This window comes from Trichosurus vulpecula, chromosome 3 (genome assembly GCF_011100635.1).
Source record: "Trichosurus vulpecula isolate mTriVul1 chromosome 3, mTriVul1.pri, whole genome shotgun sequence".
Lineage (NCBI taxonomy): Eukaryota > Metazoa > Chordata > Mammalia > Diprotodontia > Phalangeridae > Trichosurus > Trichosurus vulpecula.
The window spans coordinates 290,313,472-290,374,419 of NC_050575.1; the positions used below are offsets into that span (position 1 = coordinate 290,313,472).

At 39.9% G+C, this 60,948-nt stretch overlaps 2 protein-coding genes across 5 annotated transcripts; both read left to right on the forward strand.

Moving 5' to 3' along the window:
* Positions 1–9,082: 9,082 nt before the first annotated feature.
* Positions 9,083–13,806, forward strand: ITPRIPL1 (ITPRIP like 1). 2 transcript variants are annotated; one of them, XM_036752161.1, is made up of 3 exons: positions 9,084–9,158; positions 9,441–9,519; positions 10,325–13,806. In XM_036752161.1, exon 3 carries the CDS (start codon positions 10,339–10,341, stop codon positions 12,019–12,021), a length of 1,683 nt encoding a protein of 560 aa, XP_036608056.1. In that variant the 5' UTR covers positions 9,084–9,158; positions 9,441–9,519; positions 10,325–10,338; the 3' UTR covers positions 12,022–13,806. The 2 variants fall into 2 exon arrangements, with proteins under 2 accessions (XP_036608058.1, XP_036608056.1); XM_036752163.1 differs by lacking the exon at positions 9,441–9,519 and having other exon boundaries at positions 9,083–9,158.
* NCAPH (non-SMC condensin I complex subunit H) lies at positions 9,083–60,035 on the forward strand. Of its 3 annotated transcripts, none has more exons than XM_036752159.1 (19): positions 9,083–9,158; positions 23,695–23,827; positions 25,879–26,119; positions 26,322–26,415; positions 27,219–27,311; positions 27,559–27,697; positions 28,682–28,806; positions 34,967–35,156; positions 37,346–37,437; positions 39,230–39,429; positions 44,715–44,863; positions 45,408–45,514; positions 45,924–46,046; positions 47,652–47,759; positions 49,026–49,214; positions 49,877–49,993; positions 52,359–52,441; positions 52,955–53,030; positions 59,463–60,035. In XM_036752159.1, the coding sequence occupies exons 2-19, from the start codon at positions 23,818–23,820 to the stop codon at positions 59,520–59,522; spliced, it is 2,196 nt and encodes a 731-aa protein (XP_036608054.1). In that variant the 5' UTR covers positions 9,083–9,158; positions 23,695–23,817; the 3' UTR covers positions 59,523–60,035. The 3 variants fall into 3 exon arrangements, with proteins under 3 accessions (XP_036608054.1, XP_036608053.1, XP_036608055.1); XM_036752158.1 differs by lacking the exon at positions 9,083–9,158 and adding an exon at positions 18,102–18,262; XM_036752160.1 differs by lacking the exon at positions 9,083–9,158 and adding an exon at positions 18,200–18,262 and having other exon boundaries at positions 49,134–49,214; positions 59,463–59,959.
* The last annotated feature ends 913 nt before the right edge of the window (positions 60,036–60,948 follow it).

Here is a 60,948-nt window from a genome sequence, read left to right on the forward strand (position 1 = left end):
CCAGGTCACACAACTAGTAAACATCAGAGTCGAGATTGGAACCTAGATTTTCCCAACTTCAGGCCAAGCATGTTATCCACTACACTTGAGGTGTCAAATACACAGCCTGCAGTGTTCATCAGTGCAGCCTGAACTGGATTAAAAAGTAATCCAGAAATATTTAACAAAATAAGCAAAATACAATAGAACAAAGATAAGAAAGTGTGTGTGTATGTGTTAGAGAGGGGAGAGGGGGAGAGGGAGAGAGAGAGAGAGAGAGAGAGAGAGAGAGAGAGAGAGAGAGAGAGAGCACGAGCTTTGCTGTTTAAAATCAGTGGCATAAAAACCAGGAAGACTTGTTTCCCCCCATAAACATGTTTATTTATCTAATTCTTGGGCTTAGATCTAAATTCTGTCGTCTACTCAGGCTGCTGTGGATCCTTCGCTTGTTCCATACAAGAAAACAGTCCACCACAAACCAGTCACTGATACGAACATGCACATCTGTTGCATCCCATTCCATGACTAATTCCCTGTATGACCTTAGGCAGATCACTTAACTTCTCTGGTAAACATCTATGAAATGAGGGGAGTGTATTAGATGACACCTAATGTCCCTCTCAATTCTAAATCTATGACCTCCACCACTGCCATGGGAGGTGTTAAAAAAAAAAATCCCAACAAACCAAACTGTGCTTTTGGAGAAGTTAAGGGGTCAGAAGTAAGAGTTGTGCAGACACCTCCCATATTGCCTGAATTTTTTCATTTTACTTTGGCATACCTCCCAAAACTTTACAATTCCAAAGTTTATTTGGGTTAACAAGAATCATCTTTTAAAAATACAAGGAACTTCTTATTCTTCCCAGAGGTCTCAATCATTCACACATTAGTGTGGATTATTTCAAATAAAACTGTTCTCTCTCTAATTTCTAGAAAAATGGATGTTTTTGTTTAGGGGAGGAGAATTGGGCAATTTTGGAAAGGGGGGGGGGTGCCTCCAGCGGCTGTGTTGCCGAAATGGCCGGAGGTGGCTGAATGCCCCCGAGAATGAAAAGAAAACACGGGCCAGGCAGAAGAGTAAAGAACAGCTCTCTTTATTATGCAGAGGAAAAGGGCTTATATACCTTTTAGGCAAGCGGAATCAACAAGTCTATGTGCGAGGCATTTGTAATAATGCATGACTTCCTCATGCTTAGTTCCCCTTTGCATGACTTCCTCTTGCTTTTGTTCCCCTTTTGCTGTAAACAATATTGTGTTAATAGCCCACAGGTGGTGTTTAGCAAGTGTGTGCCATGGAAGTATTGGAGAGAGCACGTGTATACCAAGGAAGCTTGGAGAGCCTTCATCCTAAACACCACGGGTATGCTGAGGTGGGGTATGAAGAGCCCAGTGCTGAGTTATCAGCCCAAGGGCAAGAACAGACCCCAGGGAAAACCTGGCCGGTATCTATATCCCAGAATGGACTTTCTCAGAGCTGGCCCTCTACAGGGGGGCAGGTAGAACGGGCCTGGGTAAATACTATACTTCTAAGTGTTGAAACTAGGATTCAACTCAGTGTAGGGCCTGGGGTTCTTTTCACTCCTTCCTAGGCTCAGGACTAGACATGAATACAGGTCTTCTAATTTCACGGCAAGGGCTTTTTCTACACCACACTGTCTCTTTTCTGGAAACCCATTAACTGTCTGTAAAATTATTTCAGTAGGGGGAATGTCTTTAAGAGTTCCAGATAACTAACTTAAATAGGAGCTTTTAGAACACAATCTATTCCTAAGTGGGGACTGTTTGTACTTGTTGTTATCAGTGTTATCAGTGCCGACTGTCTTATAGCTCCTGGAGGGCATTTGTTCAGTCTTACTACAGCATCAAGCACACATGGGTTCTCTAATAGTAATTATTTGATGATAAAGGTGTCATTGGGTACCTACTTTCCTTCCAGAGGTGAAAGGGAAAGACCGTGAACAAGGAGAGAAGGAAATACCTTTTTCATTTTCCTCAAGACACTTACTCCTTTCTAAATTCTTCATATCCAATGGAAAGATCTTAAAGGGCAGAGAAAATGTGGCAAACTCTACTGAGCAGGAACAAGATGTGAATCTATTGGGTGGAGCGACATTGTTATCTTGTGAGCAAGGCTGATCTAAAGCCTAGGAATGCCTATGGGATATGTTGTGAGGGCTACCAAGGAGGGCCCTTGACCAAAGGATTATGATCCTCAAAGCTTGCTGTATGTCTGCTATTGGAGATTCATTCTTTTGGTTGAAATTTTTTTATCTTAATAGTAAAGTAGCTTGGCATAGTGTAGAGAGAGCCTGATTGGGAAACCAGAAAAATCTAGTTTCAAGTATTGCCTCTGATGCTTACTGGCTGTTGTGACTCAGGCAAACCTATGAGATTAGAAGTTGCAGAAGAGAACACAATCTGAATTGGCAGAGAGAGTTTCCTCTACCACACACAGGTCTCTACACACAAACTTGGATTAAAAAAAAGATTTTATCAGCTATTTATTTATGAATACCTTCAGAGGGGTGTATGGGTGTTGAGAGCGGACTAGCACCTCTGTTGTAAAGGTTTGCAGCCTTTTCAGGGCTGTTTATCCACGTTTGGTGTCCACCTGCACCCAGCTCTCACCTGTGGCTTCAGGAAGCTGTACATCCCCTAAACCTAATTAGTTGGGCTAAACCAGGTCGAGTTAACTGACAAGCCTCAAACTTAGTGGTGAGTTAGCGAGATGTCTACCCCAAGCATGCGAAGACTCCCCTCTTTTGGAATGGACGGATGAGAACAGTTTGTTTCAGTGGCCATGAAGGGGGCTGAGTGCTATGGAGCCCTTAGAGCTTAGACAGGTATCAAAGACACCAAGGTCATCCATTATATCCCAGGTCATTACCAGTTGTCTTAACTCTTGTTCTGCCACTGGACTTGGATGACTCTGGAAGAGAGAGTGAGGTCGATCACTTTGTGCAACTGTGTGTCACAAGTCCAATTCACGTGCAAGGCAAGACATCACCCTGTAAGGTCACTGATCCTCTTCAAAAACTAAGGACGGACAGTGAACAAAGGAATGAGCTTCAGAAGGTCATCAGTCACCTACCACCAGGGAGAATGAAATATTCAGACCTATTGAATTCAACCGACATTCATTAAGTGCCTACTATGTACAAAGCACTGTTTGAGACACAGTGGGTACCCAAAGACAAAACAAGGAGATAGTCCCTAATCAAGCTAGATAAGTATGAAAAGCACTTTACAAATCTTAAAAGTCTACACAAATATTAACTATTGCCATTATTCCATTAGCAATATATAATACGTAGGTAGATAAGCAGTGGAAAAGTATCTTGGATTTGGATTCACAGGATCTGGATTTAAATCCCAGCTCTACAAATTATCACTTGTGTGTCCTTGGGTAAGTCATGTCTTTTTCCTGTTCTATTATCTGTAAAATGAGGGATACTAGTCACACACCCCAAAACATTTCAAAGCCAGAAGGAAAGGATGCATATGCAAAAAAAATCTTTATAGCAGCAATTGGGGAATATGGTGTATGAACTAATGGGCTGTTACATCATAAGAAATGATGACTATGAAAGATTTAGAGAATCTTAGGAAGACTTGTATGAACAGATGCAAAATGAAATAAGCAGAATCAAGAGAACAATTTACACAGTGATCATAACAATGTAAAGGAATACCACTTTAAATGGTTTTAGAAATCTGATCAATGAAACAATCAAATATAATTTAAGGAGACTAATAATGATGAGTGGCTCCTGCCTCTTGGCCAACAGATGGAGGACTGGAAGTGCTGAATGAAGCTTGTTTTAAGATATTGCCAACGTATTGATCTGTTTTGCCTGGCTCTACTTATTTGCTGGGCAGCTAGGTCGCACAGTGGCTAGAGGACCAGATCTGAAGTCAGGAAGACTCATCTGGTCTCAGACACTAGCTCCCTACTCTCTCCTCACCCCATAATCCAATCACTTACCCAATCTTTCTACCTTCATAGCATCCCTCTCATCTGACCCTTCCCTCACCTAGATAGTTGCAGTGGCCTTCTAAGTTGGTCTTCTTACCACAAACCTCTCCCCACTACAGCCTATATTCTACACTCTTGCTAAGGTAATATACCTGACATAAATCTGACCATGTGACTCCCCCTACTCAACCAACGCCAGTGGCTTCCTATTGCTTCCCAGGTGAATCTGAAGCCCTCCGTTTAGCTTTGTCTCAGTTTTAAAGCTCTGCCTTTCCAGCCTCGCTGTGTATTGCTCTGCTCCTTTACTCTGGAGTCCCCTAAACTGGCCTTCTTTCTGTATGCACCTGTATCCTAGCAGAATGTCTGACCTATAGTTGATACTTAAAAAATAAATACTTGTTGATTGATTGGTAGAAATGCAAAAATAAGAAGGGAAAGAGCATCAATCAACATTTTGAAAATGCCCAGAAGAAAACAAAAATAAGTTTAGAAGGGATACAAACAAGACAACTTTGTTAGTACTTTGTTAAAATTTAATATACAATTTAAAGAAACATTTAACAGGAATGCAGGATTTCATATTTAACAACCCTCTTTTCTTCTTTGTACATATCAAAGTGCTTATGTTTAATTGTATTTATAATAAAGTGTTTTAAAAGAAAACAGAAACATTGAAAAAGTATGCCAAGGAAAACAAGAGGAAGTGCAGAATGGGACGCAAAAAGGGTCATTTTATTAATTCTTTGTTAAATTTAACATGTTAAAAATACTGTATGTCATAGAAACTCATCCTTTCAGACATAATCTCTTTCATTCTTTGTAAATGAAAATGTTCATGTTTGTTAATGACTATTATTAAGTTCAGAATAAAAAGGAAAAATTTTAATAATAAAATGAGATGCTAGAACGACATGACCTCTAAGGTCACTTTCTGTCCTAAACTTATGATCCTAAATATAGACAAGGTATGAACAACTCATTTGTTTAGCTCTATTAAAGCCACATGCTAATTTGGTAGCAAAATCTCTCATCTTCTTGAGGTTTGGAGTATAACCATCATGTGAACTTTAAAAAGTACCCTGCAGCACCAACACTTGGCTGTACTGGCTATAGAAAGCCTTTCTTTTTAAAAGCAGAGAGGAAAGTGACCTCAGACATTTTGTCGAAGCCCTTTAGTCCCTCCATGCATCCTGGAATTTACTATTTTTCTAGGAGTATATGAGGTGGGAGGACTAGCACCTCTGGTGTGAGGGTTTGCCAAGCCTATTTCAGGGCTGTTCATCCGCCTGTCCCCCAACTCTCACCTGTGGCTCCAAGAAGCATGTGCAGTGGCTATACCCTGACAAAAATTGTCTTGGCAAATAAGCTAAACCAGGTTGAGAATAACTGACAGGCCTCAAATCCATCTGTGACTTAGGGGGATGTCTAACCCCAGCATGTGAAAACTTCTTCCAGTGGAATGGGCAGAGGAGAACAACTTCCAATAGCCACAAAAGAGACTGAAGCAGTGTAACAACGATGCTGCTTGCCCCTGCTGTGGTGTAAGGCCAATAACACTGGCATACAGGAGGGCTACTAGCATAGATTCTTTGATCTGCTTTTCTAAGGAAAGCAACTTTAAGGGGTTTATAATCTCACTTTAATTAAACATACATATATTATTCACTTAGTTCAGGGGAAAAAGTCAGCACCCTGAACTTCAGAGAAAACACAGAAAGAAATCACAAGAAGATATTATATAAATAGAGCAAAGAACACATATCAGCAGACAGGGCTTCTGTCTGTCCATCGCAATACCTACATAGTTACCAGAGAGAGAAGCACCAACATCTGGGTTTTCAAAGCTGGGGGGAGGGGCTCCTTAATGGCTACCCAGAGTCTCATCTGGCCAAATCACACAAACACTCTTCCAATGAGTGAGCCCCCAAAGCAAAATGCTAACCTCAGAGTATATATATACACTTCTTCAGGGTCAGAGGGTGTCACAACCATGTGACTCAAACTCATGTGACTTAGATTTTCTTGTGACTTAAGCAGGTCATCAAAGACTCTTGATTCAATCAAAGACTCTTGATTGAAACAAAGGCAAGACTCCATCAAAGGCACTGGATTGCCAGTGCTGAGAAGCACTCCAAAAGAAAAAACATCAAGAAGTCCCACCCTGCTTGCCATTACAAGCAGGCACTGTGGAGCACTTAGAGCTTGGTTGGATATCAAAGATGCCAACATCCTCCACTGTATCCCAGGCCATTACCAGTCATCTTGACTTGTGTCTTACCATTGGACTTAGATGACTCTGGAAGAGAGAGTAAAGCTGATAACTGCAATTCTGCCTCACTTCAAACCAATTCAAATCAAGACATCACCCATGATGAACAGAAAAGGATGAGAAACTAGCAACTCAGGCAATGGAGGAGAGTTTGTATATATAAATCATATGTTTACATTATGGTGCACAATTTAATCTTGTCAATTTTTACAAGGTTTACAGATTTAAAATGTATTTAAGTAGAAATCAAATATGCAGGGTGTCCCCAAAGTCTTAGTTCAATTTTAACCTTTAGTAGCTTAAGCTTTATTAGCTAAAGTAAAAATAAATTTTAATAGCTTAAAAACAGAACTAAGACTTTTGGGACATCTTGTAGCATACAATGTCATTCAAAGAAAAATTATTTTAAAATATACACAAACCTAAAAATTACACAAAGCTTTGGGCAACAGGTAGCTTTGAGAATTAGTGTCATTTCAGGCAGATAAACAATCATTTTCTAGGGATTCATTTGTACTATTTTAAGGCAAGGAAAATTCAAAGGATACAAAAACTCTTCAACTCACATTTTGCCTCCAAAACTCTTCCATATTTCATATCACATTGTGAATACATAAGGGAAGATGCATTGAATGTTCATCAAAATGTTTGTCTACATTTATCTTGAGAAGTAAAACTTGAAATGTGTAATGCACTACGAACCCAATCTCAAACTTTTATAAATTAAATAATTATTTAAAAGTTCATGACTATGTTCATTCCAAATGTCTATGAGTGACAGAACAACAGCAAAGAGAGCTTGGAAATTTTGCCTAAGAGAATGGGCCTAATAAGTTAGGTACCAAGCTGTACCTTTGGTGTTTTGAAACTTGATGCTTGTCTGAATACTTTTCTATCAGTAGGGAAAAACTGAATTGTTTTGAAACCTCTTAACCATTCAAAACTATAAGTTCTATCATTTCCTAGGGATTGTTTTAATAGTAAATTTCCTTTATTTCCCACAATTTTGTAAGAGATGCGAGAAATTCAAAGTGGTGCAAAGTGAATCTAAATTGAAAATTGACTGAGGATTCAAAGCCAACCAGTTGGCTCTTAAAAACTAATCTTAGCACATTGACCCTAATGGGAGAGGTATGATTTGCATAAAAATGCTTGAAACATTTCTGGTTCTCTTTTTCATGATCTTCTCTGAGAACAGGTTTTGACAGAGAGGAAGAAGAGAAAGGGACAGAATGAGAGCTGGCTGCCCAGAGTGGTGGGAAAAGGACGGTGATTGACTGGTGTTTTTGAATTTTTTTGAGAGCTTTAAGTTCCTTGTAAATGTCTCTGGAGATTCTAACAGGTGTTTTGCTCAAATGTCTGGGGTTCTTACAGTTGGAGAATTATCCTTTGGGGATTTCACTTCACTTTCCTTTACCTATAATATATATTTATTGTACTAGGATCTCTCTTTTGTTTACATTTTTTTTCAGTCACCTGGCTGGTTTTTCTGACATTGATTTTCAAAACTACTTGTGTATTTTTTAAGTTCGTGTATATTTTAAAATAATTTTTCTTTGAATGACATCATATGCTGCAAGATGTCCCAAAAGTCTTAGTTCTGTTTTTAAGCTATTAAAATTTACTTTTTACTTTAGTTAGTAAAGCTTAAGCTATTAAAGGTTAAAACTGAACTAAGACTTTGGGGACACCCTGCATATTTGAATTCTATTTAAATAGAAATTATTTCCTTTTACCTTTTTTTACTGGTCTTTTACTCATTTCCTACTGTAGTGTTTTGAGGTGACGAAGGGGAGCTTGTGTTTAGATGTGCCCCCTCAGTGGGTGATTTTTATATAAGTAATGGTGATATAAGAGTGGCTGTGACATGTTGAATACCTTGTTCTTCCCAGTCACTGCCTAACTCTTTTTGTTGCAAGAGAGTGTTCTCTGGTGGTCTTGGAAGTTTATCTGAAAATAATGGCAATGTAAAAATAAAAGGCATAAATTAAAAAAAATTAAAGGGGGTAAGTGGAATAGCGATGAAGACAAATTTATGGTCATAGGATTTTAGAAGTAGAAAGGATTATCTGGTCCAACCTCTTCATATTGCAGATGAGGATACTTTATCATTTAGTATTTTTTTTCTCTGAATGAATGAGAGCATTTGCTGTCCCTCAATTTTTTTGTCTTTTGCTGATTATCTTCTGGTTTTATAAAACAAGGATGTTTTGATGCCCACTGCTTAGGAGGCCATAGGAAGTATGGATTGTTTAATGATTTCTCATCCCTACACTGTCCCCTACTGGCACAACAAGGTATTAGAACAATTAGAAGATAAAATATATTCCTTGGGCAATTAAGTTTGACAATTTACTCTTAGATCTCTGACCCTTCTTTTTACAAACTCTGACAATGATCCTGGATTGTTAACAGAAGAATAGAATATGTGATGGTAATTATTGCAGAACAAATTATCTTTTAATTTCGCCTTTATTCTGGCCAAATTCTTTCCCATTGTCATTTGGTGATCTAGATTTGTACATGGGAGGAGCTTGTATATGACTGGGCAGCTGGCCAGATGTGTGAAAGAAAGAGCCCAGAAAGCAAGATCATGTGTCCGTGAGAAAGGGAGGGTGGAGCAGTTGGCTAGGCGGAGCCTAGTTTCTGTCTGGTATTAGAGGAATAAGATTTCCATTGAAGCAGCCAGCTCCTGGGAGGTGCCTTTTTATTTTTTTTTTTTAAACCAGGTACAATCCCTATCTTGTGAGCAAAATACACATGTATACACCGTGGTATAGTCTCTGGAAACCACCAAAGAGACTCTCCATCTGGCAGATTCAGCCAAGGCTGAAGAAGAGAAAAATATTGACAGATAAGGCAAAGGATATTGGGAGTCATGAAGGTTGAAGCTACTCTGTCTCTTTAAGAAGTATGTGTGTGATTTCACAGACGGTAAGTAAATCTTGGTCTTTTTAAGAGTAACTCTGTGATGGGATCATTTCCTCAGGAAAGTGGGGTGGGGGGTGTACCTTAGAGTGAACTATGAAAAGGGTAGTCGGATGGCTAAGGATGGGTATCATTCTGCTTTGAACATAAGATTGTTAGGCTTTTTGTAAATTTTAATGGGATCCTTAGAGATGGAGATGAGATATGGTAACTCTAGTTTCCAAATGGGAAGAAAGTTATCAGAGGATTTGGGAATAACATACATACAAAAAAATCTATCTCCCATAGCCATTCCATACGTGATACCATATTGGCTGAAATCCTGGTGATTGATGGGGGTGGATACTCTTTCCTTCTGCTCCTCCAGGTAGGAAAGTGGACTTCTGTTTTAATTTACTGATCAAGCTGTTAGAAAAAGGCCTAGGTAGCAAGGTTCCTCAAACAGCTACTTGGACTTAGTGCCAAGGCCAGTATACATGGATGGAGTCCAAAAAACCCAAGAAGGTACAACATAGCAGCAAGCTGTAGAGGTGACTGTTAGTACTGTTCATAGAGGCTACCAGCTGTGTATAGGAGATACAGATGATACTTTAAGGGTGACTTAGAGATGGATAGGCAGGGCAATTGTGATGTCACAGGCTAGGCAGAGAAGAGGTTATGAAGTCAGAAAGGAAATGCCATTGGACTATCAGAGGTTAGGTTGCCTGGAGGTGGGAAAGGCAGCAGATTCAATGCCTTTTGCCAGGGGGAAGAAAGTCACTAGAATTAGCAGGGCATATCTGGTTTCTGTGGTGGATTTCTATGGTTAAGTGAGACCACCCTACTGTGAGGATACCCTCCCAGCTTACAAAGGAATGGGAAAATTACCTACCTCCCCATGTTGAGAGGTCTAAATATTCTCCAAACCATGTAGAAGAAAGCTATATATATCTATATATATAGACACAAAAAACCATATTCCTTTACCCCTATCCTTTTTAATACAAACAGAACTCATCACAGGAAGATAGCCCTTATCTGTCTAGTCCAAGCTATAGAATATTCCTCTCCCTTCCCTGAGCATGTAGTCATCATCCATGATTTTAGGGTACAGGTATCTGTGGAATATGCAAGTGGAGAGAAAACAAGCTCAGAAGATCACTACTTATTCCCCCACCCTCCTACCTCTCCAGATGCAGTGGCCTCCATGGCTATGATAAGTTTCCTGTTTGTGGCGGTGATATATGTCGTCCAGCACCTGATGCTTGTCAGTGACCGGATGGACCTGGACACACTGGCCCGAAGTCGACAACAGGAGAAGGTAATGCTTGAAGAGATGCGGCAGCTGGAGCTGGAGTTTGAAGAGAGAACCCGAGAGGAGGAAATACAGCAGTCAGTTTGGAAACCATTAGAAATTGAGGTAGAAAAGAATGAAGAAATCAATGAGGAAAAAATCATCAAGGAAAACAATGTACCAACAGAAGATCCGGAGAAGACCAGGGCCTCCCAATCTGAAGGCCCAAAGGGACCACTAGGCTGGATGCTGGGGAACCTGTGGAATGCAGGGCTCTTTGTTCTCTTTCTCCTCTTTGAGCTCTTCAGGCAGAATATGCAACATGAACCAGCTTTTGACTCCAGCAGTGATGAGGAAGAGGAGGAAACCCTTGGGGAGACTGTTACTACATGCAGTTGGTTATCTGACTTTCCTAAGCGGGAAGACTTGGATTCCTTTTTTGAGAAGAACCTTCAAAACACCACCCGTGACCTGCCTAGTACTTGTGAATTTGTGGAGAGCTTTGTGGATGACCTGATAGAGGCCTGTCAGGTGCTGGGCCGGAGGGAGATACACCCCCAGTTGGAGGATTGTGTGGGCGTAGGCCCTGCCTTTGAGAAATGGGGCATTGGCCAAGATGCTCACAGGTTTGAAGTGCTGGTGCCTTTAACAGCCCCACAAAGCAACTCATTTCACCTAGAGGTGAGAGCCCCAGAAGCCAGTCTGCTCCGTTGTGGCCGAGTGGTTGTGGAGTCAGAATGTGTGTGCAAACGAGAAAAGCTTTTGGGTGATGTGCTATGTCTTGTACACCACTGGGATCATTCCTCAGGTACTGGCAAGCCTGCCAACTCCCTGAAGTCCAACTTTTGTACTGACTCAAACCTGGATGTATACAAGAGCCTGTATTGGTTCCGAAGCATAGTGGGGAATGCCTGGGCCCTAGTGGCACATAAGTATGACTTTAAGCTTAGCTTTCCACCGTCAATCACTTCATGTAAACTGAGGCTGGACTACCGTTCAGGTCGATTTCTCTTAATCAACTTGATCCTGGGAGTGCAACGGGATGATTCTCTGGTTTATTTTGTGAGTCAGTCACCTGAACATGAGAAGCTGACTAGTGTGGACTGGCCTGAGTCTTTCGCAGCCTGTGAGCACCTGTTCCTGAAGCAGGTTGTGCGATTTGCCCCAGAGAAGACTTGTCATCTCAAGTGCCTCCAGATCATTTCATACCTCCAGAGCCTCAAGGCCCCGCCCCATGGTCTACATCAACCCATTCTCACCCCTTACCACTTCAAGACAGCCCTCATGCACCTCTTGCTACGGCTGCCTCTCACTGACTGGAAGCCTGAACTACTTCCCCAGCGGCTCCAGGACATCCTCTGGTACCTTGGCCGTGGGCTACAGGAGAGACGTCTTTATCACTTCTTGATTGGAAACACCTTTCTACCCCTTACCATCCCAGTCCCCAAGAACTTTCGGAGTGCTAAGCCTGTCAATCTCTTTCGGCACCTCGAACTGGACTCTGCGGCACACTCAAAGGCAGTGACAGAGTTCCATGACCTTGTGACCCAGGTGAAATCTTTGCCCAGCTTACCAATATCTGGTAGGGTCATGTAAAGGCCATTAAAAATGGGATTTCTGATTTTCTGGGCTCCTATAGAGTCTGTTTTTCAGAGGTCTTGTCATCAGTATCTGTGCCCCTTGACTTGTCATGAGGATATATGTAGTTCATGATCCTGGGCATAGGGAGCAGGAGGAGAAACTTCATGAAAACAGGGTATAGGCTACCTAGCACTAACTAACATAGACTGTGGCTTCTAAGGTTTTTCTACTGACATGATTCACAACATAACCAAAAGGAGATCAGAATGCACAGGCACATGTGACCACATGTTCTTATGATTGAGATCTAGAAGGAAAACAGGTTCTAAGAAGCGGTAAACATTTGTACTGAAAATGGGGGAGAATTTGAGAGAATACCCACTTTAGGCTGTTCCTACTTATGCACCTTACCTAGTTTTCTCTTTGAACTGATTCCTTTATGAGAACAGATCTATTTAACTTGCATCAAAGCTGATCACATTCTGTAAAGTGCTTTTTAACCATAAAGCACTATAAAAATGGGAGTTATTTGTTATTGAAATAATTCCTTGACATTACTTCATCCCAAGCAAATGCTGTCAGGCTTTTTGATTTCAAATTCACAGATTTTAGGATCCAACTCTTCGTATTTGAGCATTCCCTACCTTCGATATTTCTAATATGGAACCAAGAAATAAGACATTTTCTTCTTTGTTATGTTTTTCAGTCATGACTCCAGATTTTCTAGTTATTATATCCCTGACATCGCAGTCCTAATCAAATCATATATTAGCATTGATTCTTCAACATTATTATTAAAAGAATCAGAGGAAGGCCTCTAGCCCATTGAGGTGATCACTTATGGAGAATTTATGAAGATGTAGGCAAAATTTGTTCAAGATATGAACATATTACTGGTTGTGATCTACATGGTTGGAGGAAGTACCCACACTGTTGTTGAAGTGTAAGATTCTGAAATTAATAATCTACTACAGCTAAAGTAATTTACTTATTCTAATTGATGCCATAGCCAGTGTCAGACAAGTTTTCCAGTGCTTAGAAGCAACAGAGAGTACTTAAGGAGGATCTTTTAAAACAGGGTCACTAACATTAATAATTGCTATGTAGTATTATTATTGAAGGAGAACATCTCTCTCAATTTCAAGAGATAACCAACAATTTCTATAGAGTTATTGAGGAAGAGCTTTTTACATGGAAAGGAGCTTTAGTCATTAACCTCTAGTACAGTCTGCTTTTCCTCAGATTGGTAATTCTGTCGGTTTCTTTTAAATTCAGACTGAAGAATGATTTGAACATTGTGGTTTTTCATAAGAACTCAGGTTTACTTATGACAAAGTGCTGGTTTTAAATACGTTATAAGTTTGCTTTTGCCTTTTTGAACCTCAGGTATTAATTTATATAGGTTTGTGGGGGGAAAAGAGTGAGGGTGGGGATCATAGTCAGAGACTGTATATGCTATTTCTTCCCCACTCTTATCGTAAAATACCATCTGTCATGGCTGACATGACATTAATACTACCACAGAGTATCAGATGTTGGCTTGCTTCTCTGGGACTATAGTCACAATAACACAAAATGACTCAAAATGTTTGTTAAAGTCCAATGCTAACTCACATTGGTCTCCATAGTCCAAGGGTAGCTATTGAGTTTCTTTGCCATGAGTTTCTTTGAAGTTGTAATAGTTTTATGATGGTGGAAGAAGTTTTTTTTTTTTTAAAACTCTTTAATATACACTTACACTTGTCCTGTGGAGTTGAATACAACTTGCTGTGTTTTATTTTTGAACCAATAAAGTAAACTTATTTTCTATACAAATATGCATCCTTTTTGTACTAAACATGTCAGGCCAAGGTTATACATGCCTAACTCTAAATACTCCCAAGTGCTTTCCAGCGTACCTTAGCACATGCTGGCATTTCACAATATACTTTACACCAGTCTGCCTTATGGGTATTTCCTAATGGGTATGGCCCATGGCCAGGAAAGAGCAAATATGAAAGTTAAACACAGCATATTGTTATTGTGCCATGAACAATTTCTGTGGTGCCACAAACACATAATCTCTGTAAAATTAGAAGGCCTAAGTGACCACAAACAGTATTTATAAGAACTATTAAGCATTGGTCCATAGAGAAAGAATGAAACTGGTACAGTATTCTAGGTGGTTGTTTCCAGTGTAATAGGAGTCATGAAAGAGATTATAAAGTTGTGAGTGGGTGAAGGAAACAAAAGAAACACTCATCAAAGCTTGGGTGGAACAGAGGGTGCGGAAAGGGGTACAGGAAAATGAAAAGATGAATAGGACATAGTTACTAATAGTTTTAATGATAAAGAGCGTAGAACTTTCCATCAAAAACAAAAAAACCCAAACCCAAAACTTTTAAAAAAGGCTTAAAAGATTTATCTGTAGGATACAGTTATTCTCTTATGGGTCACTGGTTATAATTCCATCTGGAAAAGTCACAAGGTGTTACTGGAAAGAGCCTGGTGAGATTTGGCTTCCAGTCAATGTTCTCTGCCATTCACTAGGCTGTATGACTTAGGCAAGTCACTTAGCCCTTCTTTGTTTCAATTGAGCCATGTAAAATGGGGATGATGCCCATTTTAACTTTGAAAAATTATAAGTACTATTGTGGTTCACACACGCTATAAGGGAGGGCAGTTATCTGGCAGTCATGAGAGATGTAAATTGTTGGTTCTTAGCCCATCACTTAACAGAGCAGGAATTCCTCAACACGCACAAAACCAAAAAAATATTTGCGTGTAAGCCAGGATGAATGCAAAGGCATTTCCAAAGTCTTCTCATACAGACTCAATGTTTTATGTCATGTAATACACTATCAAGTTAGACAAGGTTTAGAAGCCAAAATGATACTGCATGTTATCTAAAAGTATAACATCAGAATTCTCCACCCAGGCTAAGGACATTTCAAGACTGAATTATTCCATTAAAAAGAGAATCTCCATTTGTGACTAAGGTAGGGCTTGCTGGAGACCTACTATTTTTCTGGCAATCCAAAAAGCAATATTTGTGGAGTTGGCCCCTCTGCTACTTCCTCTTTTTACAGAGGTACTTTGCTTCAGATATTAATGATAAATTATCATTAACCTCTCTGTACATACTTTAGCCCCAACCAGCCAGAAACAGATATGGCATTCCAAAGAGACAAAAACAGAGAAACAACATGTAATGAGAATCCTGTCCAATTGGGTATTGAACCATTCTTAGTGCTGCAAGAATGACCAGATAGTTAGGGCAGGGCAAAAGTATGGCCTTAGGATCCTGTATTGTTTTACTTAACCCCATCATGGACACTAACCTTGGCTCTTTGAAGGCTTCTCTAATGCCACCCTAATTCCCATCACCACATATCCTTTATATTTGGCTCATTAGAGGACAATGGAGTGGAGTAGCAGGCAGAAAACCACTTATATATTCTAAGCCTAGAAAAAAATAATGATCCTCTCTTCCCCTAAGACAGTCAAGTATCAGAACAGATTAGCCAAATATCACACTCCCTAAACATGAATTACATTTTGGGATATTTACTCCAAAAGGTTGTTAAAGCAGAAAGTCAAAATCAGTTTAGAAAGGTTTAGCTAAATGAATATAGATGAGCAGGAAGTAATTACTTAGAAGTAATCTGGTCCAAGCCCCTCATTTTTGTTTATTTATTTTTAATTAATTTATTATTGTTATTATTTATTTAATATTTTTAGTTTTCAGCATTGATTTCCACAAGATTTTGAATTATAAATTTTCTCCCCACTTCTACCCTCTCTCCTACTCCAAGATGGCATATATTCTGATTGCCCCGTTCCCCAGCCCTCCCTTCTGTCACCCTACTCCCCCACCATCCCCTTTTCTCTTACTTTCTTGTAGGGCAAGATAGATTTCTATGCCCCATTGCCTGTATATCTTATTTCCCAGTTGCATGCAAAAACAACTTTTTTTTGAACATCTGCTTTTAAAACTTTGAGTTCCAAATTCTCTCCCCTCTTCCCTCCCACCCACCCTCCCTGCCCCTCATTTTTTAGATGAAGAAACTAAAGCCTAAGTCCTGGAGAGATGAAGTGAATTACCCAAGGAAAGGAACAATGGCCTTTCAATCCTGGGCCTCTTGATTCCAAAGCCAGCCAGTAAGGAGGGTTCCTCTATGGGATTAAGGACGTTCAGGACTTGGTGTCATTCAACCAACATTTATTTAGCATCTACTCTGTGCAGACATTAGTCAGCAAGTCAGTAAGAGGTTATCAAGCACCATGTGCCAGGCACTGTGCAAAGTTCTGGTGATGCAAAGAGCTCATATTCTTATGGGGGAGAGCATATGCAAATAATTATATAATGCAACATACAAATAGTGTGAATGGAAGGTCATCTAAGAGGGAAAGCATTAGCAGTGGGAGAAACCTAGAAACCGCTCTGGGAGAAAGACTGGATTTGAGCTGAGACCTGAAGAAGGCCAGGCACTAGGGAAGATACAAAATTTAGATAACATGAGATCTCTGCCTTTAAGAAGTTTACAAGACTAACAGTGGGAGTTGGCAAACTGGTAGGTGAGGTAGGAGTGGGAAGGTTATCAGGGACCTTCACAGAAATCATATAATAGGGGTTTTTGGGATCTGTGGAAGATTTCAGGGTACCCAGTGAAATTAGATGGCAGAAAAATTAAATCTTTATTTTCCTTAACCTCTAACTGAAGTTCTGCATTTTCTTCAATTATTTTAAACATTAACACTTAGCACTGCGTCTAGCAATCTAATAAGTGCTTAACAAATGCTCATTGACTGAATTACATTATTCTGAGTCCATAGACTTCATCAGACTACCCAAGGGATCAATGACACAAAATCGGATATCTAAGATCTCCTTCCCTGTCCCATAGTTATCACACATTTCCCCCTTCCTGGCTAATGAATCCTTCTTGCCTTTCCTGATACCCCTTAATTCTAGTGCCTTCCCTTTATTTCCAATTTATCACATATATACATATGCATATATTCATGTACACATACATGTATATGAACATATATGCATATATGATAAATTGGAACTAATCAGATATATGAAAATTGAAAATGGGATTATATACACACATATATATCTTGTTTGTATATAATTATTTGCATGTTGTCTTTCCCTTTATCAGTTTATATACATATATGCAGTTATTATTTGTATTTGTTTGCATGTTGCCTCCCCTATATATATGTGTGTATATGTATACATCTTGTTTGTAATTGTTTGCATGTCTCCCCGCATATGTGTACATATATAGTTAGTATATAATTATTTGCATGTTGTCTCCCCTATATGTGTATATCTAGTATACACACATCTTATTTGTACATAATTGTTTGCTCATTGTCTGACCCCTATATATTAATGTGTGTATAGATACCCGTCCTGTTTGTACATAATTGTTTGCATGTTGCCTCCCCTATAAATACACACTGCACACATATGTTCGTGTATATGAATACACACATATGCACACGTACCTATACCTATCTTGGTATGTAATTGTGTGCATGTGGTCTTCCACATTCAACTATGAGGTGGTTGAGAGAAGGGACTGGGCTTTTTTGTTTTTTCCTTTTTTTGTATCCTGGGTCAGTCTAGACTTTGGACTTCGATGACTCTGGAGGTGAGAGTGAAACTGAGGACTTCATGCAACTTTGCCTCACTTAAATCCAATTCAAGTCAAGACATCATCCATGATGTCACTGGTCCTCTTTGAAAATGAAGGGCCAACTACAACATCCCCAGAGCTTAGCACGGCGCCTGGCACATCCGTAAGCGCTTAATAAACGTTTGATGACTGACTGTGGGTGGGTCACGGGGTTGTCCATGGGACCCAGGATGGCACTGACTTCTGTTCCCTGCGGGAGCCCTGCTAAGGGCGCCGCAGCATCCCCCAAGCCCCCAAGGCAGGTACCCAGACTGAGCACCATGGACCGGATCACTGAGGCAACACTCCGACCCGCAAGGAACAGTAACAGTAGCAGCGGCGGTGTTGTCACCGCTGCAGTCACAGAGCTGTAACCTCTAGGTAACTCCGCCTCAAAAGCAGATTCGCTCCGCCCCTCCTCCTAGATTAGCCAATCCTGAACATCTAGGCGGCCTCGGGTCACACCCCCGGATGTACGTCACTCCGCGGCCGTTGCACAGAGTCTGCGGCACTTGGGCGCGCGAGATTTCAAATCGGCCCGTGGGAAGGAGCAGGATTGAATTCGATGGGACAAGTCGATCTGGGTAAATGAGAGCGTCAGGGAGTCAGGCTGGGCCGGAGTGCTCGGGCCAGAACGGAGGGGCGGGGAAAGCGGGTTCGTCCGCGAGCCGGTGTTCCGTTGAGGCTCGCGGGAGCCTGGGCTAGGCCCGCAGGGCCGAGCTGGGGTCGGGCTGGGAGGAAGGCGGACAACTGTAGCCAGGGGCCATCTAGGTAAACCGATGATGGGCGGGGCTGGGGTGGGGTCAACCAATCGGAGAGCGAACATCTACGTGACGTCACCGGGAAGCAAGCTAAACCTGTGGATGGTCCCCGGGAGGCCGCGCTCCCTATCTTTGCGCCGGGAGCGTGGCTATTGGAGTTATTGTCTCGGGTGGGGTAGGGGGAGGGGTATTCAGACATTGTTAAGCCTGTGCTTAAAAAAAAGAAAAGTTTTTTATTTTAACGGATGGGACGCTACGTAAAGAAAAACTATGTTTTTTGAATGTATTCAAAGTCAAGAGTGGGGAAAGAGGGAGAGAATAGGTAAAGCGAGAAGGGAATGAATTGGGGCGGGGCGTAGAAATGGGTATTGAAGGAGCCAATTGCAGGAGGCGTTCTCTCCGGACCCTATGGGAGGAAGTCAATATTGGGGAGTCACACAATGTTCCTTTGCTTTAGGGGAACCCTGGGAACTTAAAAAACCTTGCTTGTCTGTTGCCTTTTCCCACGTAAAACGCGACTCAGTTTTCTGTCCACAGGCTAATGAGGATGTTAGGCATAAATACCAGGTTATATGGTAGTAAAGGACACAGAAACAATGTAACATTTTTTTTCCAAAATATTTAAATTTATTTATTTAACATATTTGGTTTTCAGCATTGATTTTCACAAGAGTTTGAATTACAAATTTTCTCCCCATTTCTACCCTCCCCCCCACTCCAAGATAGCATATATTCTGGTTGCCCTGTTCCCCAGTCAGCCCTCCCCTCTATCACCCCCCTCCCCTCTCATCCCCTTTTCCCTTCCTTTCTTGTAGGGCAAGGTAAGTTTCTACGCCCCATTGCCTGTGTATCTTATTTTTTAGTTGCATACAAAAACTTTTTTTTTTGTTTGTTTTTGAACATCTGTTTTTAAAACTTTGAGTTCCAAATTCTCTCCCCTCTTCCCTTCCCATCCACCCTCCCTAAGAAGTCGAGCAATTCAACCTAGGCCACACATGTATCATTATGTATAACCCTTCCACAATACTCATGTTGTGAAAGGCTAACTACATTTTGCTCCTTCCCAACCCATCCCGCTTTATTGAATTTTCTCCCTTGACCCTGTCCCCTTTCCAAAGTGTTTGTTTTGATTACCTCCACCCACATCTGCCCTCCTCTCCATCATCCCCCCCCCCCTTTTATTTTATTTTTTTCCCTTCCTCCCTCTTCTTTCCTGTGGGGTAAGACACCCAAGTGAGTATGTATGGTATTCCCTCCTCAGGCCAAATCCGATGAGAGCAAGGTTCACTCATTCCCCCCTCACCTGCCCTCTCCCCTCCTCCCAAAGAACTGCTTCCTCTTGCCACCTTTATGCGAGATAATCCACCCCATTCTATCTCTCCCTATCTCCCTCTCTCAGTATGTTACTCTCTCATCCCTTAATTTCATTTTATTTCTTTTAGCTATCTTCCCTTCATCTTCAACTCACACTGTGTCTGCTCTCTCTCTTTTACATATATATATATACATATAAAAACACACACATATATACACATACATACATACATATACACATAGATATATGCATACATACACATACACTTATACATAAACATATATATATATGCATATTCCCTTCAACTACCCTAATACTGAGGTCTCATGAATCATACTCATCATCTTTCCATGTAGGAATGTAAACAAAACAGTTCAACTTTAGTAAGTCCCTTGCAATTTCCGTTTCTTGATTACCTTTTCATGCTTCTCTTGATTCTTGTGTTTGAAAGTCAAATTTTCTGTTCAGTTCTGGTCTTTTCACTGAGAAAGCTTGAAAGTCCTCTATTTTATTGAAACTCCATATTTTGCCTTGGAACATGATATTCAGTTTTGCTGGGTAGGTGATTCTAGGTTTTAATCCTAGCTCCATTGACCTCCGGAATATCGCATTCCAAGCCATTCGATCTCTTAATGTAGAAGCTGCCGGATCTTGGGTTATTCTGATTGGGTTTCCACAATACTCAAATTGTTTCTTTCTAGCTGCTTGCAGTATTTTCTCCTTGATCTGGGAGCTCTGGAATTTGGCGACAATATTCCTAGGAGATTTCTTTTTGGGATCTATTTGAGGAGGCGATCGATGGATTCTTTCAATTTCTATTTTGCCCTCTGGCTCTAGAATATCAGGGCAGTTCTCCTTGATAATTTCTTGAAAGATGATATCTAGGCTCTTTTTTTGATCATGGCTTTCAGGTAGTCCAATAATTTTTAAATTATCTCTCTTGGATCTATTTTCCAGGTCAGTGGTTTTTCCAAGGAGATATTTCACATTGTCTTCCATTTTTTCATTCCTTTGGTTCTGTTTTATAATATCCTGATTTCTCATAAAGTCACTAGCTTCCACTTGCTCCTATCTCATTTTTAAGGTAGTATTTTCTTCAGTGGTCTTTTGGACCTCCTTTTCCATTTGGCTAATTCTGCCTTTCAAGGCATTCTTCTCCTCATTGGCTTTTTGGAGCTCTTTTGCCATTTGAGTTAGTCTGTTTTTTAAGGTGTTGTTTTCTTCAGTGTATTTTTCAGTATTTTGGGGGGTCTCCTTTAGCAAGTCATTGACTTGTTTTTCATGGTTTTCTCGCATCCTTCTCATTTCTCTTCCCAATTTTTCCTCTACTTCTCTAACTTGCTTATCCAACTCCTTTTTGAGTTCTTCTATGGCCTGAGACCAGTTCATGTTTTTCTTGGAGGCTTTTGTTGTAGGCTCTATGACTTTGTTGTCTTCTTTAGGCTGTATGTTTTGGTCTTCTTTGTCACCAAAGAAAGAATCCAAAGTCTGAGACTGAATCTGGGTGTGCTTTCGCTGCCTGGCCATATTCCCAACCAATTAACTTGACCCTTGAGTTTTTCAGTGGGGTATGACTGCTTGTAGACTAACGAGTTCTATGTTCCACGTTTGGGGGGAAGGTGCCAGCTCTGCCACAACAGCACTGCTCCTTCCCCAACCCCCAACCCGAACTGGGCTTAGATCTTTGGCAGGCTGTTGCACTCCTGCTCTGATCCGCCACTTAATTCCTCCCACCTGGTGGGCCTGGAGCCGGAAGTAACAACAGCTGTAGCTGCCCCACCTCTGCTGCCCCCAGGGCTGGAAGCTGAACCTCGAACTCCTTCCACTCCCACAGCTTTTCCCACTAACCTTCTCCGCAGTCGTTGGTGTTTGTGGGTCGAGGGGTCTGGTAACTGCCGCAGCTCACATATTCAGGGTGCTAGGGGCCCCATCTGCCCGACTCCAAGTTTGGTTGTTCCACGCCGCTCAGGCTGGGCTCTGCTCCACTCCGTTCCCAGCTCCCAGCTCCGTGTGGAATAGACCTCACCCAGAGACCATCCAGGCTGTCCTGGGCTGGAGCCCTGCTTCCCTCTGCTGTTCTGTGGGTTCTGCTGTTCTAGAATTGGTTCAGAGCCATTTTTTATAGGTTTTTGGAGGGACTCGGTACGGAGCTCACTCTAGTCCCTGCTTACCCGCCGCCATCTTGGCTCTGCCCACAATGTAACATTTTACCTGCCCTTCCCCTGGACCAAGTTCCAGCCAAACTGACCTCATCCAACCATTGCTTTCTTCATGCCTTTGCACAGGTGGTCTCTCATGTTGGCGATTACTACTTCCTCTTCACCTTCACTTTAGCAGAGCCTCCTTACCCAAAAAGCGTTTCCTGATTTCTCCCTCCCGAAAGGTTTTAATTATTGAGGTAGTGCTGTGCCTGGAGTTGGGAAAACCTAAGTTCAAATCCTTGGACCCTTCCTAGCTGTGTGGCCTTGGCCAAGTTACTTAACTTTTCTGTCTGACTCAGTTTCCTCATCTGTAAAATGAGGATAATAATAGCACCTAGCTCACAGTTGTTTGTGAGGATCAAATAAGAGTACCTTTCTTAAAGTCTTAACAAAATCCCATGTACAAGAAGCCTTCCCTCTTGTTAATTTTTTCCATAAGCTTGTTTGCCCTCCTCCTTTAGACTGTAAACTCCTTGGGGTCAGGGACTTTCTTTTGCCTCTCTTGTATCCTCATTGCTTAAGCACACTATGCCTGGCACGTAGACTCTTAGTAAATATTTATTGGCTGACTCATTATCACAGTGGCTGGCACCAGTACAGTGTTTGCCACATAGTAGGTGCTTAATAAATGCCTTTTCCCTCCCCCTCTCCCCTTCCTTTAGGTGGATTCAAATGTTTTCTTTTTGTTTCCTCGATGTCCAGCATAGTACTGTGCACATATTAAGTGCTCATGGAATTGAATTTCTCCTTCTGGTGGTCCGCTCCTCTTCCCTGAAGGGAAAATCAGCTCCTGCTTCTGTGTGGTATTGCTTCTGCTCTGACTGTTACTTCTCTAGGGTTTCCTTGTTTCCCTCCAGATCAGCCCAGCTCCAGTTGTCTCTAGTGTTTGCAGTTGGGGGCAAATGTTGAACTCCTTGGTGGATGCTTCGTGCTCATTACAAAGAATAAAGAAATGGTGGAAGTACAAAGAGGAAAAATGGGACTTTGCCCATAGTCATACATAAGAGTCTTCCAGACTCAAAGTGTCCTTTCAACAATACAATCAAATGCTAGTGGACAAGGAAACATATAGTCAAACTAGAGAATGCATCTATAGGAAAAAAGCTAAAATAATTCAATGTGGTTAAATGAGGAAGAACTGAAAAAATTATGCCTTCAGTTTAGAAAGAGGGTATATCATTGGATGATTCACATTTATACATTATACTTCACAATATTTTTCTCACAGGAAACTTGTAGTTGGAAATGTAAATATTAATCCCCATTTTAAAGATAAGAAAACAGAAGTTAAGGGACTTGTCCAGGTCAAATGATGATATAAGCTGCAGAAGCTGGGACTAGAACCTAGGTCCTTCTGACTCCCAAGTCCAGAGCCACTTATCAGTTTGTTGTTGTTTTTCAGTCATTTGAGTCACTTTGTGACCCCACATGGGAGTTTTCTTGGCAAAGATACTGGAGAGGTTTGCCATTTCCTTCTCTAGCTCATTTTACAGATGAGGAAACTGAGGCCAACGGGGTTAAGTGACTTGCCCAGGGTCACACAGCTGTGCTACCTAGCTGCCCTCATTCACTGCATTATACTAAATTCAGTAAAATAATAAAGTTTATGGATAGGGTGGGCGAACCTGGGATTTGTAATAAAAGTCACAGCTCATATTTGTATAATGTGTTTACAAAACACTTCCTCACAGCAATCCTGTAAGGTGGTTAGTACAAGTATTGTTATCCCTGTTTTACAGATAAGGAAACTGAGACTTAGAGAGGTATGAAGTGACCTGCCCAATTACTAAGTGGTAAAGCCAGAACCTTATTTCAAGTCCAGTGCTTTTTGCATTACCCATGGTGATTTGGACAAGGGACAAATGATTGCAGGTAAGTTTGGGTTTAACAAAAGGATGTGTTACTTTAAAAAGAAAAAAGAAGTTGATGTCTTTTATTTTTCATTATAGTCATTTTTTTGATATACTCCTCACCATCTTGGTGAGCCTTATGATAAAATCTGTTAAGCAAAACCAACTAATAAAATAATCATAAATGACAACTTATGCAACATTCCATACCCATGGTCCCCCACCTTACCAAGGAAAGCAGGGGTGGGGAGGTGGGAGCACGTTTCCTCATCCCTTCTGGATTAAGATTGCTCATTACTGTTATGTAAGTTATATAGCAATCTGACATATTTCAGCCCCATGAGACAGAGCTAAACCAAAAAGACTCCATTTAGGCAGCCTAGTTTCTCAGAAGAGCAAGCAAAATGACAATTTTTAAAAATTTATTTTAGTTTTCAACATTCACTTCCATAAGATTTTGAGTTTTAAATTTTCTTCCTCTCCCTCGTTCCCACGACAGTGTGCAATGATATAGGCTTTACATATACATTCGTATTAAACATTTTCACATTAGTCATGTTGTAAAGAAGCAAAATAACAATTTTCAAATGTTAATAAGGCCTATCCTTGTCTGTAGGTTTTAATTCCTAGAAATCTAAGATCATTGTTTTGTGCACAGTGAAAAATGTCCTGAATTTCCTGGGGAAAATAAACTTTTATGTCAAAAAACTCTTCGAAGTTTGAATTTTAAAGTCTGTGAAGATGAGGTGTGTGCCATGATGAGGCCTTTGAGATTTTCAGGGAAAACTATCTGGCATTCAGTGTTTCTTCATATTTTTTTTAAGAGTCCCCTTCATATAGTCAATATTGGGCAACCATAAACTGTAGTTTATATTTTAATCTAGAATTCTTTCCCTATTCCTATGTAGTCTTGCTTCCAGAGGTAGGATGAAGACTTAATGTTGCATCTCTTTGAAACCCTCTCATTGCAAGGTCTTTGCAGGACTTTTTTCTTCTGTCCACAGCTCTGAGCCCCCTCCATGAGAAGTTTTAATAGAGCGCTTGTTGGGGGCATATCTGATGTTTCTCCAATGTTTTTTTCCTGGTTTTTCCCTCTCAGTTCCCACACATAGTAAATGATACAGCTGGGAGGGGTCCTCTTTGTATTTTGCATCAACATCAAATAGTTTTTAGTTGTACTGGGGGAGAAGAGACCTGTTTACAACAACTTTGCATGTGTGCCTAATACATACAATAGATAACTGTTATGCTGAAGCTTGTTATTCTCTAATTTCAAATGAATCATAGGTTAAATCATCCCCTAAAACCCAACTAGATAAAACCTGTTACATAGAACACAGTTTTTATAGACTCTGGATCTTATATCTCTTCTTTCCTGACATCAGTAGTATAAAATAGGCTTTTTTATATTGGTGTTTCTTCACACAAGCCCACAGTGAGGATTATTCAGTAGACTTCTCTGGGAGGGAAGGTTGATACAGAGAAGGGAGCAAACATTTATTAAGAAGTTACTATGTGCTAGGCACCATGCCCAGTGCTTTGCAAAAATTATCTTATTTGATCTTTATAACAACCCTATTAGGTAGGTGCTATTAATACCCTATTTTACAGTTCAGGGAACTGAGGGAAGATGGGTTAAGTGCCTTGCCCAAGACCATGAAGCTAGTAAATATCTAAGGCTGTATTTGAGCTTAGGTCTTTCTGACTCCAGGCAGCTTCTTATCCACTGTGACGCCTTGTTACTTAGGTAGGCCATACTGAAGTGTGCTTGTGGAGGAGGGTAATTTCTAATTTTTAGTATTTGCTGCCTGGTATAACTCTTTGAGGGCAGGGACTGTCTTTTGCCTCTTTTTTGTATCCCCAACACTTAGTACAGTGCCTGGTATGTGGTAGGTAGGTACTTAAAAAACATTTATTCAGTTGATAACAGCCTGCTTGCTACCTGTGGAATTGCTGTCTATAGTAAAGGTGGTCTGACTCTGGCATGTAGAAAGTATTGAGAGTCACTACCCTTGCTGACCTTAAATGTTTTGTATAACATATTCTGAGTACATCATGTTTTCCCTCATTTAGTCACAATGAGCAGTGGAGGGCTTGAGACTGTGGGCCGCTCCAGCAGCATTTCATCACCTGAGACTGTGTTCCTGACCCCCACATCCAAACAGCCACCTTTAAATATTTCTGGTACCCCTGTCCTTGAAGACTGCCCTCAGAACGACGATGAGCGGGAGAGAAGGCAAAGACGGCGCTCCAGAGTTGTTGACCTACAGCTTAGTAACACAGATTCACCACATTCAGTGGCGTCCCCTTCTAGGTGAGTAGAATTTTAGGCTCTCCGCCTTTTGGGTGGTTTTTTATTCTCTGAGATTTTTACATATATTTGTATTATCTCCAAAGATATTTGTGTGTGTGTGTGTGTACACACTGTGTGTGCACGTGTATGCATGCGAGAGCATGTGCATGTGCATGCTTAATAGTGTTATCTATCTATCTGCTTAATAGTGTTATCTTTTCAGGAAACCTGATACTCCATCAATACTGGTCCCCAAATTTACAAATACACAGATTGCAGATCATTATTCCACCTGCATCAAGCTGTCAACTGAAAATGTGAGTATCTACTATCCCATTGGCAGGTAGAGAAATAGCCAGATTTCTTGCCTGGAAATCTGGGGTCCTTGTTCTTTCTTTTGTAATAGTGAAAAGTGGTTGCAATGATAACCAACACTTTCAAAAAATTGCATCTCCATTAGCTCATTTGATCTTTACAACTATTTTGTGGACACTATCATTATTCCCATTTTATAGACAAAGAGACTAAGACTCAGGCAGATTAAGTGACTCTTCTTAGTGGCAGAGCCAGGACTCCCCTCTCAGACTTCTGACTCTACCACTTCTATTACTTTTTGCTCCACACCAGAATCCTTCTCTCTGTGATTAACCTCCTCTGACACTTTGATTCTCCTCTGAGACATTGATCAAGTTAGTCAAGTGCCTTTTGCTTCAGTTTCTTCTCTATAAAATGGGGTGACTGATACTTAGAGTCAAGTTTGTAATACTAGTTTTAGCGTTTCACTGTAAAAGCAAGTGATGAGTAGTAATTTTGTAATTTTTTTTCGTAAGGTACTTTCATTAGTGTGTAGATATTGCTACATGGTCCTTTTAACCACCTTCTGATGAGTTGTCTGTTTTGCCTGTCCATTACCTATGATATGTCTGCTCAGTTATATGTGGGGAGGTTATGCGTCTGGCTAATCTGTTTCAAGCACTTCAGGGTGCAGTCAGGTCTAGGGCCAAGGACTGTGTTCTTAGAGTGTCCCTGTGAGGTGGCATCATTTGTATGGGGCCTTCACTTAGGAGTTAGAACAAACTTTTCTGTAATTTTCTATTTTGTTTTTTTTTTTCTTCTTCAGAAAATTACCACCAAGAATGCTTTTGGTCTGCACTTGATTGATTTTATGACCGAAATTCTCCAAGAAAAAGACTCTGAAGTGACCAACTTTAAGGTGAGGATAACCTGCCAACTTTTGTATCTTTGAGCTGAAGGAGAGGGTGTGTCTAGGAATGCTAAGCTTACTGCTCCTGAAGTAGGGCAGTCCTTTAAGTGGAATGGAATACCTTATCTTTTGTAGCTCTGCTTCTCTGTCATGATGCCTAAATACCTTTTTTTTTTTAAAGGCGCTGGAGTCTGTAGCTTGTAGCCTGCAGCTTTTTCTTCATGCTCTCACATGCACCTCATGCTTGTTTCCCCAGGTAGCTGCTGGTACCCTGGATGCCAGCACTAAAATCTATGCTGTCCGAGTAGATGCTGTCCATGCTGATGTGTACAGAGTGCTTGGTGGACTAGGCAAAAGTGCTCCTTCTGCAGAAGGAGCAGACAGTCAGGAGGCAGGTAGGTGGGTTGGGGTTTGGGATCTTGAAAGGTGGGAGCAGAAGTTTATTCTGGGCATTTTTTAAGTCAATTGTGCTGTCAAGTCAATTGATTTCAGTAGCAGAATGAAGTCAAGCATAACTCTTTGAAGAAATGTGACTGATTTTAAAACGCAGAAGAGATAGGGGTCTTTTATCAAAGGGATTGAGGGACTTGCACAGGAAGAGGATGCTCAAATGCTAAAATTACTGAGCATGGAAAAAGCTTGAGAAGCCATAAAACTTTGACTAATTATGAAAGTCCCAGCCCAAGTGCCTTTTAAAAAATGGGAGGCCTGTAGATGCCAAAGGGCATCTAAACTCTGTGATATATTGGTTAGAAAGAAGTACTTCAGCAGGGCAGCTGTGAAAGCTACAAGTTGAACCTATTTCATACTTTACATACAAGCTGAAAGTAATAAAAATCTGTAGTTTCATGTAATCCTCTCACTCTGGTTTACTATGTATATGGAAATCCCCATTTTATTTGGTGTTTGGGTTTTTTTAATATTTATTCTAAATTGAGCAAACCATCTAGTTGGTTAGTTACTGGAGGGACCTGCTGATACATGAGTTTGTTTTGAAAGGATTTAGTAATTGTTGAACATTCGCTACCTGTTCAGATCATCTCAGCTCTAGGGCACAGACTAAAAGCTTTCAGGAAACAGGAATTCCCCTTCTAACAATGAATATCCTATTACCTCCTAATGAGTGAGCATCTTAATCTCTGAGTCAGGAGGTAGGTCTCATCTGTAGTATGTTGAGAAACAAATACTAAACTGATGTAGTGTCTAGGTTTTTATATTGGTATACTGCGAACTATGTAGGTCTGGTACCTGGAGCTAACCTCACATGCTCAAGCTAAGACCCTCTTTTATACTGAGGTACCTTTATTTTTCCTTGGCTCGTTTATCTGCTTTGTGGTGAATCTGCTTCCTGCCTGTACAGTCTTCTCTTATTCTTTTAGATGGAGGCCCTGCTGCACCAGGGACCATCAAAAAAGTCCAGAAACCTAAGAAGAAGCACCAGGGTAAAACTATTGAACAGAATCTAAACAACATCAATGTCTCGGAGGCAGATCGAAAATATGAGGTGAGGGAATAGAGGCATAAAATTGGCTCCTTGATCACCAGTCAGATCTTTGATTACTTCATTCCGCCGCCGCCACGGCACCCCCTTCCCCCCATGACTGCTCATAGATAGGCTTATTGATCCCAAACTAGGTAACAGAAACATGATCTCAGTAGACTAGAATAATGAGCCAAATCTAATAAGGTTAAATTTCATCCAGGATTAATATAAAGTTCTGAACTCTAAACATTTATTAATTTATTTTCTTTCTTTTTAGTTTTCAACATTCACTTTTATAAGATTTTGAATTCTAAATTTTACCCCCTCCACTCCCCTCCCCAAGATGGCATGCAATCTGTTATAGGCTATACATGTACAATCACATTAAACGTATTTCCACATTAGTCATGTTGTGAAAGAAGAATCAGAACAAAAGGGAAAAACCGCAAGAAAGAAAAAAACAAAAAAAGAGAAAATAATATGCTTTGATATGCATTCAGACTCCATAGTTCTTTCTCTGGTTGTGGATAGAATTGTCTTAGATCATTGAGTTGCTGAGAAGAGCCAAGTCTAACGAAGTTGATCATTGCACAATGTTGCTGTTACTATGTACAGTATTCTCCTGCTTCTGCTCAATTCACTCAGCATCATTCATCATCACCAAGTCTTTCCAGGTTTTTCTGAAATCTGCCTGCTCACCTTTTCTTATGGAACAGTAGTATTCCATTAGATTCATATACCACAACTTGCTTAGCCATTCCCCATGTTGGGCATCCCCTCAATTTCTAGTTCTTTGCCACCACAAAAAGAGCTATTACAGATATTTTTGTCTGTGTGGGTCCTTTCCCCTTTTATATGATCTCTTTGGATTGTTGGATCAAAGGGTATCCAGAGTTTTATAGCCCTTTGGGCATATGCACTTAAATTTTTAAAGAAATGTTCAGTTATTTTTCAGTCATAGCTGACTTTTCATGACTCCATTTGGGATTTTCTTGGCCAAGATACTGGAGTGGTTTGCCATTTTCTTCTCCAGCTCATTTGACAGATGAGGCAAACAGGGTTAAGTGATTTGCCCAGGTTCACACAGCTAACAAGTGTCTGAGGCTAAATTAGAACTCGGGAAGAGGAGTCTTGTTGACTCCAGGCCCAGCACTCTATCTACTTTGTGCTACCTAGCTGCCCTTTAAAGAAATAGACCATACAACTATAGAATGGGATAGATATGATAAGAAAACTTATTTCAGAACATTATGAAGAACTGTTTAATAAATAGAGCTTTCCAACAATGGAAAGAGTTGATTTGTAAGGTAGTGAGTTCTTCATTACTTGAAGAATTCTAATGTAACCAAGAGGACAACTTAACAGTGATGTTCCATTAAAGAGTACTCCATGAAGTGTTTGGACAAGACTAAGATGCCTTTGAAGTTTGAGATTCTATGTTTTATAAATTTGGAGAGTCTGGGTCTTGACTTTTGGTGTTCACCTGCTCTGCCTGTTAATGAGTACTTATGTATTATTAACAGTAAAATCAACAACTTGAAAGAGCTGTCACTGCCCTTTACTAATTGACAATTGTTGGAGGGAATGACATTTTGAATTAATGAAAGTACTGATTGACAGATCATAGTTATTATTTATGAGTCTCTGCAGCAACTCTTACAGGACCTGGGCCTATTGCAATGAAAAATTTTTGTGGGGTGAGGGAACTGGACAAGAATTGTTTGTAATTAACATTTTAATTTTTAAATGCAAATGAGTCTTGAAAATACTTTGCCTTCTTAAATAGGCTAAACTCTGTCTCTGCAACATTGTTTATATTACAAATAACTCCCCCGCAAATGAATTCTGAATTTTTGATTGTGGAATATAAATAGATTTCAAAAATTTTGTTAGATTCTGTGATGTAAAGTTAAACAGTTGATACCTAATCTAAATTGTAGTTAATTGGCAAATGAAAAGAAACACTTTGGCAAACTGCCCAACTTGCTTTCCTTCTCATCAAATAATAAATAATAATAATAATAATAATGATAATAAATCAGCTGACACTCATATAGCACTTTAAGGTTTGCAAAGCTTTTTGCAAATGTTGTTTTATTTTATCGTCACAACAATCCTGAGAGGTAGATGCTGTTGTAATGATTTAGAGGCAGCTAGGTGGATAGAGTTCTAGGCATGGAGTCAGGAAGACCTGAGTTCACATCCAGCCTCAGACATTTAATAGCTGTGTGATCCTGGGCAAGTCCTGTTTTCCTCAGTTTCTTCAACTGGATAATAGCATCCCACAGGATTGTTGTGAGGATCAAATGAGATATTTATTAAATACTTAGAACAGTGCCTGGCACATAGTAGGCATTATATAAATGCTTATTCTCTTCCTCATTTTACACATGAAGATACTGAGGCAGACAGAAATTAAGTGACTTACCCAGGGTCATACAACTAGTAAGTGTCTGCTGCTGGAATTATTTTTTTAATTAGTGGTCATTTCAGTGAATGGTTTGGACCTATGGGTGAATCCTCAGTTTTGGGCAGTGGGGAAGGGTAAAGGGAATTGAAGGACAGTTGTTGTTTGGTCTCAGGAGGTAGTTCAGGGGAGACAGCATGGTGCAGTAGAAAAAGCATTGAATTTGTAGTCAGCCGAGGACCGGGTTTATAATCTTGGGGCTGCCACTGTACCACTTTTGTTACTTTGGGCAGGCTGCATGACCTCTTGGGGACTTAGTTTCCTTATTTGCAAAGTGAGGGAGTTGGACTAGGTGAGCTGTAATTCTTCTAGCTCTAAATCTCTGTTGGGTAGTTTAATGCTTTGAGAAAAGTGCAAGGCTAGGAGACAAGATAGCTGGGTTTTTGTCCCACCTCAGCCACTCTGTGACCGTTGACAAGTCACTTAAGCTTCCTTATCTGTACAACGGGAATAGCAATACACAGTCTCTGTTATTATTGCTTGCAAACTTTGCATTCTGTTTCTTTAAAATTTTTTATTGATAGTTTTTGTTTTCATACCTCCAAGTATATCTTCTTCCTGGAGACCTATTTCTTGAAACAAAGAATAAAAAAGAAATGGGAGAAAAAGCAGTTCAGCACAACTAACCTTAACTAGTTTGACAACATTCCACATCTATAGTCTTCTACCTCCCACAAGGAGGGCAGGGAAGTGCATTTCTTCCTCTTCGGGCGATCTTAAATGTTTTCTTGTTACTTGTTTTCAGTTTTTTTGTTGTCTTTCTTTCCGTTTACGTTACTGTAGTCATTGTGTATATTGTTTTCCTCATTCTGCTAGCTTCATTTTGTATCAGTTCACGTCTTCCCGTGTTTCTCTGTATTCTTTATGTTCATCATTTCTTACCTTGAAATAAAATTTCATTCCATTTATGTACCACAGTTTATTTAGTTGTCCTTCAATAAATGGGCAATTACTTGCTTTCAGTTCTTTGCTATTGTGAAAAGAACTGCCATAAATGTTTTGGTGTGTATTGGACCTTTCTTTTTATCTTTGACTTCCTTAGCTCTCAGAGTCGAAGGGATGTTGCTTTTCAGAACTTTGTAGATTCATGTAGAAAGAGGCAGTATATGAAGATACAGGTACGGTTTTTAAAAGGACTTCTTCTCTCAAGCTTAGCCCCTCACTTCTGGCTGGGCCCCTCTTCAGCAGCTTTAACTAAAATTTGTACTTGGAACCTCAGGATTTAGATTCTGAGACTGGCAAAGTCCTCATCTCCTGGCCCTCACTCCAAGGCGTAGCTGTAGTTGTAGCTGCACTTGACAAGGAGAACCCAGTGCTGATAACAGCAGATGGGCAGGTTTGCTGTGTGTTCTTATCCATTTACCATTAATAGGAATGTGAGGAGGGGAGGACCTAGTTTGGGGGAATGGGAGGAGATGATGAGTTTGAGTTTGAAGTGATAGCGGGACATTCAGATACCACAGGCCACTGGAAAAGCAGGGTGGGTCACTAAGGTAGCAGAAAGATGATCTCCAAAAGCCAAGGTCCCCTCATTGTTTTAAGTTCCTTTTTTCAATGGTTACTGTGTTCTCAGAGTGCTTCAGTTCCCTGGGATTTAGGAACATTATCCTCACCCCATTGGAGCCCATCCCTGTATCTATCTCCTGGTCATTTTTCCTCTCCCAGCCACTGGTTCTCATTTTGCTTCTATACTTAGAAACACTAGCTTTACCTTTCCATTTCTGCTTTCCAGCAAATTGTATTGGAAAAAACCACTGGATTTAGAGTCCAGAGACCTGGGTTCAAATTTCAGTTCTAGCAAATCATTTAATTTCTCCAGGCCTCAGTTTTCACAGCTGTTAAATGAGGACAGTCATACCTGAACTGCCTGCCTTGTGTTAGGTATGTTATAAAGTATAAAGGGCCATATGAGTGTCTTTTGTTGCTATTATTATTATCATTTTTGTCATTTTTTCTATGCTTGATGCCCTAATCTCCTTAAAACCCAGATATTTCTATGTGTATTGTGCTTATTCTCTGCATTATATTTCTGTTATTTCCCCACTACTTCCTGTTCTTGGTCTTCACCTCCTTCCCCCCCTTCTCAACTGGAATATTTTTGGATCTGTCTTGGGAATCTCAAGATTATAGATTTATAGCAAGAATGGATCTTGGAAAGTCATCTTTTCCAACCCTCTCATTTTATAGGTGAGGAAACTAGAGAGAGTAAGTGCTTTGCTCAAAGTAGTCAGTAGCAGAGCTGTGATTCAAACCCAATTCTTCTGTCTCAAATCCAGAACATTTGTCTTTCAGTTCTATAGCACCTCTCTCCTTTTCCAAGATCTTTCACAAATAACTGCCAGTGTCTAAGCAAGCAAATCAACTAATTCTTTCAGTACCTTGGGATGTAGTTTGTCTGCCCTGGTGACTGACATTCATCAAGGGCATTGAGGTACTCTTACTGTCTCCCTGCTCCTCTTGGAGCCTTTTTTGTTCTGTCCCATTCAGTTAATCATTTATTGAGTACCTACTCTGTGCCAAGGCACTGTGGGTCATTCTCTTGGACAGATGCAAAGTAAAAGTGGAGTTGTTCTGCTTTCCATCAATTCACATCCTTTCTACTTGGAGCAGTGGGCCTATCCCTTTTTGGAACCTTCTCTTTTCCCCAGTATAACTTAAAATCCATTTTTGTTATCTTAATGCTTTCTCATTAGCCTCCAGTTAGTTTGAGCTTTAGCTCTTCTTGAACCTTTTCGTAAGGATTTTGCAATCCTTTTGTATTAATCTTCTGTAATTTGTACTTGCTTCTGCCTTTTGCACATGCCTTTTAAAAATCACCTTGGTCAATGAATTCCCTGTGCATCTGTATTGATCTCTTTAGATTTTCTTTCTCCCCATCTGTTTCCTTTTCTCCCCTATCAGAATTGTTTTTCCTCTTCATTTATTTCTAAGTTCTTACCTCTGCTGAATCTTCCATATCTTGGGCTCCTATTTTATTTCCTTTAGTATTGGATAAAATCTTTTTTTTTTATGGAGATTTACAGAATTTTATAGATTCTTCATTCAGCAGAATTGATTGTAGCAGCATTGGTAAAGAAGTATTACAATGAAGTCGTAGACACAGAAACAACTTAATCCATAGAACTGTATACTGTAATAGTCTAGTTTGAAATGGGATGATTGTTACCTGGACAAAGAATTGAGAAAGCATTCGTTGTGTAGATTTTATCTATTACAGAGAACCAGATTGAAAAATTACACAGTGTTACTATTGGCATCTGCCTCAGCATAGAACTACCTTTGTTAGACCCTTTTTAATTTTTTAAATGGTATTTGTTTGGAAGGCATTTTACCTGTATTAGTTTGCAAATTCATTTCTTTCAAAGTGCCAAGGTGAACCTTAACCCCAATCTTGTTGTTGTTGCAGTTGTGTCTGACCTTTTGTGACCCCATGGACCATAGCACCTCTGTCCTCCACTCTCTTCAAGTTTGTCCAAGCTTGTGTTCATTGCTTCTATGAAACAATCTATTCTTCTCATGCTTTTCTTTTGCCTTCAATCTTTCCCAACATCAGGGTGTTTTCCAGTGAGTCCTTTCTTCCCATTATTATGTGGCCAAAGTATTTAAGTCCAGATTTGAATGGTATCCAAATGAATGAAGTTTTACTAGGCTCTTATTTGTCTTGTCATCACTGTTTCTTAACCATATTATTATGCATTTTGTATTTGCACTCAGATTGACCCCATGTTTCAGAAGACGGCTGCCTCATTTGATGAGTGTAGCACTGCGGGAGTATTTCTCTCTAGTCTCCACTGCTCTGACTACAGGAGTGAACTCCTCTTTCATTCTGACGTCCGGCCTCTCTCCACTGCAGAGCCTCTCGAGTTCCCAGCTTTGGGGTCGGTGGAAGTAGCAGATTTAAAAAGTAGGTACAAATATTGTCACTGTACAAATACTGCCCCCAACAAGAGTATTTATATCACAAACAAAACTGATTCCAAGCACTTGGAATTAAAACCCTGGGTTCAGGTTCCAGCACTGCCACTTTATTAGCTTTGTGACCTTGGGCAAGTTGTGTTTAAATTCTTTGGGCTCCAATCTGGAAAACGGAAAAAATACCTGTCCTACTCACCTCACAGGGTTGTTGTGAGGTTTAAACTCGATAATTATGTAAAGCACTTTGCAGTCTTAAAGTGATAAATCAATATCAGCTGTTACTATTGTGAGGCTCAAATGGGATAATAAGGTATGTTGAAGTGCTTTATAGACTGTGCTGCACAAATGTCAGTAGTTGTTGTTATCTCTATGCCACTAGATCCTAGGTGGCCTCTGTTGAGGATTAGAGAACCTGCATTAAATTGTGTATCCTGTTTACATCAAGTATTGTAGGGACCCCAAAGGAATGGTCAGTAAAATCACAGATTTTTGCAAATCAAGCCTCAAACTATTGCAGTGAATGGTTTGATATTCATTGCAACTTGGTACAAATGTTCATTATAAACCAGGGCTGTGTTGAAGAATCACTCAGAGCATAGCAATTTCTAGCTTAATCAAAACATGGCTTTATTACTTACCACATAGGAGAGTGTGTTTCAGCATAGAAAAGAATAGCATGAAGAAGTTTCTTATCCAGCTTGCAAGGCTAGACATTTTTATACCCCTGGGAAGAATAAAAATTAAATGGGTTTTAGACGAGATAAATGGAGAGGTACACAGTTGGGAGATAATGGATTATACAAAATGGAATACAGAGGCTCACCAGCTGTGGAGGAGGTAGATATTGGGATGTTCCAAGGAAACAGAAAATACTAGTGGATAATTGATTACAGCAAATAGTACAAGCACTTTTGTTGTGTTGAAGAATGTAAAATTTCCCATGGGAAAAAATAACTTTTTCCTCCTTGAAAGTTTTTGTAGGTTAGCAATACCTCTCTTACCCCTATGCCTTTGCAGTGATATCCAGGTTTCTAGAATCACAACAATAAGATAGGTTTAAAGTTCTAATTCTGTGGCTTCTTTGAAATTAGTTTCCATATTCGTATCCTAGACCCTTCAGATAACTGTAGAACCTTAGAGTTTGGACTTAAAATAGGGGCCTCAAGATATAGGTGACTACCTGGAAAGGTTTGCTCATATTGAAATGTTTGCCAGTCAGTGCAGGAGGTTCAGAGGAAGTGAGACATGAACATTTCCAAGGTGATTTAGTTCAGATCATTTTGGGACTCCCCTTTTACTAATCAGAAGTTCTCGAAGAGAACGTAGAACTGACCCACATCCTCTGAAGAGCCCCTTAATCTCTTGTTGATTCTCCAATCATACTGGAAGATCACCCTCCTTCCACCCGTCCCTCTCCTCCTGGCATTCCCTGGCATTTGTAGGGTTGGAGAAAGGGTCTCCTGAGTTTAATAGTCCAAACCCCAGTGTCCACTTTTATGTTGGTTTAGGCCTGTCTTGGGGTTGTGGTAGTTATAAGCCAGAGGCATCTTGTGGATAAATACCCACCAGACAGGCACTTGGGTTGCAAATCAGCCCCCTGGTTCATATTTACACTTGTGCATAAAATTTACGTAATATGCCATGACATTTGGCCCACTGCTGGGGGACTACCTGATAGGTAGAGTCCCTGTTTCCTAGAACATGCCTTTTCTTGTTTGTGTCTCTTTTCTAAGGCGTGACTCCTGTCCAAACAAAGTATTTGTAAGTATTCATTGTAAATTTGGGTATTGTCATATTTCCTTCTGAGGTAGGCAAACTTTGGCTGATTTAAGACCAAAAATAGGATTCTAGGATTGGCCACAAATTTCTAAGGCATCCTTTTAGGTTTTTTAATTCCAGTGAAGTGCTTACAAATTATTTGAGGGTGCTTTCTGAGAGTAGTGCATAAACCTCCCCTCCAGAGAATGTGTACACGTGCTCGTATGTGCACATTGCAAAAGGCCAATTCCAGCTGACTAAAAATACACAAAGTTGGCTTGCAGCCACCTTTGTTGGTAACTCTGATACAGTGCCCTCAGCCAGAATATAATGATTGTATCATTTTCATTTTGATATTGGTTTGAAATAGACAAGGAAAGTAATTTATCTGACTTTGAATCCCTGTGATCTTCCCGCCAGGTGCCCTGCTGCAGTGTGTGGAGGAGCGCCAGATTTGCCCTTCGCTGGCCGAGTTCCAGTTTTCTAAGTGGGACAATGATGCTCTTACTGAGGTATAGAGTCAACTTTTGGTGTAATTGCTCTGGGTGAGTCCCAGAGCATGTATTTGTGGTTTGGTTGAATGTGCCCAGCATTCTCAGTGTCCCAAGATTAGTTCAGTCAGATGGGAACCAAAACTCTGTGAAACTCATTCTTATTTAACCAGTTGTAGGGAAAATATTTCCTTTGGCACGTTTGTAGGAACAAAAACCCGAAGGGTAACACAAATAGCTCTATGTTATTATAAAATGAAATGAATTCTGGAAATTTTCTCATTATCCTTTCTCCTCTGCTTCATGGTGGTGAGGTGGCCCTACTTAAGTGAAGCCTTAGTGGGATTAACTCTCCATTGCTGATTATTTCAATAGCCTCTGTGCTCTGAGGCTGCTCTGTAAGCTTCAGGAATTTCCTGCTCTTTGAGGTTATGTCCCTTGGCACAGAGTTTCCTGAGAAATCATGATGTGTAAAGCTTTCCTTTGTTTATTTTTAGCTTAGCCCCTTTAGCCTCCCCATTAAAATTAAGAAAACAAATGGTCTCCATGGAAAATTGTTTTCCCTAAAACATGTAGTTTGTGGATTTGAATTCCTGTTTCATGTTCTACATTATGTGCCTGGCAACAGTACAGCTCCATTCTGTATTGTGCCTTATAAACTTCCTCAGCTCTTTATTTATGGCAAGAATGCTGGGCTTGGAAGTAGGGGTGGGACAGTGATATGAAGAGAGCAGTGCAGTAATTAAGACATGTAGGAAAAGAATAGGATTTTTAACTGAAATTTAAAAAGGAGAAGGTGCAGTGAGTCTGTTGAAAAGATAATTACCAGCTCACTGAGAGAAGAGTGACCAGGTCAGGGGTTCTTTTTTTTCTCTCTTATTTTATTTATTTTTTTCTCAATTACATGTAAAAATTCCCATTCTTTTTAAAAAATTTTTTTGAGTTCCAAATTCTCTCCCTCCTTGAGAAAGCAAGCAATTTTCTATATATTATACATGTGCAGTCATGCAAAACATATTTCCATCTTGGCCATGTTGCAAAAAAAAAAAAAAACATCCACACACACATACACACACAAAACAATCAAGAAAACTAAAGTTATAAAAAAAAGTGTGCTTTGATCTGCATTCAGACTCCATCAGTTTTTCCTCTGGATGGTGGATAGCATTTTTCATCACAAGTGCTTTGGAATTGTCTTGCATCATTGTATTGCTGAGAATAGCTAAGTCATTCATAGGTGATCATCATACAATATTGCTATTACTGTATACATTGTTATTCTGGTTCTGTTCCCTTTACTTTGTATCAGTTCATATAAGCCTTCCCAGGTTTTTCTGAAAACATCCTGTTCATAGTTTCTTAGGGCACAGTAGTATTCTATCACAATCATACACCACCACTTGTTCAACTCTTCCCCAGTTGATGGGCATCCCCTCAATTTCCAGTTCTTTGTCATCACAAAAAGAGCTGCTATAAATATGTTTGTTCATCATTTGCATTTCTCTAATCAAAAGTGATTTAAAGCATTTTGATCAGGGGTTCTTAACAGAGAGTCCACAGACCTTCTGGAAGTCTATGGATAGTTTTGGGAGGGGAGGGGCTGTAAACTTGGATAATGGAAAATATTGCACATTTATTTTCACTGTTTTATTCTATTACTAAATTACTATTTCCTTTCATTATGAATTAAAAAACAACAAAACACAGTATTCTGAGGAGAGATCCATGGGCTTCATCAGACTGCCAAAGGGGTCCATGACACAAAAAAGGTTAAGAATCCCAAGTGTTGATATATTCTTTCTGTTCTTTTTAGTCTTTGTCAGTTCTGGTGGACAAGTTTAAGAAGAGTGATCAAGTATTTGACATTAATTCTGAGATTGAAGATAGTGATAATGAGGAGTGTGCTGGTGTACCTGTGGAAGATGACTTTGATGCAGACATTCATGATCAAACAGCAGGAGGGGATCGTGAGTTCAGAAGTTGCCAGAAGTCTTCTGAATTCCAAAATTCCAGGTAAAATTAAAGAAAAAGTAGACTTTTGTAGCAAAGGAAAATTTTTTTGTGAGCTCTTCACATCAGTTTTTAGTAGATTTCCTTTGGGGATATTTGACTCCAGCCATATTTTGATGGGAGATGGTATGCTATATTTCAGGCAGTGCTAGTTTGGAATTTTTTACCTTTCAAAACTCAGCATAGACTGGTAGGAAGTTGCCTTGAAATTTTTGTTTGTGAAAGACAGCACCATCTTTATAAAGAAAACTCCATCACATATTGTGAACCTACAAAGGCTGTACCTGATTGAATGAGTCAAGCAGCTGTTGGAGACGGAAAAAGGAATCCATAGGACACAGTTCATCAGTCCTTCCTTTTAGTGGAGTAGCTGCCCCCGAAGCTAGAATGTGGGACAATCTAGTTTAGAGACGGAAGAGACCTTAAAGGTCCTCACACAGCTGCCAAAATAATTTTCCTGAGTCTGATCATGTAATTTGCTTGATTAGGAACCTTCAGTGGCTCCCTGTGACCTCTAGGGTAAAGTAAAACTTCTGGCATTTAAAGCCAGAGTTTGTTTCACATTATTTCCCTTCATATACTCTGTTTCAGTCAAACTTGCTGTTATTTAAATTCAGCATTCTATCTCCTACCTCCGTGGTTTTGTGTAAGTTGTCCTCATTCATGAAAAATACCCCTTCCTTATCTTCACCTCTTAGGATTCCTAGCTCTCTCCCGTCAAAGCGTAGCTTATGTGTCACCTCTTATGGGAAGCCTTTTGTGATCCCTAGTGTTTTCCTCAGTCTCAAATTATTGTATATTTCTATGTTTTGTTGACCTGAAAGTTTGGTTAAAAGAGGCAAACAGGCTAGGGGAATGAGAAAAATCCCAGACCATTTCCCTAGCATGAACTATGCTTTAAGACTCTTAGTGTTCATTTGGTCTGTATCCTTGAATGCTTCTGGTCCTGGAGATGAAGCTCTTCCCTTCCATATATACGATAATAAAATAATAACCATTAAATAAAAAATTACCAGCACAAGTACTTAAATAGAGTAAAAGAATGTGTTTGAGCTGGGAAATGAAAAAAGACTTAGAATGTTTTATTACAGAAACCTGTTCATGGCCTGGTTCTCTACTTAACCCTGTGGGGAGAGGAATAGGAAGATGAAGAAGGAGGGTACTCTGGAATGCCTGGAATGTCTGTCCATAAAAGGGTGGGCAGAATTAAATTTTTCAAAAAAAGTTGATAACATTCTACCCTTTACTCTTACCTCAAACTCTGTCAGGCTTTCCCTCAAAGTTTTTAAAGTAATTCTCTGCTGAAAGCTCTTTTAAAAAGAAGTATTTCCTAATTCAATTCAATAAACGTTTATTAAATGCCTGCTGTGTTCCAGCCACTATATTAAGGCAGGGACCTTGTTTCTGTTTCTTGCTGGAGATACAAATAAGAAACAGAAGGGCCTTGCCTTCAAGAAGCTTTCAATCTAATGAGGGAAAACAATGCAAAACAGAGGCTTGAAGGGAGTGGGATGGGGGGACTTTGCATGGGGTGCCATGTTCCATGGATTTCAAATCAAGTAGAGCTGCAGAAAGTGGAGAGTTGGTCCTAAAAGGGGGATCATCATATATGTTATCACGGAAAGCATCTATTTAAGCACCTAACTCCATGTGGTCCTGAGCTAGAGCAAGGACAAAAATACTTAAAGGTCACTTTTACTCTCTAGGAGTTTACATCTGAATTTCTTCGTTCTTTAAGTATAAGCTTTGTGCAAGGTGGTAGGGAAATGAGGGAATACCAAAACGGAAAATTGTGAATGCCAAAGGATGAGTCACTAGGTGAATAAATGAATGAATGAATGAATAAAAACTAGGTGAATAAAAGCATAGCTTTACAGTATTTTATTTCAGAAATATGAGCATTTTCATTTTCAACATGATCACTTCCTAAGATGATATAAGATGTTCAAGTGCCTTACAAGCTTTCTGATTCCATGAGAAAAAAATGTTTTTGTTAAAGACTGTAGGTATTTGCATCACATTTTGTACAATCATGTGAACTTGCTCCCCAGGAACACATCTTTAAGAGGACCATGTGGTAAAATGAATAGGTACACTAATGATGACCAGTTGGCTCCTTGTTGTTCACACATCCTTTCAGGTAGTCAAAATTAAATAAATCATAGAATTACAGAGTTGAGAGGACTTTGGAAGTCCCATAGTCCAACCCACAGCTGAAAAAGAATCCTCATTTCATCATAGCAGACAAAAGGTCAGCTTATCTCAGTGAAAGCCACCTATCCAAGGCAACCCATTCGTTCCACTTTGGGGCAGTGTAACCAGAATGGCCTTTGTTTGAATTGTTTGAAACAATTTTGATTGTTGAAACAGGCAGCTCTCATTGTTAGGTAGTTTTTCCTCAAATGAAACCTAAATGCGCTTCTTAGCAGCTTCTACCTACTGCTCTTGTTCTGTCCTTAGGACTAAATAGAACAAATCTAAGCCTTCTTCCACATGACAGCCTCTTGGATACTCGAGGACAGTGAGCATGTCCCTGCTAAATCTTATTTTCTTCTGGCTAAATTTCCCTAGTTCCTTCAGATATTAATGTGACACAAAGTCAAGGCCTTTCACCATCTGGGTTCCCCCTTTTCGGAACACTTCTAGTTTATCAGTGTTCTTAAGTAGTGGTGGTTGGAAATGAATACAGTATTCTAGATATGGTCTGATGAGAGCTCAGTTTAGTGGAACTGTCAATTCCTTATTCCTGGAAGCTATGGTTTTCTTTGATGATAGACAAACTTACCTGTTTAAAAGTGGTGAAATCCAAATATACTCCAAAATGTAGCAGGCATAAGAAATGAAGGTTATTATCAGTATTGCCAATTTCCTATCAGAAAACTGAGTATTATCCATGAGGGATATAATAGTGCCTGGGGATTCTGTTTTTCTGTTGAGACCCACTGCCCTGCAGAAAAACACAGAACTATAGAAGAGTAAAAGCAATTTAATTTAAATGAAAGTTTGAGAAGATGGGAGGTTCAGATATATTTGTTTTAGAGAAATAAGCTACTCTCATCTTCTTTGCAAATTAAAAATAGAAAACAAGTTAAAACTATTAAATAATAAAACCACCTTACATTTATGTGACTGAGAGGCAGCACAGTACAGTGGAGAATATTGGATTTTGAGTTGGGTAGACTTGAAATTCTGGCAAAATCCCATTGCAACGAATATCATTATAAATAACTGTTCTATGTGAGAAAACTATTTCTGAGCCCTTGTATTGGTCCACAGCAATTCTGCTATGTGGAACTAGTTACAACAAATCTTATGCAAAGAAAAAGTTTTAACAAAAATTTAAACTTTTAAGATGACTTCAAAACTAATTAAACTCAGTCCCTTCATTTTATAGAGGAGAAAACTGAGACCCCAAGAAATGAAGTGACATATCTCAGGTCACACAAGGTAGTTAATGGTAGAGCTGGGACTCCAACCTTGATCTCCTGGCTCCTAGTCTAGAGCTTTCCCCAACTTCTGTCATTCTGCACAAGAAGTATTTTCTTTGGTTCTGGTCCATATGATGCCATGTTTTTTATCAAGTTTTACTTAATTTAACTGTGCAGATAATGCTGTAACAAAATATATTTGTGATTTTTGAAGACTGGGAAAAAGACATCAAAGTTATAATGATTTTTGATCTGGAAAGGACCATTAGTCTGTGCCCTCTAATTTTATGGATGAGAAAACTGAGGCCTGCCTAAGAGCAGAGCTCACTAGAGGACCAGTCCAGTGCTTGTGACACTGGAACGTGTTGCCTCTACTGAGCCATTCTTTACTCTTCTTTTATCTTCTCATCAAGTAGCAACCAGGTAGTGATTACTCTTGACTCTATCCTTTCTTGCTTTAAACATCTCAAAAATGTGAGATTTCCAAACCTACCAAGACCAAAAAAAATATCATCAAACAAGTTTTGTGAGCTAGGCAGAAAAAGAGGGTTGGCATAAATTTGCATCCAACATTCACCTCAATCTAGTAGGGAGAGGCTTGAATCAAATCAATTTAACAAATTTCTATTAAGGCTGTACTTCATGTAGAGCATTGCGCTAGGCCTGAGAAGGGAGATAGTTTAGACAAGATGTGGTCAGTTCCCTGAAGAAGCTGATGGTTTGTGTGGAGATAGAAGCACATACCTGGATTCCTATAATATATGATATATACAAGTCCATTAGAAAGGGGCGAAACAGTGCTATGTGTTAGAGGTCAATTCTAGGCCTTGTAGATTGGGTCTAAGATTTCTAGAAAATTTGTTTTAACAAAATTCCACCAGCAAAACAATTTGGATGTCTTCTGGAATTGACATAAAGGGATTTTACTTGTGTAGTCCAAATATTGATAGCTTCTTTGTTACCTTAACCTTTAGGTGGCAGCAGAGTAGCATACTTCCAACATACTTTGAGACCCTTGTGAGCCCAACTCATTCATGGTCTCAGATATCTTTATTTCAGTATACTGAATAGGTAGGGTAAAAGATCTTTCCTGCCTAGCCATCCATGCAGTTACTGCATAAGAGCCAGGGAGCAAAGCTGGAGGGAGCAATGAACAAGTCATACTGGGCAGTTGATTGTGTGAGTTTGGATGTGAGAAGTGAGTTTAGACTGGCATCTTCCCCACCTTTACTAGGGACTGTGTCAGTTTGCTATGAAAGCATCTAGTTCATGAAAGCAAGGTGTGAGCACAACATATGTGGATATTTTGAATTGTAGAATTATTCTGTATCAGAGGCAATTTGATTTTGTGGAAAGGACCCCATGGCTGGAAGTCAGGAGACCTGTTCTGCCATTAACTGACCACCTTTGTGATCTTGGACCAAGTCATTTAACATTGCTGGGTACTTTATTCATTTGTAAGTAGAGGGAATTGGACTAGATGATTGCTAAGGTTCCTTCCCACTTTAAAATTGATTGATTTCTGTAACTGGCTATACAGCTTTAAGCAGGTCACTTAAGCATTGTCAACTTACGTGGCACTTTATACTTTCAAAGTGATTTTATGTCCATCTTTTTATCTGCTCTGTCTGCCTACCTCCCAGAATTGTTACGAGGATAGAATCAGAGAGATAACAGATATAAAAGTGCTTTACAACATTATAGGTACTATACAGATGAAGAATATTTTTAGTACTAATGAGGGAATTCTATTTTAGGAATTGTACTTTTGTGGCAAAGAAGGATGTATATGAAATCATCTGTAAATAGACTAATAAGCTGTAGCTTACACACAGATTTTGATTTTTTTGTGTGGGGCAGGCAAGAGGTGATTTCCCTTGGAGATGGAGACATTGGGACCATGTGCCTCCACTTATCCATGAAGCCTGGAGAATATTCCTATTTCAGTCCCAGAACCATGTCTATGTGGGCTGGTCCTGACCACTGGCGCTTCAAACCCCATCGCAAACGTATGTATTTATAGTAGTAGTATTAAGGAAGAAAGAGTCTCCAACTTCCTCTTAATTGCCCTCCATCATTCCAAGTGATGAAAGGGAAAGGAAGGTCATCATAGCTTTTTGGTATATCCCGCTAAGCTGGGATACTGTGTTAGTCCTTTGATTGAAGGAATAGTTGGACCACAAGTGGGATTAAGAGTAAATTAGAACTAAGGCTGCTCTTTTCCTTTCATTTTATTCCAGAAAGGTAGAGGCTAAAATTTACATTCTTTAGTTGTGCTTATTAGTGGCAAGGCAAATTGGCCCTCAAAATATAAATTCAGAGCTCAAATGACTTTGAGAGAATTTACCTTTCTTAACATAACCATGATATTAAGATTATCTTGTGTTTCTTGATATTAAGATGTATATGATTTCTTGATATCAATAGAATAATAAATTCTGAGTGAAGAAAGTGAGGAAAAAGTATCAATCCATCAAACATCTTACTGAGCTTGCAGTATTTAGGTCCCTGAAAGGTACAGTATTGTCAGGTTTTATGTGCTCATCTCTGCAGAAGATCCTAATTCTCAACAAGAGAAGAAAAAGAAGACTACAAAGAAAGTATTTGAAATCAACTTTGAGGAAGAGATGGACTTTAACGCACATTTCCGAAAAACTAGGGTTTGTACTGAATTTATTATAAGCTGTACTTTCTTACCTCCCCCTGAGTGTTCTTTCTTGAGGTTTGTTTTTTTTACCCCATGTCAGCCTAGTAAATCCACTTTTTAAAAAGAAGTAAAATGGTAGCTTTATCAACCTGGTCCCTACATATTGGGAAGAGTGGGTCAAGGGTGGTACTAGGTGAAGGATAGAGGGAACTAGGTAATGGTTGAGAAAAGGGAACGAGACCTGGTGCAGAGTGTAGCTTTGTAACAATGAATTTCTCACCCAGTATTCGAGGAGTTTCACTGTAGTCTTCAGCTGTATGTGACTTGGCCTCTTTTTTTATTTCTATATTCTCTTAATGGGGAAAAAGTATCTTCTAGTTGCTGTCATTAAAGGTTCTTGAAAATTTATTTCTTATCACCAGGCTGCTACCACACTGGCCAAGTCAACTCTGGACAACCAGAGTAAGAAAGCTACCACCCTTCCATCTGATTTCCACTATGAAATAGAGAACATCGTCCAGTTGAACCTGAAACCAGGGAACAAGGTGAGGCTACTCAGGCAGCTCGGGACATGCGTGCTTTAATATTTCTAAAAGCTTCCCTCACAACAACCTAAGTACGTTGAGCTCTATTTGGCAGGTGAGAAGCTGGCCATAGAGAGATTCATTGACTTAGTGCTTATGATCACACAGCTCGTAAGGAGCTGGATCAGAACTCAAGTCCAGGTCTCCTGATTTGATTTCCACATTCTGTGTGTGTTTTTTCTCCAATTATACAATTTTGCCTCTAAGCCTTTTAGACCTGTTAATGATAAATTGGTGAAATTCAGAAAATTTCACCGAGTAAGTATTAAGAAGTCTTTGTGATTGAAATAAGGTTTGGAAGGGCTGGTTCAAGGACTCACAGAAATAGGGCTACTACAGAGGAGACTCTCAGGAACATAGCCCCAGAAATCTGGGGCTTGTGCTTGTGGGGTATCTGGGCACATATCTGTTCCTGCCTTAAGGTAGTCTTATGCTTCTGCATGAGCCTTGATAATCCCACCCTGTCCTGACTTTTGTCTCTTGGACTGGGAAAATTCACTCTCAGGTATCTCATCTTTGAGTAGTGTTCAGAAAAGGGAAAAAGAAAGGCACAGGTGGCCAAAAGCACTGCTTGAGACCTGTGGACAAACATGGCTGCTTCTGCCTCCAGGCAAGGAAGCAGAGAACACTCTAGGGTTTTAGAAGAAAGGAGGAAAGGAGAAGGTGAGAAAGACCATATCTGGAGCCTTGTGTTCGGTTTGGAACACAACATATTAACAGAGATGTCGACATGATTCTGGTGTCCAGAATCATGAAGTACCTGGCAGTTATGTCACAAGAGGAACATTTGAAAAAATGAGATATTTTGCCTGGAGAACAGAAGACAAAGAGGGACAGAAGAACCATCTTCAGATGTAAGAATTGATTTGTTCTTACTTGCTCCAGAGAACACGACTGAGGCTAACTAGTGAAAATAGAGTTAGAAGAAATAAGATTTTTTGGTCTTGGTAGAAGGATAATTTTTTTTAGCTATTCTAGCTGGAATGGATAATGAAAATGATGCTGATCAAAATGTATTGGATAATCCGATATATGGGGAATTAAAGTTAGTAGCCGAGCCACAGAAGGTAAGACTTAAACATTTAACACATAGGTACAGTACCGGTAGCTTGATATTAGTTTGTTTACTGTCCAAGTAACAGGCTACCTCGAGGTGCTCAGTTCTCTGTCCCTAGAACAGGAAGGAATTCTTGCCTTGGTAGAGAGGCTAAAGTAGATCACAAGATACAGGGCTAGAATGGCCCCTAGAAGTCATATACTGACAGATGGGGAAATCAAGGCCCAGAAAAGTCAGTGACTTGCTTACAGTTTTACAGGGAGTGGGTAGCTTGGACACTATTCACCCCCTCCCCGTCTTTGGATTCCAAACTCAGTGTTCTTCTCAGCACACCATGACTACCTTTAAAATGACCTCTAAGGCCCATTCTAACTCCCAAGAGTCAGCTGTTCTGTGCTTCTAGGTAGAAATGAATGTTGGGATCTGAATTTATCTCCTTCGTCTTGTAGTTTTAGCTCCCCTTTTGGAAACTGCTTTCTCCACTTGCCATTCTGATCTCTCTTTGGTAGTTAAGAAAGATGGCTTCACAGAGTGCTTCGTCGGAACAGGACGATGAGATTGAAGAGTATGATTACAACAATCCTAATGATACTTCTGAATTTTGCCCTGCAGTCCCGGTAAGGAGGGTTGGAGAGGGGAAGGGAGAGGAATTTCTTTGTTCTTTTCTGCCAGTGAGAAGGGAAGATTTCTTCTACTTGCCTCGTGTTCTCCCCTTTGCCTGGCATAAGTGGTGGTGTCCAGCTGACAGCCCCAATCAAGTGCACATTTTGTGTGTGGAAGGTGCGCATTTCTCATCAGCAGAGAAAAACTGAGAGCACCCTTGGGAAGAGACTGAGCTATTACAGTAGGAAACCTGGAGGTCCTATAGGGAAGCCTTGTTTCCTCCATCAGACTAAAGGTAGGAGCTGTATCTTCTCTTAGGCCTGGGGCTCCCTGAGGTTGGGCATTGTGTGTTATGCCTCCTGTATTACTGAGGGTTTCCCCCTGACCACGAGTCATCTCTCCTCACCAAAGACCAGGAGGACTAGGCCTTCTCTTCCTCCTCCAGACCCAAAGCTTCCCTAGAGGGCAGGAATTGTGTCTGCTTCCAGTCATTCTTGTTTTAAGCCATTTGTGCCCAAGGGTAGTCCATTTGGCCCACAGAATCAATCCATCAACCAATACTGATCAACTATAGTCTACAAGATGCTTCTAGGTGCTATAAGAGAGGCAAAGAAATTTAAGACAGTTCTTGTCTTTGAGGAATTTACAACATTGGGGGTGGTGAGGCACACAAGGAGGAAATAGAAACTAGTAACAGAAGGCAGGAATGATAAGTAGGTGAAGCAGAGGGCTGTGATCTAGAGTGTCCCCACTCCTGCAAGGGAGGAGCAGGAAGGATGATCACTCTCCCTACTTACATCTCCAGACAGAGAGGTTTTTGCTTTTGTTTTTTAATTTTGTAAAATCTTCTTGATCAAATATCAAGCTAAGAGAGCTTTTGGAAGGTTTTTGTTGTTGTTTTGGTTTGTTTTTGTTTTTTGTTGAGTTTAATGACTGAATCTGATCAAGACATGCATGTTATGTTTTATTTGTGTACATCAGCTAGGGTTATTGAACAAACAGAACTGTGTAGCTCAGCTGGGCATCAAAGAGGAGAGCAGTTGGTATTTGTGGCAATTTATTTCCTTTCTGAATGTAGCTCTGAAGTCTTTAGACCCCTGTCTGTCTGGGGTGGTTTAAATTTGGTTTGGTCTGAAGGCAAGGGGCTGTAATTGCCAGTCTCTTCCAGTTTGGGGTAAATTCATACAACATAAGACCATCTGCTTCGTTTGTTTTGAATGCATCTTTTAAGCCTAATGCTACTTTCTGCAAAACTTGAGCAGCTATTTTTCTTTGCCTAGGCTGCTGACAGTGATGATGATGATGGCCCTGATGGATTATTTGTGGGAGCAAATGGTACCCAATTTGATTTTACAATTAATCCCAACATCGGATTTGGAAATTCACAGGATAATGAAAATGATGCTGATGAAAATGGATTGGATAATCCGATATATGGGGAGTTAAAGTTAGTAGCTGAGCCACAGAAGGTAAGACTTAAACATTTAACACATAGGTACAATACCGATGGCTTGGTATTCATTTGTTTACTGTCCAAGTTACAAACCAAATAGAGTTGTAAAATTTATTTTTTTTCCCGCTCATTCATCTTTGTTCACTGAGGGGCTGAGTGAGGAATGTCCCAAATCTCAGGGAAGACTCTTGGGTGAAGGAGGAACCTTTTATTACTTTAGTGTTAGCTATTGATAAATAGAAATGAAGTGGAACTGACCATTTCTCCAAGGGAGCTCTGATAACATATCCGACTGGAGAAAGAGGTTGTCATACCAGGCATGTTGATCAGGGTTGATGTTCATAGAACTAGCCTAGGTATTGTTTTCCAATATCAAGCCAAGAGTCAACAAAATGGTGGCCTTCTAATTCACTTCCTTAAGTATACTTGGGAATTTTTGTCCAGACTAGGATTCTAGACAACCACGGACATGGCCATAAAGAAAATGGGTTTGAAGTGAGAGACCAAAACTGTTTGTTCCTAATATGTCCAGAGCAAGATCTGTAATTCCACCATTAAAACTTAACACTTGCTAATATACAACTTTTCCCTGCCTCTGGGCATTCATTTCTGCAATGGCCTGATAAAAATCATGATGAATTCTTCTGTCTTCTTCCAACTTGTACCTGTCTGTTTCAGGTGAATAAAATTGAAATTCATTATGCCAAGACTGCCAAAAAGATGGACATGAAAAGGTTAAAGCAAAGCATGTGGAATCTGCTGACTGATGGCCAGGAGAAAGAAGCAGTTGCAGAGGTAGTCTGTCTTTCCTTAGTCATAATTTGTTTATTCAGAAGCAAAGAGGCATGTCTTAGAAGAATAGACCTTAGGTCTACTCTTAGGTCTTGGCCTCTGGAAAACAGCTGTGTGACATTGGACTGATTATTTCATTTTTCTGAGCTTCGATGTCCTCACATATAAAATGAAGGAATTAGATTGTGAATGCTCTCATGTCCCTTCTAGTTCTAAACCCTATAATCCTATGAAACAAAATTGTCAGCCTTTTGTTGTTGTTGCAAAGGAGCCTAGCAGTATTGTTGTTGCCTTAAAGATAACTGGATTCAACCTTTCTCTTACCTGTGATTATCCTGATAGCGGACATCTCTAATGAACATTTCTGTGACTACTGCTGCTAGGTAAATATAAATATCAAATTCTGAATGTGAGCAGCTGATGTTCAGAGTTGTTGATTTGTTCAATGAGTCACCTAGTAATTACTATTTCTTGGGTCTACTCACTGAGCCACTTCCAAAACCATCCGTCTAATTATCTTGCCCATGTATCTCTCCATCTTTTCCGAAACCATAGGATAAGAGACTTTGGTAAAATTTAAGTAGACTGCAGCACTCTCTCTGATCTTCTAATAAAGGTACCTTTTAAAAAAAGAAGTGAAGTTAGACTGATATGATCATTTTTTGAAAGTAAATTTTTCTTGGTATCTTTTGTTTTTGGCTTCACCTACATTTCCCGTTATATCAATCTTCTCGCTTTCTCCCAGAGAGCCATCATTTCCAATAAAGAAGAAAAAAGGAATAAAATTCCAGGTTGCTAGTTAGCACAACTAGCCAAATGATCCAAAAAGTCTGACATAAGCAATCTTCCATGTCCCTGGTCTTTCACCTCTGCAAAAAAGCAGGAAGGTGGGAATGGCCTGTTCCTGACAAAGCTGTGATAACTTCTCTTGATTGTTGTTTACCTTTCTAAAAGTATTCAGAAGTTATTCTCTTAATAATGTGTTCTGCAGTTTTTTAGGAGCAGAAATTAAATTCATGACCCTTATTGTTTGCAGATTCTACTCTGTTCCTTTTTTTATTAGCTAAGTCTTTTTTAAAATTTATTTTTTATTTTTTGTTTATAACACTCAGTTCCACAAGTTTTTAAGTTCCAAATTTTCTCCCCCTCCCCGCTAAGATGGCATGTAATCCCATATAGGATCTACATATACCTTTGCATTAAACTTATTTACACAACAGTCAAGTTGTAAAGAAGAATTATAACTAATGGAATGAACCATGAGAAAAAAGAAACAAAACCAAAAAAGAAGAGAAAAAAAGAGAGCAAATAGTTTGCCTCAATCTGCATTCAGACTCCATAACTCTTTCTCTGGGTGTGGATAGTTTTTTTCCATCATGAGTCTTTTGGAGTTATTGTAGAGCCTTGTATTGCTGAGAAGAGCCAAGTCTATCAAAGTTAGTCATCAGAGATACTGTGTGTCTGTAATCATGTATGATGTCCTCCTGGTTCTGCTCCTGTCCCTCAGCATCAGTTCATACAAGTCTTTCCAGGTTATTATGAAGTCTGTCTGTTCCTCATTTCTTATAACACAATAGTATTACATTACATTCATATACTACAACTTGTTTAGCCATTCCCCAATTGATGGATATCCCCTTGATTTCCAACCCTTTGCCACCACAAAAAGAGCTGCTAAAAATATTTTTGTACATACGGGTCCTTTTCCCACTTGTGTGACCTCTTTGAGATATAACCCTAGACATGGTATTGCTGGGTCAATACTCTGTTCCTTTTTTGAAAGCTAGGATGACATTTGGCCTTTATTTGTCCTGTAGCCCCTTTCCATTGTCTGCTGTCTGTCAGAGAGGATAGTAACAGCTTAGCAATCCTATCATCAGTCACAGTTCTTTTTAGTTCTCCAGCATAGAGTTAGCCTGGGCCTGATGACCTGAACTCAGAGAAAGCAGCTACACGTTGCCTGTTTTCTCAGTCTAACTTTTTTTTTTGTTTTTATTTCTTAGATGGGTAAGTTAATATTTATTACTGAAGTGTATCTTCTGTCTCAACCATGAAAAATCACAAATGTACTGAACAGGCCATGGAGAACCATGACTTCCAAGGAAACAGTCAGTCTAACTTATTTTGGATTTCTACACCCTGCTAACCATTTTGGTTGTTTACTTCCCAAACCAAATATAGCCTCCTTGGAGGAGAAGACATAAGCAAAATAAAAGAGTTGAAATTCAGCTTTCTTCTTCTGTTATTACCATCCCTTCACCCAGAACAGCAGGCTCAGTCCGATATCTTTGAACTTTCCAACATTGCTGCTAAGAAAAGAAAGCAAACCTACTTTTCCCCTCAATGCCTTTTTCCTTTATAAAACTAGAATGAAACTGAGCCAAAAGGGAACTTGAACATGGTACCAGATGAGAAGATTTTCAGTGATCTCACAAAGGACCTTCTAAAGAAGTAAGTACCAGAGCCTCTAGTTCAAGGGCAGCTGAAGGCCATAGTCAGGTTAACTGTCGGGGTTATCATTGTTGTGGACTGATTAATTGCTTCTGTTCTCACCTTTTACAAAGCTTAGGGCACAAGTGTTCCAGTTTATTCCTTGATTAAAAACAGCAACTAACAGATCATGTAACAGGACAAAGGAGCTAGTTATTTGCACTGACTGTCATGTGATCTAAAAGCAGCCTTCTTTTTGTCCCAATTGTATGTTACTTGCCACTGTTGGCTCTGCACTAGCATATTGGTTGACATGCACCCAAACCAGTAACCTGAGAAGTTATTCCATGCCAAGGGCTAGAATAGAACCAAAGGTTTGGGATTTCTCAACCTGCTTGTTACAAACATTTAAAATATTTCTTTGTTTCTCACTAGCTTATTCTTTGTTTATGTATATTATTCATGCTTAATGAAAGAGACTTTGTTTTTAGCACCTACATCATATGTTACCATTTCCTCCCCTTTGTTTTACAGCCTGCCTCCTCTGATGGCTCAGAACCTTTCCGTACCTTTGGCATTTGCCTGTCTTTTACATTTAGCTAATGAAAAGGTAGGTAAATGATTTGGTAAGCACAGTGTTACTGGATAGCAAGAGCGTCCCATTTTAACTTCTTTCCTAAACATAGAAATTTTGCCTGGTTTTCTTAAATTATAGTAGTAGTAGTTTACTTATCTAGAAGTTAGCAAAATAGAATCCAATTATAAACAGCAATGAAAATATCCAAGAAAAACCCTAACAATTAAGCCTTTGGATGATGTGTTGTGGTTGGTTGGTTGGTTGGTTGGTTAACTGACCTGAAGAAAAATATTTTCTCTGGCTAGTGACTCTGAAAACCCAAACTTCCTGACCCCAGAGCCAAGACACAAGGACTAGAAAGGACTTTGGGATTTGCCATGGGGATAACGTCAAGCAAGGAGAGATAAGACAGAGAAAATGAGAAGTATCAACAAGTGGCATGAAGTGGAACCACCGATGGTAGTTGGGATTGAACAGTGATGGTGAGAAGAAAGAAGACAGAATAAACAGCATCAATTAGACTAGAACAATAGTCTGGGGCCTTCACTTAGAGGTCAAGATAAATCCTGCCAGTCATTTTCTATATATCTTTATGGATAATAGTCAGAGTATTATACAACACTTATTCATTCAGTTCTCCAAGCCTATGCTTTGATTGTCAGAACCAAAATGAAAACATCCCCCTAGAGTGCTGCCCATCAGTCACTTAGAAAGCACCCACTACCCAGCTGAATGCTCACCGTAGAATGAGATTGGGTAATGTGTTTTCTCCTTCCAAAGGAAAAAAAGTTTAGTTGGCAAAAGTGAGTGCTGATTGTGATTGGTTGACGGTTCATGAATTGGACAAGGGGGCTGGATGAGAAGACTTCTTAAATCCTTTGTGACTGTAATTCTAAAAACCTCCATGAATATTTAAGCAGTACCAACATCTGTGGTGCTCCCTCAGCACTCTGCTCTGTGGCTGTGAAAGATAAACGCGCTTAATGTTTAATGTGTGAGGCCTGTACAAAGGCGTAGACATAGACAAGATATGTTTCTAGATCAGTGCCTCAGAAATGTCCAATCGGTGGAATATTATTTTAGTAGAGTTTATCGGGTTAGAAATGTCTGGCTCAGCATGAAGGATAAAGAATGTTGGAATCTCTGAAAGAATCTTGAGTGCCCTGCTCTCTGGTGCAAAGCATGATACACAAATATGCTTTGAAGATAGACTTAAGAACATATAATACTACCTTAGGTTATTGGGGGCAAGATGGAAAATATATTCCATGTGGTGTATGAAATTCCCAAAGCTAGGCCAGTTGGAGAATGTGACCTGAAAAAAGAAGTGGATGAGATAAAACAGCACAAAAAAGATGCCGTATTGAAATGAGTGTCTTGCAGGTAGCCTGTGGCTCTAGCACTGCATTATTCTCATAGCAAAAGAACTAACCCTGAGAGCAGTTGATCCTCAGTTTAAAAGTATGGTTATCTGACTTCTTTGCTGCATTTGATCGTGATTTATGTGGATGTGTTACTGAAATGTCCATGGATGTCTCCCACTATATTTTGTTCTAGCTCCACTCCCTCTTATTAAAAAAAATGACAGAGAATGAAATTTGGGTGTAATACAGATTATCTCTTAAGATATCTTTAAGGAGTGTTAGGTACTTTAGAGATGTAGAGAACCCAGATGTAGTGACCTCAGATACCATCTGGTCCAATCTGGTCACACTTTATAGGCCACTGATCTGTGAGCGCAATATGTGTTTCCTGGATTGCACACCTCCTCTGTCCCCTGTCACGCCGCCCCCAAAGAAGAGAAAATGAACATTGTCAGTTATTTCTCCCAGTTGAACATTGCCAGTGAAATGGTACAGAAAGCCTTACTATGAGCAAAGAGGTGTCCAACTGTACGTTTCTCATAGATTCACAGCATCCGATTCTGAAGGAGTCCCAGAGCTCATTCATCTAGTCCAACTCAGACCAGTGAAGAAATCCATTCTATAGCATATCTCTGACAATTGGTAATCCAGCCTTTGTTTAAAGACATTCAACGACAGGGGATCTTCTGTTTCTCAAACATTTTGGTTTTGGATTGCTCTAATTATTGAAAAGTTTTTCCTTGCTTTGAGCTGAATTCTGCCTTTCTGCACCTTTCACCTTCTGGTGGTTGCTGGTCCTGCCCTCTTGAACAAAATATTTGAAGACAACTATCCCTTCTCCAATTGTTTTCTCCCCAAACAAAAACATTCTCAGCTCCTTAAACTGATCCTCATAAGGCACAAGACCCTTTCTCAGCATGTATGCTCTTCTGTAGAGGTTATTTAACTTTTATCAACATCTTTCCTAAAACATAGCACCCAGAACTAAACACTAACCCAGATGTAGTGTGACCACTGATTATTACTTCCCATGGTCTGAACAGTGTGCCTCAATGAAGTCTAGGATTGCATTAGCTTTTCTGGCTGCCATATCATATTATTAAATTGTATTGAGCTTGAAAGTTATTAGATTCCCCTGATCTTTTTCAAACCAATACTACCTATGTTTTCCCTTTCTTGTACTGTGAAGTAAAAAAAAAATTCAAGTGTAAGTCTTTTTCATTGTCCCTTTTAAATTTCATCCTACTAGTTTTATACCAGTCGTGTAGCTTGTTGAGATCTTTTTGGATCCTTACCTATATGTTACCATACATCTCACCTAATGTATTAATTATTCCCAGTTTGACGTCCCCTTCAGATTTGATTAAATGTGCCATCTGTGGTTTTATCTAAATCATTAACGAAGATTGTTTAACAGCACAGGGTCAAGAATGGCTCCCTTGGACAATCCACTGGAGAGCTCTCTTTAAGTTGACGGCTCTTTGGGTTTGGTCATGCCATTGGAGCTGAGTCTATCTAACTAAATTTCCATCTAGCCCACAGCTTTCTATCTCATGTACAAGAAAAGCACAGGGAATTTAATTTATTGCTTTGCTGAAATCTAGGTGTACTCTGTTTAAAGTAGACCCTTGATCTACAAGTCTGTGGTAATCTTTATATATATAAAAATAAATGAAATTGTGAAGACCCCTTGGGTTCACCCCTTCCTTTTGTAGAAGTTCACTATAACGTGGTATAGAATTTTGCCAAGAATCAAAGTCCAGCTCACTGGACTATAATTTGGGATCCATTCTCTAACCTTCTTTGTAAATTGGGATAAAATGTGTCTCTCTCTTATCCAGCGGCACCACTCCTATTCTCCACGATCTTCTTTTTCCCTCAGTGATCTTTCAGAGATGACTGCAGATGGCTCAGCCGTCTTCCCCCAGTTCATCCAGTCCCCTCTGATGTAGTGTGACTGGCTCTGGTGGTACTCCTAAACTGTCTCCTTCCTTATCTTGGGTTTTATTTCCCTGGGAACCATTTGTGTTTTGCTTTTTCCAGTGTAAAGACCTTCTTTGATCCTCCTCTTTTCCTTAGTATGGCCAGTAAAAGCCCTTTGGGTCATCTTTAGCTTTCTTTACCAAGTTCAGCACATGTTGAGCTTTAGTGGTCTTGTTATGGTTCTCTCATATCACCCTTTTGTATTTCTTATTGCTTAGCTGCCTATATAAGTCAATCAGGGTATCCACTGTGTATCCACATTGGGCTATTTAAACAATTCTCCCTTGTTTTATTTTGCTTCTGTTTCTCCTCTGAATGTTCTCGAGCCTTTCGGCGTTGCTTTAGCACCCAGAATGGCACACAATATTCCAGATATGGCATGACCAGGTAGAGTGCAGAAGAACCATCACTTCCCCAGTTCTGGACCTGACATTGCATTAGCTTTCCTGGCTGCCCCATTGACTCATCTCTAATGTATTGTTCATTTAGCATCAAGAAAATCAACAAATGTAATCCCTTCATTTTACAAATGAGGAAACAGGTCCAGGGAGAGAAAGTGATTTGCCTGAGGTCCCACAGTTAATGGGAAAGCTGGGACTACAGCACAGGTCTTCCGGCTTCCATTCCAGTGTTCCTTCCTAATGCAAGGTAGCTGATTACTTCCTAAGAAGTTTTAACAGTCATTTGCCCTAAAAGCAAGGTCTTCCAAAACAAAACACCCAGAAACACCTTGACAGGACTGCAGTTTCTTTTCCCTTCACAAAGCCAGTCTCATGGACCTCACACATTTGCACAAAAACCTCTCAGTTCAGCTCCACTAAAAACATAATCAATTCTCTGGCTTTACCTAGGGTACATTGTGCTTTGATAAGCCAGTTTCCACTGGAGCATGATGAAGCTGTAAAATATGTGATAACAGGTTTGAACTGACTGCAGAGATTCTCTGACCACAGCATTGGCTCAGCTTCTCCTAACAGTGTGGGCCTTGTTCTTTTTTGTTAGACAGGTCTCTCTGGAAATAACCCCAGAGCAGTCAGCATTTGAAGAATGAGGGGAAAGTTACAGACCATGACCTGCCTGGGTGAATAGTAAGGCCTTTATCCCAAGCTGGCTTTGGGCTTATTGAAAAGGTTTTTCTTTGTAATGTTTGCCATGACGTTCAGAGTAACAGCCTAATGTGATCTATGAGAACTCAGGACTTCAGGGCACTAGGAAAATACACTTGGCCCACTTAATTTCCACTTAGTACTATTTCAGCCTTCTCTCTTGTAATTCCTTCCCCCTCCCCAGTGGCACTGTGCACTATCTGCATAATCTTCTTAGGGTCATGACATATTTCTTATACTGCCAATAGAGGTTCTTTGTAGATAAAGAAATAACTGAAAGAGCACGTGGTTGAGGAGATCAAAATGAAATGGAAATGAGCTCAAAACAGTCAGTTATATATGGAATACCAGCATTCTGACTCCTATTAGGGAGCAGCAGCCTCTCTGAATCTCCTATGAATTGAATTTCTCCTTTTTGGCAACCCCCAAACACCCTGCTATTTCATAAAAGCAAATCTGCAATACAGAGTGGGGAGGGAGGGAAGAAGGTACCTTGTTTAGAATTTAACCCAACATTCTAGTACTTTTTTAGCTGCAGCTGAACATGGGAGCCACAGTCTTGAAAATCACTGCCACTTGAAACCAGAACTGGTAGAATGAGGTTTAAAAGCTTATGATCAAGATTCAGATTATTGCCCCTGAAGGGATGCTTAATTCCATTACAGCATTTTATTTCATATTTGTTACATTCTTTATTTGAAGATGAGAGGGTGCAGGGAAGAGTATGGAAGCAGGTTTAAAGACTTGGGAGAGGTAGAGTCAAACAGGAAAAACTGTGGGGTTTGAAGTCAGACAACCTGGCTTCAAATCCTATCACCTATGCGATGTTGGTTGAGTAAAGCAATGAATCTCTCTGGGCCTCATCTGAAAAATGAGAGAATTGGATTAGATGATTTAAAAAGGTTTCTTCTAGCCTAAAATCTATGATCCTATGCCCTTTTCTTTGCAATTTGATGTAGAGCCATACCACCTTCTTCCCAGAGACCATGTAAGAAAGAATATCAGAAAACCTATATCTGAATACCTGTTCTGCCAAGTAGCTAGTTACCTGTAGGACCTTGAGCAAGTTACATAAACCCAAAGTCTTAGGTTTTTCATTTGTAAAATGAGGAGCTGGACTACATGCTCTCTAAGGGCCTTTCCAGTTCTAAATCCTTTGATACTGTGACCTATAGCTCTTACCTTTAAAAAATGGCACCTAAAAGGGAGAGGATACCCTGAGTGTAAAGTTAGCTAGGGGTTAGCTTCCTTATGTCTTGAAGATATTCTACCAGGTAGATACTTAGGTTGGATACTGCCCTCTTTTTAAATGCAAGTAACCCCTGGGAGGAAAGTTAAAATTACTGTAATTGGATTGCTTATATATGTAATCTTTGGGGAATCAAGAGTTTTTGGGGGTGAGATGGAGAGAGGGTAAAAAAGGATAAACTTTGGACAATCAGAAGGTAATACAGGAGTGGTTATGAGGCATTTCTGCCCACTATCGGGCAGAAGAAGGGGAAGTGTCATGGAGAGAGCCATGGTCAAAGATCAGCCCACTTAGGAGTTTTGAGGAAAACCTTTAGTGGCCTGCATGACATTGCCAATGCTTAGCACACTGCAGAAGATGAGGCCTGGCCACAAATCTGTTTAATCCCAAACAACAAAACTTTTCAATAAGGATGTCTACTTGAAAGCAAAACCAGAATGCTAGGACTAGTTCACCTGCACTCAGTTTATCTCCCTTCTAATGCACACAGTACAGATGCAGCCATTGTAGAGAATGACTTACATGGACAGAACCCAGAGAAAGCATTTTTATACATCATTTGCCAGGACCTGGAAATAGCTCAGACAATGTAGCTCTCTTCTTGGCAGTGATAGTAGCTATAAGAAAATTTTACCTGTAATCATGAAGTCAGCATTCAGACTAGGCCTTGTCACCCACCATTTTCTGAGGGCAGTTTGATTTTTGCTTTCTTTTATTCTGGTATAAATGATTTTCATAGTTATTTTTGTGTTTGTTTCTTCAGAATTTGACCTTAAAAGTAGTGGAAGACCTTTCTGATGTTCTTGTTGTGCAAGGGAATTGATCCTTCACTGCAGAGAGATCAAAAGGAGGCCCTTGTCTTGCTGTGCTGCAAGGAACCAGAAGTGATTCTCTGCCCTGGTGACAGATGTTGTGGACCACGTTTGGTGATGAGTTCTCAGCAAACAGCTGTGGTACACATTTGGATGGCCCCTAACTCAGGTGCAATGATTCTTCTTTGCTGTGGTAATTGGCACCTTGAAAACACCTTCTGGGATAATGAAGGCCATTTACCTTGTATTTTTTCTACATCTCCCAGATAGGAGAAGAGAGGTCAGGGAGGAAAGTGCTATTTTGGATTATACAATCTCATGGCTATTCTGACTGGTTGCTTCTAAGCTGTGTTACTCGTTATTTTATCATTTACTGTGTGATTTTCAAACAAATTACAATTGGAAATAATTCTTCATTGGATTGTTATTTGATAATTCTGTACATAAGAACTTTTAAAAACTTTTAGATACTCTCCCTATATATGTATGTATAAATAATTTTATGAAATAAAAGGAATATTCAGAATCCTTTGTGTATTGATAAGATAATCACCACTTGTACCTAATTCTGTTGCTCAAGGAGGAAAATGTATGGGTACAAATTATATATTTACATGAGGTGTGTGTGTGTGTGTGTGTGAATGATCTTAGTAAGTCCAGAGTACCATTATTGAAAGCATTTAGCACAGCACCTGGCCTATAGTAAGTGTTAATAAATGCTGTTGACTGATTGGCTTACTTAAAATATGGGCCTTTCATCTGACTTAGAGATAAATTGGACTTTGTTGATTTAGTGCAACACAAAAGTATAAAAATATAAGACAAAAGTGTGAGGTTTGGAGTCAGAAGACCTGGGTTTGAATTCTGGCTCTGCCGTTTGCTACTTGTGTGACCTTGGGCAAATCATTTAACCCTTTGGGCCTCTGTTTTCTCATATGAAAAAAAATTGAGGGGTTTGGTTAGACTTTAAGGTTCCTACTATTTCCAGATCTTTGTTTCTGTGGTGCTCCCCTCCCACCCAACTTGACCTTGAGGACCTTGCAGTCTGGTTGAAGAGGTAACACATGCCGTTATTGAAAATAAAGTTATGGCATAAGGCAGTATATGTGACGAGCACCAAGTGAGTAGTGTAGGCAGTGCTATAAGAATCCAAAGGAAGAAGAAATTGAGTGTGGGACGGTCAGGGCAGGAGGTGGGACTGGAAGGAGAGATGGGGTTTGGTTAGGTAGATAGGGAAGGGAACGCCATTTTGGGCAAAGAGCAAAACATGAGCAGTTGGGAGATTTTTACAATGCACTAGGTGAGAAGATATAAGCAACTGAATTAAACAACAAGTATGTGAGTAGAGAGAAGGCTTTGAGAAATGGTTGTGGACAGAGAATCATCAAGACAGGTAAGCCTTTGAATACCAGTAGTGAGAGAATAGTGAGTAGTGAG

What these genes read in the sequence shown, in the direction of transcription:
- NCAPH (XM_036752159.1), top strand. An exon ending in TCAAGCTGTCAACTGAAAAT is followed by an intron (nt 26,416 to 27,218) that starts GTGAGTATCTAC and finishes TTTCTTCTTCAG; the next exon opens with AAAATTACCACCAAGAATGC. An exon ending in ACAATGATGCTCTTACTGAG is followed by an intron (nt 37,438 to 39,229) that starts GTATAGAGTCAA and finishes TGTTCTTTTTAG; the next exon opens with TCTTTGTCAGTTCTGGTGGA.
- ITPRIPL1 (XM_036752163.1), top strand. Translation starts at nt 10,339, where the DNA reads ATGGCTATGATAAGTTTCCTGTTTGTGGCGGTGATATATGTCGTCCAG.